We start from the raw sequence: 72,089 nt of genomic DNA on the forward strand, positions 1-72,089 counted from the left end.
TGTGATCATCAACTGTGATAGACTTAACTCTTCTCAGCAATACAGTGATCCAAGACAATGCTCAAAGACTTATGGTGGAAAATGCTCTCCATATTCAGAAAAAACAAAAACAAAACAAAACAAAACTATGGAATTTGAACATGGATTGAAGTATACTATTTTCACTTTTGTTGTAATTTTTTGGTTATTGTTCTTATTTATCCTTTCTTGCATTTTTTCCTTTTGTTCTGATTCTTCTCTAACAACATGACTAATGTGGAAATATATTCAACATGACATTTGACATAGGTTATGTATAACCTATGTCAGATTGTTTGCTAGCCTCAGGAGGGGGAAGGGAACGGAGGGTGGTAGAAAAATTTGGAACTCAAAAAATATCATTACATATAATTGGGAAAAAACATAAAAAATTAAATTAAAAAAGAGAAGGAAAGACAAATAACAACACCACCACAAAAAAGACCCATGGGAGTGATAGGCATGGCTGACTCAAAGCCTCAAAGATCTAGAGATGGAATGGATGTCAGCAGATATCTGGTCTCACATTCCCATTTTTCAGATGAGGAAACTAAGGCCAAGGAAAGAAGTTCCTTGCCAAAAGTTATACAAGTAATCAGCATTAGTATCAACTATATAACTCTATTGATATCTGTTCTCTACCTGGCATGTTCTGATTTACATATGTCGTATCTCCCTTTAGCATGTAAACTCTTTGACGGCAAGGATTGTTTTTGTTTTTTCTTTGTATTCTCCATACCTAGTTAAATGCCTGATTGATTGATACCAACAATCTCTGTGACTCAGATCATTCCCTTTCCTAATTTGAGCTTCACTGTCATCCTCTGTAAAATGAGGCCATTCATATAATCTCTAAACACCCTTTCAACTCTAACAAGATCCTGTAATTTTGTGGCTGTTATTTAGTGACTTGATGTGATCTCAGTTTAATGAGGAAATATGACCATATTTGCTTATTTCTACCTCACAGTGATGTTGGGAAATTTGACGAGATGATATGCAAGCTAAATAGTACTTGAAAGAAGCATTATAAAGCAAAGAATTATCTTTGAAGTAGTATATTGACACATCTCCACATCAATTAAGCAATTAGTCAGTATTTATTATTTATTAAACATCTACTATGTGCTAGGCACTGGGGGTATGAAGACAAAAATAAAAGGGTTACTTTTTAAAACACTTATATTCTATAAGAGGACATCACAGCTTTACATAAAAGTATAGTTAAAGTTCTGAACTTCTTGATGTTGATGTGTTGAGATTCTATTTTCATCCTCAGTAATCTCATTTGAGTTTTGGATCAGGCTATTACATGTAATTAAAATAAATTATTGATTTTGCTTAATCATGTTTTATTTCTTGGTGAGGAGAGGAAGTAATAGAAGGAGGAAGAATAGTATTTTTAAATGTCAATAGAACACAAAGATTTCTTTACTGTGAATATCATATATAATAAAAATTTCCTTTTGGTTTCTGACTATGACATATTTTTCATGTCCATAATTACATTTCTCTCATTTGACAAGTGTCTTCAGAATCTTTATGGTTTTTAAGGGAATACCTGCTTAGAGATACTTAAGCAAGAATAGTGAAATGATTCACATTAATCAGTTGTGACTGATTTAAATGAAAACTAATTGCCTACATTGCTGGAGCTTATTTGTCTAACAAACCTAAATGAAAGCAATCGCAAAAATCCCCTCATGCAATGTTTTACACCTTGTAGGCCAGCCTGCTCTAATTGGTCATTTTGGATTCTCTATATCCAGTCTACAATATTGTGTCTTTTCTTGGCCATTTAATGTTTAGAGGTAAAATAAATGAGAGCAAACTCCTTGGCGGGTGGTAACATCTCCAAGTTTCCTCCAAAATATGTAGAGCAAAATGACTTGTTAAATGAAATCCATTGGGAACTCTGTTCCTTTTTGTCACTTTTCTACAAGAATGCACCCTGCACTCTGACAGAAAATTGCCCATTAATCCCCAAGGATGACCCATTTTCCAATGCAGTCACTCAACTGCACTATAGCTGTAAAATAAATAAATAAATAAAATAAACACCCTGGGTGCCATTAATTGCTTGCTGTGTTTTTTATTAGGCAATATCCCCTCACAAGGGGACAAAAACTCCTGCTGATCATTCACTTCCAGTCTGTTTGTTTCCTTTTTCCTGACCAATGAATTACTAAGCTTTAGAACTAAAAGGCTGAGGTTGAAGCAGCAGGGAATGGAGTGGTCAAGACCTATGCGCTTATTTGTTAGCCATGAAACATTGGATTGATGATGTGTCTTTGATAATGTTGTGTGAAGACTAAAGTCAGCTTACAGGAATGGAGAGTGGAGTTTTCCCATGGTGAAAGCTCTTTACCTATTCCAATTATTAGAAACTGAAGTTTCTGAATAAGTGAATTGAGGAGAAAATATGAAATGAAACTTCATGAATTAGCATGGGGTAGTAGAAATTGATTTGGAATTATGAAATATGGGTTAAATTGAGACTTTTACTACTTATTGCTTATATGACCTCGGTCAAGTCCTTTTACTTCCCTAGGAAGTCTACAAAAAGTTTTTTTTCCTTCCTTCCTTCCTTCCTCCCTTCTAATCTATCTGTATTATCTATTTATATATCTATTATCTATCTATTACTTATTAATTTGTCTCACCTATCTATCATCTATGTATCTATGTATTCATGTATCTACCTGGTAAGAGGATATTGAAGATTTTTTTCAGCAAATTAAAAAACTTAACTGAAAATTTAAAATCTTTGTTGTAATGAAATTTTAAAAGTTTAGTAGAATAACATATTAATAACTAATGAAGACTCCAAAAACTTTAAAAATGGACTTTGATGTAAAAAAAGATTTCTGAATTCTGTGTTGGCTGTAGTCTAGACAAGGTTGGTCATATAGGATAATCCCTGACTGATGGTGTATTTTGGCAGTATAGAATGACATCACAGGATACTTCAGTCTTCTATTATACTTTTGGAAATGGGGTGGGGGGTATAGTGATGTTATTTAGACTATAATAGATTCAAGATCAAGAAGTTAATAAACCAATTTTATTCCAATTGCTGAATTGGTGCCATATTAGGTTGGTAGATGTGAAGAGAGGAGGCACAGTGGGGTGAATAAAAAGTTAACCTTGTCATCAGGAAGATTTAGGTTCATATCTGACACATACTAGCTATGTGACCCTGGGCAAGTCATTTAACCTCTCAATACCCTAGAGTAGTGGTGTCAATGTCAAGTAGAAACAAGAGCTACTACACTATACATACAGTTCCCTTTGGACTGCGTAATGACTTAGTTTTAAGATATAGTAGCATCTATAATTTATCATATTTTTATTTATTTTGTTAAATATTTCCCCATTTTATTTTGATTTGGTTTGGGGCACATGTGACCCACAGTCATATGTTTGGCCCCTCTGCCCTTAACAGCTCCCTAAGACTACAAATTGTAGAAAAGTTGCTGATCTGCATTAGTAAAAGAGGCCCCTTAACCTTGAAATTCAAGTTTGGCCCAGTGGTGAACAGAAAGTCATGAGCATTCTTTCCTGTCTATTATTTCTCTATCATTTTGCAGCCAATACTGTTCTATATGAGAGATTCTTATAAGTATCTATCCTAGTAAAGGTCAAGAGAACACATAAGCAAAACTTAGCCATTAAAATGAGTAGTATTGAAAGATATTGTTCTCTTCTAAGTCCTTAGGAGGCCTGGAGATCATAGCTGATGAAAATCTCGAAGTCTGCATCTTGAGGTGGGTCTCCTGTAGTGATTAGTGACTGCCTATGGTGTTAGATCATCTTGTGTGTGTGTTGGGGGTGGGGTTATGGCAACAAAAGAGTCCTAACTTACCTTTTATGTATTGGAAAGATCCCATCTCTGAGTGTGTTTGAGGGTTTGAGTCAGTCAGTCATTTGTCACCCTTACTATGTGTCATGGGATTCAAATACAAGTAAAAAGACAATCAATCCTTGTCCTCAAGGAGCTTATATTCTAATGGAGGAAGACAACACATCAAAGGGTAGCTGAAGAGGTAGAGGAGGATGGTAGATAAAGTACTAGAGAATGAGTGGTAGCTGGTTAGGACCTTTCCAAAAAACAAAGGTTCTGGTCATGTAAAAAGGGGCTTGCAAGTGCTGAACCAGGGAATCATCTGAAGTATGGTGGCTAATTCCAGAGAACAATAATTGGTATTGAATCAATAGAAGAATTAATATTTATTAAGTTTTGCTTATTTGTTAGGTTGCATAAGGGAAACAAGGTGTTTTCTATTACTTTTTTTCTCAGATATGTCTGTACTTTGAGATCTTAAGGAAAAAAGAAGAGAGAAGGTAGAGAACCAAGGCTGACTTTTTAGATTTATTGAGCTTGTCTTCATAAAGGCTATTATCATGACCATATGAAACATTTATCTGTAAGTTTCCCAGAGCCTGGGGGCTCATCCTTTTATACAACTAGGCTTTAGCTTATAATGAGTCTGATGGAAAAAAAAAGAAGAAGGAAGGAACCAAGCATTTCTTAAGATCCTACTATGTGCCAGACATTGTGCTAAGCACTTTATAACTATTTTTTTTCCTGCAAAACAACCTTGGAAGGTAGGTGCTATTTTATTTTATTTCCATTTTACAATTAAGGAAATTGAGGCAGACAATGGTTAAAGTGACTTGCCCAAAAGTTACACAGCTAGTAAGTATCTAAGGGTGGATTTGAACTCAGGTTTTACTCACTCTAGGCCTAGCATTCTATCTGTTAGACCACCTAACTGCCTCAAGAATAAAGGGAAAAAAATAATACAGCTATCATTAAATTTACTCATGGCCTGAATTTCTGACAACTCAGTCCTCCTGAGCCAGACTCCAGACTCTAAAACATGCTATAGTGGCAATAAATAGGTTAAATTAATATTCACTCAGGGCTATTTAGTTTTTCCTGTATTGAGGTTTCTTGCAATTATAAGATGGATAACATAAAAGAATCACCAAATATTAAGGCATAAAGGATATTTCTTGGTCTTCTTTGAGCACTTTGAGTCCCTTCATCCTTTATTGTTTTCCTAAGTCATCACCTCTTCTCTGACTGTTGTATTCCTTTATCCATCTTGACCCTAGAGTTAATCAATTCAAACTTACAGTATTCTCTACTATTGTAATGACTATAGTGACGCCACCTGCTGGAGAGTTACTGTAGGAAAGCTCTGCCATGAGGAGAAAGCCTCTGAGGGCAAGCCATGTGGTCAAGTTCCTTGGTGTCAGGAAGTGACATTTTGCTCATGGGTACTGTCCATCAAAGCTACCAGCCAATCAACTTGAGGACCCCCCCCATTTCTGGGAGGAGAACACAAAGTAGGAAGCAGATGCTGGTGGATGGGGTTCTTCCTCTTTGGGTTTGAGACATCAGCTTGGTGGCAGGATTTCACGTGGGAGGTTAGGTAGGCTAGGATTTCCATGCTATAAGAAATCTGTTCTCAATCTTTCTCTTTACTATCTTATGTCTTTTAATAAACCCTTAAAAGCCTAAACTCTTGGTGAATTTATCAGTGCTTTTAGCCAGTTTCCCCCCAAAACTGGGCGGGGGGAAACACAGATTAGAACCCACATTTAGATTTTTAAACAACACACTATTGAATCCCCATGTCTCCTTGTCCATCTCTGAATTAGTCTCACTATTGACCCCTTCTGTTCTTACTCATTTTCTGAAGAATAGTTCTGAAGGAAGTTACACAACCATTATGACTAGGTCTATTGCAAATTGATTTTATTTAATCTCAACTGAGCCCTCACTCTGGCAAGTCAATCCTCTAATACTCCTCCCTTGTGGATTTTCTATTGCACTCCCTACAGCAGTTGTTCCAAACCATCTATTCTCTCATCAAGCTTCCCAAACTATCCCTCCCTCCATTCTTTTAGCAAAAAATCTCATCTTATACATAATGGGGAAAATAGAAGCCATTCTCTGTGAGCTCCCTCTTGTTTCCTTCTCTATACCTCTAAACCTGTTAACATCATTTTCCATTTTATTTCCTTTTACTCAATAAATGGCCCTTCTCTTTGCTAAAACTAACCCTTCTACTCATACTCTTAATCCCATCTCTTGTCTTCTCAGGCAGATTGACTCCATTTTCATTCCTTTTTTCCCCTAATCTTTGGTTTCTTCCCATGTAGGTCATTCCCTGCAGATTTTCATCATCCTCATTGATCCTAATAGCCCATTAAGCTATCATTCTGTATCTTTCTTCTTTCATATATATAGATACAGCTGTTTACACTCATTTCCTCTCCTCTCACCTATTTCTCAACCCCTTCCTAATCTGGTTTCCAACTATATCACTCAACAAAAGCTTCTCCCTCCAAACTTACAAATGATCTTTGATAAATTCAATGGCCTTTTTCTCGATCTGCATTTTTCTGACCTCTCTTCATTTGGCTGTGGGGACCACTCTTTCTCCCTCAATCTTCTTTCTTCTCTGGGTTTATGTGACACTGCTCTCTCTCCATCTCTCTCTGTCTCTCTCTGTCTCTCTCTTTCCTTCTCTGTCTCTCTGTTTCTCTCTCTCTCTCTCGATTCTCTTTTTATCAATCTGATTATTTCTTCTTAGACTCTTTTTCTGTCATTTATGCATTTGACCCTGAGCATGAGTGAACCACAAGGCTCTGTTCTCAACCATATTCTTTTCCCCTAAGTCCTTCCCTTCTCCTAAGTTTGCTATTATAGTAGAGCACCCCCTAAGTCTTTCAGGCTCAGAATCTTGGTGTCATCCTTGACTCCTCACTGTCTCTCACCTAGCTGTTGCCAAGTCCTGTTAATTTCACCTTTGCATCATCTCTCAGTTATTCCCCCCTTTTTCATCTGACACCGTTACCAGTAGGAATGAAGCCCTTCTGATATAGCCTTCTGATGAATCTCTTGTTTCAAGTTTCTCCTCTTTCTAATTCATCCTTTGTTCAGTCACTAAAGTGATTTTCCAAAAGCACTGGTCTGACCATGTCGCCTCCCTACACAGTCTCTCATTTACCTCCAGGACCAAATATAAAATCCTCTGGTATTTATAGCCATTCTTAACTTAGCCCCCTCCTACCTTTCTAGTCTTTCTACACTTTACTCCCCAGATCATAATCTTTGATCCAGTGATAATGACCTCTTTGTTACACAAACAAGATATTCCATCTCTTGGCTCTAGGCATTTTCTCTTCTGTAAGCCCTGTCTGGAATGCTCTCCCTCAGCTCTGCCTGCTGACTTCCCTGTTGTTTTTTTTTTTTAAGTCTCAACTAACATCTTTTATAGGAAGCATGTCTCAACCACTTTTAATTCTAGTGACTTCCTTCTATTAATTATTTCCCTTAATTTTTTTTTTCAGGGCAATGAGGGTTAAATGACTTGCCCAGGGTCACACAGCTAGTGTCAAGTGTCTGAGCCTGGATTTGAACTCAGGTCCTCCTGAAACCAAGGCCAGTGTTTTTATCCACTGCACCACCTAGCTGCCCTGATTTCTTTTTATACTAAATATAGCTTGTTTGTATGTATTTATTTGCATGCTGTCTCCCCCATTAGATTGAGTTCCTTGAGGGCAGGGACTGTCCTTTGTCTCTTTCCCTCCCTCCCCCAATGCTTAGTACAGTGTCTGGCACATAGTAGATGCTTAATAAATACTTATTGATTAATTCTCTTTTTATAAGCTGACTTCATCACTTCCCCTGGGTTTAGTTATTATTCCCAAATTTAAGACTATAGTTGTTCATTCCTACTTTCCTGACTCAGCTTGCATACTTGTTAAACATCCTATTCCTCTTCTGAATCTCTCTCTCTCTCTCTCACTTGTTCACTCTCGCTCTCTTTTTCTCTCTCCCACCCTTCCTCCCTCCCTCCCTCTCTCTTTCTCCTCTCTCTCTGTAGGGCAGTGAGGGTTAAGTGACTTTCCCAGGGTCACTGAGCTATGTTAAGGGCTAAAATTCTAGCTAAACTGTCTAAACTATTTAATGAGTGGTCGCCAATAAATTATAAGCTTTAGCAAGAGTTAGACTTTTAAGCATTTATTAAGGAGAATAAGAATTCAATAAAGAGAGAAGAAAGGCCTAGATTTCTATCTATTAAAGGGAGAGAGCACATTTCTAGCTCCGCTCTCCACCAGAGTCCTCAGGAAAGAGAGTGAGACCGAGCGCCAGTCTCTTCCTTCCTCCTCCCACTCGCCCGCGTCACTTCCTGACGCCAAAGAAAAGACTCCTGGTCTTGCCCTCAAAAACCTTTGCTTCATGGGGGGAACTCTTCTACAGTAAGTCTCCAGCAGGTGGCATCATTCCAATTGTTACAGCTAGTAAGTGTCAAGTGTCTAAGGCTGAATTTGAACTCAGGACCTCCTGAATCCAAGGCCAGTGCTTTTATCCACTGTACCATCTAGCTGGCTGAATTTCTCTATTTCTGTTGAAGGCATCACCATCCTCCTAGTTGTTCAAATTCATAAGCTTATAGTCAGACTCAACTCTTCACACTCCACATATTTAATCACTTTTCAAGTCTTACCAATTTTTCCTCCATAATATCTCTGCATTTATTGTCTTCTTTCCTTTCCTAACACCTGAATTCAGGACTGATATGGACTATTAAAATAGCATACAAATTGATTTCCCTGTGTCAAATCTCTCTGTACTCCAGTTCATCCTCCATACAAATATCAAAGTGAATTTCCTGAAGCACAGGTCTGACCATTTCACTCACTTGCTCAGTAAACTCCAGTGTCTCTCCATTACCTCTAGGAACAATTATAAACTTTTTTTCAGTTGGAATTTAAACACCCTTACAACCCTGATCCACCTTATTTTTACAGTCTTATGATACATGACTCTACTTCATATATTCTATGATCCAGCAAAATGGGTTTTCTTGCAGTTTCTCATGTACAACATTGCTGTGTCTCATCTCTGGCTTAATTTATAGGTTTCTCCTACCCTCTCATGCCTAGAACCCTGTCATCCTTAGTACCTTTGCCTTTTAGAATTCTTGGTTTCCTACAAAGCCTGTCTGTATCCCCTGTATCTAGCATAGTGCCAACTTAATAGGTACTTAGTTAATGTTTGTTGATTTATCGCTATAAATCAGGTTTAGTAGAATTAGTTGCAGAAGTCTTCTTCTATTATGGGCTTTCAGCCAAAGAGAAAATATTTAATGTAGTACTTGTAATGTTTAGAAAGTTAGGGACCTTAGCATTCCAGGGAACTTGGGTTTTCAAAATTCTCACATTGCTTTTCACAGAAATGAAGTTAGAATGCAAGATCCATGCTGGTAAGGACGATGTCTTATTTATCTTTATATGGAAAGACAATGCCTTCATCTTTGTATGCTTTTAAGAACTTAGAACAAAGATCAAGCAACCAACAAATATTTGTATTTCTGCTACATGCCAAGCACTACTCTGGACATTGTGAGAAATAAAGAGAAGGAGAAAGAGAGAGATTGGGAAAGGGAGAAGGAGAGGGAGAGGAAGAGGGAGAGGAAGAGGGAGAGGGAGAGGGAGAGGGAGAGGGAGAGGGAGAGGGAGAGACCAACCCTATTCTAAAGGAGCTTATAGAACTACTGAGGAGGGAGATAATACTAACATACACATGCCTTGGATGTGGTAGGCAATGTTGTGCACAATGGAAAGTATGCTAGCCTTGGGATGAGGGAAATCTGGGTTCAAATAATGCCTCTGACTCTTAATAGTTATGTAATAATGGGTAAGATACAACCCCATCAGCCTTAGTTTTCTTATCTGAAAATGGGAATTAATAATACTTATAGTACTTTTCTGAGAGGGTTGTTATAAAGCTCAAATGAGGTAAAGTATATAAAGTGATTTGCAAAATTTGAAGCACCATATAAATGCCAGCTATTATTAGTCACTTAAATGTTTGCTGAATGCACCAATGAACCTAAAACAATTATAAGCGAGTACATGTGAAAAGTGATGAAAGAGAATAAGATTCATTTGTCAAGTGAAGCTTCTATCCCTGAGAAATACATTAGCTTATTTTCATCCAAGCTCATTTCTTCCTTTCTTCCTTTTCCTTTTCTTCCTTCTTTCCTTCCTTCCTTCCACCTGCCTATGTACCTGCTTACAGATATTTAATAAGAGACGTCTATAAGCAAAGCGTGTTAGGTATTTAGGGGCATACAAATATGAATAACTTGCTTCTTGAACAGTATGGATCTCAAAGTATACTAGGAGTGACTATAAGGCATATATAAATAAATATAGTACAACAAAGTACAAGATAAAATGTCAAAGTGGAAGATAGGGGATACAAAATCTTATATTATTTGAGAGTTGGCTTTTACCTGGTACTTTATGGTCTGCAAAGAATTTCAATTATTTTTTCACAACAATCCCATAAACTGCTAATGGTATTATTATCTCTATATTACAGATGAAGAAACTAAGGCTAAGAGAGGGGGAAAACGACACCCAGCATCACGAAGACAGTAAATTCCTGAGTCAGCATTCAAAGCCAAATTTTCCTGATTCTAAGTTGATCAATTATGTCATGCTGCTTCCCCAAAGAAGGAAAATATTATTTCTATCTGGGGTAGGGGTAGGAGTAGGGTTTAAGGCATTTGAACTGTGCCTAGAATAATTGTTCTCTGCCTTACTAATATACTTATGTGAAATAGTTACGCTATGTCATATTACCATATCAAACTCTGGTGTTTATTAGGGCTAGGACTCTGTCTTGTTTAAACTTTATAACTTGTTCAGCACTCAGCACAGTGTCTGTACCCAAGAAACACTTAATGTTTGTTGACTTGAATTGAAGGTTGAATTGGAATTATAAGGTGTTGATTAATAAATACTAGTTGATTGATTCTAGTGAAGTACAAAGCCAAGATGGGAAACCACAGGCATGTTGAGGAACATAAAGTATTCTGCTTCACAACTATTTCCTAACTATGTTACCTGCATTCCTGTCACCTTCACTGTCTCATTCCCACTGTAACCTAGACTCTGCCTGTGATTTCTAGCATAGGTGAGCTTTTGATTTATCTTGCCCAGAATGAGGCCTCCATGTAACTCCTAGACATTTCCAAACCATGCCATTGGCTGTATACCATTATTTACCCACCCTTTTTAATTCCCTTGTCTGTGTTGTCTACCCCTTTTGGGACAGCTAAGTGGAACAGTGATAGAATGCAAAGCCTAGAATCAGGAAGACTTCTTCCTGAATTCAAATCTAGCTTCAGACACTTACTAGCTGTGTGACTCTGGGCATATCACTTAGCCTTGTTTGCCTCCATTTCTTCATCTGTAAAATGAGCTGGAGAAGAAAATGACAAACCACTCCAGTATCCTTGTCAAGAAAACCCCAGATGAACTCATAAACAGTCAGACATGACTGAAATGATTCAGTAGCAAAAATCAGAATGTAAGTTCTTTGAGGTTAGGGACCCTGGAACTTAGCCTAGGGTCTGGCACATTTGATTAAAAAGTGATTAAGTAAGTAATTAAGTGATTAATAAGTTCTCATTCATTTGGTTAGTTTCAGCATTGGGTGCATAAAAGGGAAGAGTGAGAGATGAAGCTATAAAGGTAGTTTATGGCCCCAATATGGAGGGAGCTGAATATTAGGTGAAAAATTTTGACTTTATTCAGTAAGGCAGTTGGAAAGAATTGAAGGCTTAGAAAGATTAATGTGACATGAAGTAGATTAACAGCATATAATAAGTATTTGTGTATGTGCATGCACATGTGTATGTATAATATATGTGTATGTGTGTGTGTATACACACACACACACAAAGAATCTTTGATTTCATTGGCACGGAATCACTCTCTACAAATGCAGGTCATAAATCATCTATAACTTAGTAGAAACATTTTAGAATGAATCTGAGGTCCAGGGTGTTTAAGTGACTTGCTGTGAAAGCTTAGTAACAGTGATTAAGTGTTAGAGGTGGGATTTGGATCCAAGTCTTCCTGACTTTAAATCTATCACTCTATCTACTATGTCATGCTACTTTTCTAAAATATGTCATATTGATATTACATATATTATTAATACAACATTAGAAAGTTATATATGTGCATATGTATATATGTACAACTATATGTGTGTGTATATATATATATATACACACACACACACATATTCATATACATGAACATGCACATACACACATATACCTGCAGGGTCAGGACACAAAATATCATTCAGAACCCTAAAGAAATATCCACAGGGATTCACAATTCAGATTCGACTAGATAACTGTCAAGGTCTCTTCCAAATGTAATATGTTATGCTTATGTAGGCAAGCATTTGAGTGAATTTTTGAAAATGGATACTGCACCTTTTCCCTAGCATTCTACACCTTCAGAAAGCAGTTTCTTTATGTCATATATATATATATATATATATATATATATATATATATATATATATATACACACACACACACACACACACACACACACACACACACACACACACACACACACACACACACACACATATATTTCCTCTTTAATGTTGACAAGTGTGGGAAGGGCTGGTGAAAACTGGGTGATTAGAAAAAGATGTATTGAATTTTCAAAGGTATCAGGTAGGTGCAAATTGCACTGTTAATAGGCACATTTGATGGATAACAATGGTGATGAGATGCCAATGCCAAAGGTATTGACAAAGGCAGTTTAGCAGAGGGGAAAGTGAAGACTATAGACGTCCTCTCTTTATTAACAGAGACGGTAAAAGGAAAGGGGGCTGTCTTTCTTTCTTGATGGAGCCAAAGAAAGCTTCATGAAGAGATGGTATTGCTAGAGTTGGCAAGGAAAGGAATGGGATACATTTGGGAAGGTTATGTTTAAGAAAGAGAGTTGTCAGAATAAGCTGGTGTTGGGAGGAAGGCTTAATGACATGAGTTGTCTAAGTATATCAGCATTGAGCCCCTTTGCCTTTGTAGAAGACTCGAGGAACACGTGTTTCGAGCAGGAAAGGACCTAAAGGCCATTTTGTCCCATCCCTTCATTTAACAGATAAGCAAACGTAAGCCCAGAGAGTTTAGGAAACTTGCTCAATGTGAAAGTCATGGCAGAACCATGACTTGAGCCCATGTTCTTTGATTCCAAATCAAATACTATTGTATCTAAAGGGAAGTAGAGAAATATTGGTGTAAGGGGAAGCATCATTAGCTTGGGATCAGAAAACTTGTGCTTGTGTGCTAGCTTTAACACTATCTTCTAATCTTGGACAATACAGGGCAAACTCCCCATTTCACTGTGCTGTAGCTTCCTCATCTAGAGAATTAAAGGGTTGGACTGGATCATATCCAAGGTCTTCTTTAGATTCTATTATCTAAAGCTTGTCCTTTAAGAAGTGAGCTGCTCAGCTAGGTGGCACAGTGGATAGAGCACCGGCCCTAGAGTCAGGAGTACCTGAGCTCAAATCCGGCCTCAGACACTTAACACTTACTAGCTGTGTGACCCTGGGCAAGTCACTTAACCCCAATTGCCTCACTAAAAAAAAAAAAAAGAAGTGAGCTGCCCAACATTGTGTGATGATCAACTGGGAATGACTTAGCTATTCTCAGACAATTCCAAAGGACTCATGATGGAAAATGCTCTCCATATCCAGAGAAAGAACTGATGGGGTCTGAATGCAGATCCGCGCATACTATTTTCACTTTTTTCATGTTTCCCCCCTTTTGGTCTGTTTCTTCTTCTTTTTTAAAAATGCTTTCAGACATATCCTCATTTTATTCTTTTTTTTTTTTTTTTTGTGGGGCAATGGGGGTTAAATGACTTGCCCAGGGTCACACAGCTAGTAAGTGCCAAGTGTCTGAGGCCGGATTTGAACTCAGGTACTCCTGAATCCAGGGCCGGTGCTTTATCCACTGCGCCATCTAGCTGCCCCTGTTTCTTCTTTTAAAACACGACTAATATGGAAACATGTTTTATATGATTGCGCATATATCAACTATATCAAATTGTTTGCCATTTTCAAGAGGGGAGAAGAGAAAGGAGGGAGAAAAAATTGGAACTCAGTTTTTAAAAAGTGAATGTAAAAAAAATTGTCTTTACATGTAATTTGAAAAAATAAAGTACTATTAAAATAATATAAAAAAGAAGTGAACTGCCATGGCAAAATGACTTACTACTTGACTTAATAGCTTGAGCTTACTACTTGAGCTTAATAGCTATTTTACTGTCCAAGATCTGAGTAACTTTGATATTGGAGAAGTCACTGAGAGTTCAGATTAGATTAATTTGTCCTCACTTCTCCCTCTGCAGCTGAAATTTCTCCTCCATTATCAATGTGGTATCGTTTCTCCAGGCATGCACATAGTAGAGAGATTCCCTATACCTACATGCTATGTGCTCCTATTGACAGTAGAGCTAGTTAATTCACCTTTATGACATGTCCCTTCCCTTGAAGTCATATACACTGTCTATGTTGCGACATGAATAAATGAACTTCTGGAACAGTTTGAGAAAGTTATAGTCCATCTTTAGCTTAAAAGTTTGTGTAGAAAAATCAAGCAACTAACATATTTTAGAGTGCTTCTGTTTCATTTTGAATACTGTGAGTGGATCAATAGACCAACAAAAGATATAACCTTACCCTAAAAAAGGTCATCTTCTAGTTGAGGAGATAGTACGAATACTTACATGGCTTAGATATGGATAGAGTCCTGGACTTGATATCAGGAAACATGGATTCAAATCCTCCTCTTGACACTTACTAGCTGAGTAGTGATGAGGAAGGCCTAACCTCTCTGAATCATAGTTTCCTCATCTGAAAATGAGTTAATGATGCCTGTATTTTTTCTTTTTTTTTTTGCTTTGTAAGGGTAGATGTTATTAGGAAGATGATGAATGACAAGGGAACTGCAAGGAGGGAAGAGATTGAAGCAACAGAAGGGACCATGGTACACAGTATAAACTTTCGAATGAATATCTGAAGATCAAAGACCTCCAGGAATATGGGACTTGGATGTATATAACCAGCACAGCTAGCTCTTTGGGATCAGTGGGATCAAATGAGGGAAAGCAGGTAAGGTTCTTTGCTAACATTGAAGCACCATATAGATGCCGATAGTTATTAAAAATTAAAATGTGTGTTGGATGAAGAAAACACATAATTAAAGACAATAGTGTAGTATGGACTGCAAGTGCAGTAGGAATTCAGAGAAGAAAAGAGGTTAAGAGAAGGTTGATGATGTAGTCAGGGAAAGCTTTGAACTTAAGGTAAACCTTGTGAAATGGGTAGGATCTGATCTAAGATCAGTGGAGAGCTTTTACCACTAGGCCAGGGGAATGACACAGGTGGGAACAACAACAACAACATTTCTAATTTTAGGTTTTAAGTGCTTTCCTCACAAAAGCCCTGTGAATTAGGGAGTATGAATAGTTATATTCATTGTACAGATGATTAAAAAACAAAAACAAAACCCATGAGGCTCAGAGAGGTGAGGGGACTTGATTATAGTCTCATAGCCAGGAAACGTCAAAGCCAAGATGTGTGGCATGTTCATTAGTCAGCTAGGACACTTGCCTGACTAAAACCAGAGGTTATTTATTGGGGAATAGTGGAAAATAAACTTGCATATATCAGTTTGGGGCAGATTATGAAAATATCAAGCCTAGGCAGAAATGTTAGATTTGATGTTGATTTGTTTTGTTTTTTGTATCCTCATTATGCTAGGATAGATAGAGAACTAGACTTCCAGCCTAGTTCAAGTCCTGCCCCTGACAGATTTGACCTGGGGCAAGCCATTTAACTTTTCAGAGCTCTTGGCAGCTTTCTAAGATTAGTAGCAGAGATAAGTTGGCATGCGTTGGTAGAGGGCGTTTCCTCATTTACAATATCTCTATACCAACAAAAATCTCAGATCCAGCGTTTTTCTCTTTCTCAACACTAATTTACAAATATCCCATGTCCAGCTAGAGCCCTCTCTACTCTACTCCCCAGAGGGGAAAAATGTAGTTTAGTAAAACCAACTAATAATCAAACAAAAATGACAGAGTAGAAGCTCATCTAAAGATAAGGAATTATCTTTATTTTTATGATTGTTTCCCCAGTGCTTAGCACAGTGTTTAGCACACAGTAAGTACTTGAAATGACTTCATTATGTAGTATTACACATCCATAGTCCCTCCCATCTCTAAGTAAGGGATGAAGGTACACTTTCTTCTCCCTTCTTTGGGGCCAGTCTTGGTCCCTTGGTTACTGTTGTAGATTCTTGTTGAGGAGAGTAACATAATGAAGGAATTATTTAAGGAAAATGAATATGACAGCATGTGCAGGATGGAGAGGAGTGGGTAGAGAGTAGCTGGTGATAGGTAAACTGGTTAGGAGGCTGTTTGGGTAATTTAGCAGTGAAATGCTAAGGCTATGAACAAGAGTAGTTGCAGTCAGTCAATAGACATTTATTAAGTGCCTGCTATGTGCCAGGCACTGTGTTAAGTGCTAGGGATACAAATACCCCACAAAAGTGACAGTTCCCACCCTCAAGGGGAGCATCTGATGGAGGAAGATAAAACACAAAAGTGGATGGTGTTGGGAAGAAAGATATTTGGGGCAGGGGATATAATGGAGAATTTAAGAGGAGACCAGTAAGGCAGGAAATGAAGAGATGACAGGCTTTGGTATCCTCCTTAAATGGAGATTCTGGGACAAGTTCTGTGCTCTGTCTTCCAATTAAAAAGGCCTCAAGAGTAGAGGATACTGAGTAGTGAATAAATACCAAGGCTAATGTGATCTTGCAGGATGATGAGATTCCTAGGAACATGATGGTGAAGTCCAAAGTAGTACATCTGGGTAGGAAGTGAGAGGTATTAGAAATGATAAAGACATATTTAATATGAGAGAAATTTTCAAGGAAAATATTCAAAGACTTCATAGCAGATGGGATTAAGGGATAGCCAGATTGAGCTAAGCTCACTAGGATAATGATGTTACTATTAAAAAATATAGGGGCAGATAGGTGGTGCAGTGGATAAAGCACTGGCCCTGAATTCAGGAGGACCTGAGTTCAAATCCGGGCTCAGACACTTAACACTTACTAGCTGTGTGACCCTGGGCAAGTCACTTAATCCTCATTGCCCCACAAAAAACAAACAAACAAACAAAACATAGGGAAGTTAGAAGGAAGAAAATTTGGGGGGACAGATCATAAATTTGATTTTGGACATCATACATTTGAGTTGTAGCAAGCTATTCAAGCAGAAGTGTCTTGATAGAGATATGGAGCTAGACAGGACTGCAAATATAGATTTGAAAATTACTGGCACAGAGGACAAAGTTGAAGCCATGAGACTATATGGGTTCTCCAAGAGAGAATATAGAGAGTAAAGAGAAGAGATCAAATGACTGATCCTTAAGGAATGATGTTAGTATGAGATAAAAGGAAGAAAAAGAAGCTAGAGAAGGAAACAAAAGGAGCAACTGGAAAGGGTTCTTATCTGAGCAATGTTAGTCAAGTCAAAACTTCCCTGGGCCTGAGTTTTCCTAACTGTAAATTGTGAATATGGAACCAGGTATCCTCTGAGTTCCCTTCTAGCTCTGAATCTTTGATCCTATGAGAAGACAGCATATGGTAGGGAAATGAAGGTTACAGAGCACTTGTCTGAAACATCTAGAAGGGAAAGAAACAAATAGGATTTTAGCCTGAAGATATAGGAAATTGTTTTCTTCCTCCTCAAGATTGAGGAGGACCTGTATTTGATGCCAGAAGAGAAGGAATAGGTGGAGATGGAAAAACTGAAGAAAGTGTGAAAAGGGAATGGATGGGGGGGCACTATCTCATGGAATTCAGGAAAGGATGGGATCTAGGGCACAGATGAAATAGTATATTTGTGTGTGTGACTAGAAATAACAGTGAGGAAAGGCACAAAACTATATTGAGGTGGACATAAGGGAAGTCTGTTTGGGTCTTTATCAGATCCTTTTGGTTTTCTCAATAGAGTAAGAGGTAAAGTCATCTGCTCAACATGAGATTGGGAATGAAATGGATTCAAGTCTTTGAGAAGAGAAAGTCTGAATTAACTAGTGTATGGCATTCATCTGAGAATCTAAAAGAACAGAATTAAAATAATTGAAAAGAAAGAATATACAAGCATGTGTATGTTTATGTATGTGTGTGTGCATGTGTGCTTGTGTGTTTATTTCCAAAGTTACAAAGTCCGGGCTTAGTGATTCTTACCTTTCAGATCCAGGAAAGCATTGAAATCCAAACTGTTTTTTGGGGTGTCCTGGTTGAATGAGGCATTATTCATAAGTACAAACAGGGAAGAGGGAACATTTACCATCTGGCCCTTAAGACAAGGGCATAAGTGTATAGCTCTCTCGTATCTTCAGGGACTAGTAGAAGACTGAAAGGTGGTGGCAGTACCCTGGAGGGGACATTCTTTCTTAGTAAAACAGATGAAACTTCTCCTAAATGTAAAATGACATTGTTATTACATAACTGCTTAAAATGTTTACAAGCAATCTAAATAGTAGCCTTGAGTCTTTTGCCTTTCCAATCTATCCTCTACACAGTTGCCAAACTGATTTTCTACAGTGCATGTCTGACCGTGCCACTTCCCAACACAATAAATTCCAGTGTCTCCCTATTATCTCTATGGGGGGTGTGGGGTGTTCAGGGAATACTAGTACATTTGGTATGAGCACTGCAGAGCCCTTTTCAGGGATGCTTTTGCCCTTCAGTTTCCAACTGATTCACCCAACTCTCACCTGTGGCTCCAAGAAGCTGTAATATGTGCAGCAGCCACACCCTTGTAAACCATTTTTGACAGATTGAGGGCAACTAAGGGGTCTCAAACCCTTTGATGAGTTGGGTGGTGTCTGCCTCAAGAATATGAAGATTTCTGGGGGCAGCTAGGCGGCGCAGTGGATAAAACACTGGCCTTGGATACAGGAGGACCTGAGTTTAAATCCAGCCTCAGACACTTGACATGCACTAGCTGTGTGACCCTGGGTGAGTCATTTAATCCTCATTGCCCCTCCCCCCCAATAAGAATATGAAGATTTTCTGTGATGCAATGGGCTGATGAGAACAATTTGTTCCAATGGCCATGAAGGGCCTGAAGCAGCTGCTTAGAGTACTTACAACTTGATTAGACATTGAATATGCCAAGATCATACATCACATCCAGACTCTGGAAGAAAAAGTGAGGCTGACAACTTTGCACCACTGCCTCACTTAAATCCAAACTATAGGCAAGTCAAAAGACATCACCCATATATGGACTATCTGTGCCTGCCTTGTGGCAGAACCTTCCAAATTTGTACTAGTCTGATCTGTCACAGAAACACTGAAGCTTGACTCAGCATAATGATGTCATTGTTCCTCTCTGAGAATGAAGGACAACAACCAATCAACCAACCAACCAACCAACCATTATTTCTAGGGTCAAATATAAACTCTGCTGGGCATTAAAAGTCCTTTAAAACATGACTCCAGACTATTTTTCCAGGCTTATTTTATATTATTTCCCTCTCTCTCCTCTATGATCTAGACATACTCTTTGCTGTTGCTTGCCAAAGACTCCATTTCCCATCTTGAATCCCCCATCTTGCATCTCCTTGCACATCTATAAGCTCTCCTCCATGCCTGGAATGCACTCTCCTCTTCAAATCCCTTCTTTTTTCTCAAAGTTCACCTGAAATGTCACCTTTTTACATGAGGTCTTTGCTGAGTTCCCCAAATTACCAATGCCTTCCCTTCTAAAATTACTTTATAATTATTTTGTATATAGTTAGTTGACTATGTATTGTCCTCCACAATAGAATGTCAATTCCTTGAAGATAAAGACTATTTCATTTTTGAAACTACAGTGTCTTGGCATATAAAAGGTGATTAATAAATGCTTATGGATTGATGAATAGCAACATGGTCTAGTAGCATAAGCACTAGATTTAAAAGTTAGAAGATCTAGATTTGAATCCTGGCTTCATCACATTACTACTATCAGTAACTTAGATGAGTAAATCTCCTTGCACCTCAGGTTTATAATGAGTAGAATTGACATAATAATTCTTTCTCCATTTGCTTGCAGGAGTTGTCCTGAGAAGAAAATGAGATTATGGAAATAAGCCAACTTTGCAAACTCTAAAATGTCTTATCACCTTGAGTGCTGGTGGAGTGCAAGGGACTCATGAAGCATATTCTCTTGTATTGTTGTTGAGAAATACTGGAGAGGGAACTCCATCTACAAACATAGTCCACAACTTGCCAGTCCCAGGGAGCTTCCTAAGGCACAGAGAGGTTAAATTATTTTCCCAGGGTCACACAGCTTGTATTTATCAGAGGTAGGATTTGAAATAAGAACTTTCTAATTCTTGGCCATGCACTTGATCTAGCTTTTCATGTTTTTATGTATTCTAATAATAATAGTAGAACATAACATATGACCTACTCTGCAAAAATAATGGTTAATGTAGTTCTATTCTGTCTTTGAAAGAATAGTATTCTACAGCAAAATAGCAGAGTTGATCCTATGAGACCTTGGGTAAGTTACTTCATTTCTCTGGGCTTTAGTTAACTCATCTGTAAAATGTGGATAATACTGGTATTTTATCATGGAGTTGGGGTGGAAATGTTATGTAAACAATATTTAAATAGAAGCTATTTTATTAATCTTCTTCTTACATATAACACAAAAGGGAAGGCCTTTTCCAGTGGTATAGGGTAGTGTCCTGGGGATAGGGAACAAGGCAAAGTTTCAAAGAAGGTGGTTTTTGAATTGGGCTTTAAAACATGGGTAGAGGACAGCTAGGTGGTGCAGTGGATAAAGCACCAGCCCTGGATTCAGGAGGACCTGAGTTCAAATCCAGTCTCAGACACTTGACACTTACTAGATGTGTGACCTTGGGCAAGTCACTTAACCCCCATTGCCCCACAAAAAACATAACAAAACAAAACAAACAAACAAAAAAAAACATGGGTAGGACTTCAAAAAGCAAGGAGCTTGGGAGGTTTGTGACTATATCATCAATGTCAGTAATGATAATGGGGCAATGAATCCCATAAGTTTTCTAGCCACTCTGTGAAATAGTGTTACCTTTTATTTCTCCAAAACTATTGCTCTTTATTTTTTTAAAAAAAGTTTTATTTGCTTATTAATTCATTCATCTATAAATATATACCTATTTGTCTTGTTTTTACATCACATTCATTTCTAGATATCCCTTCTACCTATTATGAGACTTGCCATGCAACAAAGGAAAAAAAAGAACCCCAATAACATTTAAGCCAAACCAGCCCGATATATATGCAATATTTTGCATGCACAGCCCCCATTTCTCCAATAAAAGGAGAGAAGTACATTTTATTTTATCTTTTCTAGCACGAGGATTTATCTGTATGATCACACAATGTTCAGCCTCTCCAAACTAGTCTTTAAGAACTAACGGGTGTCCCTTAGTCTTAATGTTCTGGGATTTGGTCAACAGATCTATATGACTTTGGGTGGATTTCCATTTTTTTCTGTCCTCTCATCACATTAGGAAGCATTTATTTCTTTCATCACCTGGATCTCATTTATTATGAATGCTTTCTTTTTATGTGATTGTTTGGGGGAGTTTGGCAGCTGGGAGGAGGCGCTGCTGACTGGCAGTCTGGAGTTGGGTTCTGATCTCTTCCTTGGAACATTGGTTACAACATTGAACCTTTTGGGCCTATATTTGTCAGTTAGCAAATGAACCTTCTATTTGTTTGTCTTCTTAAAATACTGTTGATAGGAGATGAGGAAAGCATTTTGATATCCTTCTGTGAATGGGTTTGAAGTGCCAAGCACATTATTATTAAACTGTATGGTTTAATGGAAATTATAGCAAATTTTTTTCCCCTAGGTTGCAAAGAGAGGGACTGGTCAGAGCTTTCCTTTAATATGCCACAGATGAATCTGCTAATTGAACACATTTCAAACTCCTTAATTTGCTTAGCTATTCAAAGGACTCATCGTACCGTACGTGTGTGCCTGTCCACGGGACACACATCATGCGTTGGCAGTATATGGTGACAGAGGTAGAAAGGATTGGGGTGTGTTCTGTGGAGGAGTTCATGACAGCCCATATTTACCCATTGGACATATATGCACATCCTCTTAAGCATTCATTTAGCTGACAGTCTTGAAATGTCAATGTTCTAATTAACTCTGAGAGAAGGTTGTGCCGCATTCTGAAATCCCTCTGATGGATATGGTTACAATTAGAATGCCACACTAAGATACCTTTAGAAGGGACTGACATGGAGAGAGCAATCTGGAGATCAAGGACTTCTAATCAAACTCTCTGAGAGAGCTTTTTATTGTGAGTGTGTGTGTGTGTGTTTCCTCAAAAGCTTTGGTCACTTTTGTCTTGTGCGGTAAGAACCCCCTTTCACTGGAAGTGTTCAATCAAAGGACTGACTGAGGGAGTCTAGAGAGAGACCTGGAGGAATTGCAGTAAGAATTCCTACAGATGGCTGTATTTGATAATCTCCAAGGTTCCTTCCAAACCTAAGCTTATGTAATTTTATGACCCTGGTTCTAGAGGTGAAATGAAAAGGAGAGAAGGAAATTGAAAACAACAACTATATTAATATACCAGCTGCCTCAGATAGGGCAAAACTGTATCCTGATAAACAGGTTCTTTATAACCCTAGTTGCTTTTTGTAATCATGCCTCTTTTCGAAGAGTGTGGCAAGCTTTCAAGGCTATTTATGTTAAATCCAATTGATTCTTCCTTATGCATCTGCAGCTTGTCTGAAGTTGCATATTGAGAGACTGGCAAGGGCACAGAGAAACTCCAAGTTTTCAGATGCCTTATAGGATTTAGAGCTGAAAGGGAGGTGAAATATAGTCTCATTCAAGACCCTCTTTTTAAATTGGAGAAAATGCCAGTAATACTGCTACTAGGTCTGTACCCCAAAGAGATCAATGAAAAAGCAAAAGGACCCATATTTATAAAAATATTTCTAGCAGCTCTTTTTGTGGTAGCAAAAAATAAAAATAAAACTGAGGAGATGCCCATCTATTGGGGAATAGCTGAACATGTGGTCCAGGATTGTGACATATTGTGCTGTAAGAAATTACAAAGGGTATGGTTTCAGAAAAACCTGGGAAGACTTGTATGAACTGATGCAAAGTGAAGTGAACAGAACAGGAGAATATTTTACACAGTCACAGCAATATTGTAATGGTCATCAACCGTGAAAGATGTAGCTATTGTGATCAAGATGATGACTGATGAAAATTCCAAAGGGCTCATGATAAAAATAAAGGCTACCCACCTCCAAAGAGAGAACTGATATACTGTGAATACATATTAAATCAAATCACTTTATTTTTCTTGCTTTTTCCCCACCACATGTCTAATGTGTAAATATGTCTTGCATGATTTCATATGTATGATGAATATTGTATTGCTTGCCTTTTCAGTAGGGGAGGGGATAGATGGAGGGAAAGAATTTGAAACTGGAAATAAAAAATTTAAAAGGGCAAGAAGTGCCACAAACTTTTAAACAACAAATAAAATGGAGGAGTTGGAAGTTCAAAGAATTTAGGTGATTTGTCTAGGATTGAACAAATGTTTTGCAACAGAGTTGAGATCCAAACTTTGTGTCTTTCTTTCCACATCCATTGTTCTTATAGCTATTTCACAGTTGTTAATCTGCTGGACAAGTATTGTTGCTTTTTTTCTTTAAGGAGAATATTTACTGAACTATGATTATTTTAGTGGAGAAATTATGGTTTCCCGTTATGGCCCAGATGTGAATGGGGCTTCTCCAAACTTACTCTAGAAGTACAATGTTCCAGAAGGTCCTTTGCAAGCTGAAAAATAAAGCTTTAAGTCTAGGTCTTGTTAGAGTATATGTCTGTTGTCCAAGAACTATTCTAATTTCATCATCATGCTGGCCTCGGGGTAATGCCACAGAGACTTTTAAAGATCATCTTGAAAGTCAGTAGAAGGGATATGTTAGCTGTCAGAGGGGGAGTATATGCACACTGATGAAATTACAGATGCCAAAAGTTTGAAAGATATCCATGGTTGTTCCAAAAGGGTCTTACTCTCATGTTCATTATGGTGTCAAGGTGACCTTGGTCCTTTGAAGGTTGTTTCAGTGAAGTGTAAGCTATGGCAGCTTCTGTCAAACCAAAAAGGCTTAAAGTCTAGGCCCAGGAATAGACTACATATTTCTTATTTAAAGACATGCCAATCCATATTCCCAGGAGGCTGGCCATTCTGCGTTAATTTTTTTGGCCATGACTAACCATTAAACCACATCTGGTGAAACAGAGAGACTTTGATAGAGCAAATCCCTGCATTGATGAAATTATCCATCTTTTGGAGTATTATAGTAAAATTTTAGTTCCTAAAGCTTTGGCATCAGGAAGGGGTTCAAGTATTGTTTGTGATATTTACTGCCTGTGTAATTGCACACATTACTTTGCTTCTCAGTGCCTCTAGGTACTTCTCCAAGACCATAAGTTTTAGAGCAAATGACAGTCTGCATTGGTTGAGGAAGTTTCTTCATTAGAGCCTTTTCTATATGGTTTAAATTAGGGCTTCTTAAACTTTTTCCACTTGTGACCCTTTTTCACCTAAGAAATTTTTATGGAGCTCCAGGGATATAGGTATATAAAATGGGTATACATAACCTTTGACTGTTGAAAATTTTTAGTGATGCCCGCATTCAGTTGCATGACCCTATATGGGGTTGCAACCCACAGTTCAAGGAGCTAGGGTTTAACTTACAAATACAGTCAGAAAAGAGTTACTGAGATTATATTCTGACAAATACAGTCAAATAAGTCCCAGAAAGTCTAGAAAGAAGTATTAGGAAGTTTCTGAAAATTAGGAAGTCTTAGTCTTCTCTATTACTCTTTGTAAAATAAAGTTTACATCAGAGAAACCAGAGATGAAGAAGTTAGATAAAGGACTGGAAGTGATGTGGGATGCTAACTCCAATACAAAGTAATAAACATTCAACTTACTGTTATTCTGGTTTCTCTATCATACATTCCTCAAGGCCCACATAGAAGAATTACTTTATGTATTCTCAAATTCAGCCTTTTGGATATAGAAAATAGCTAGCACAAGACTGAAGCAGGAGAGTATAGTAAAAGTAACATAAAAGTAAGAGTTATTATAGTCCAGTTCTCCCCTTTGTTAATGGTATGGCCTTTTACTTTTATGCTCTGGACCCTAGTTTCTTTATCTGTGAAATGGGAGTTGGAGTAGAACCAGATGATAGTAGACTGTTAACCCTTTGAGTGCAGAGTCCTTCACCCCTCACCTTTCTTTGTAACCTCTGGGCTTCGAACAATACCTTCCACATAGTAGGTGCTTCATGAAAGCTGGTTGACTAATAATATCCAAGGCCTCTTCTAATTCAAGTATTCTGTGAGGACACAGGGATGTGAATAATAATTCTCTCTCCATTTACTTAGTATTCTTTTTTTTTTTTTGAGGCAATTGGGGTTAAATGACTTGCCCAGGGTCACATAGCTAGTTCCATTTACTTATAAAAAACATTAGCCATCCTTTTGAAATTGTTGCTGTCTTCTGTGTTTGAGGCTGGGAGCCAAGAAATAAGGCGCTTGATAGGGTCAGTGTGGTGCCATGAAAAAAGGAATGGATAGGGAGTCAGACTATGTTGGTCTGCATCTTGCTGCTTATGTGGCTTTGAGCAAATCACTTAACCTCTCTGGTGCCTAGTTTCCACATCTGTAAAATGAAGGAGTTGGACTAGATGACCTCCAACGTCCTTTACAACTCCAAATCTACGATCTTATTATCCTGTAAGACTGACCTCCATCTGGAACTTATAGAATGCTTATGGAAAACCATCTTTTTACTTTCCAGTCATGTCATGTATGGCTTCTTCCTCTGAAATATTTTCTGAATGCTCTTGTGATTTCCATCAATAACATGGAAAGCTCACTAACCTTTCTCATCCACCTGGGTCATTCTTTGGCATGCAGACCCCACTCAGATTCTGGTGGCCTTATGATTCAATGGGGAGAAGCCATATGAGGTTAGATTCAATCTGACAAGTGAATGTTAACCTTAACCCTAATAGACAAGTAATGAGACTGGTAATTGTTCTCTAAGTCTTCAAATCTTCCAAAGGGGAATTTAACTGCATGGCACCTGAAGGTGATGATGATTTTAATAAAAGGCTATCCTTCAATTTCCGTTGTGATAATACAATTGTTCTGGTATTCAGGACACTTAAATGAGCTTTTCTGTGGGGAAAAAAGAGATAAAAGCAGAGGGTCTATATGACTTTTAAGTATAACAATTTAAAGATGTCAAAAACAGGGGTCGGTAAAATAGTTAACAGGCTTGAAATATTAAATAGAAAATCTATAACCTCTGTTTGAAGAGTTCCCAGTGGGATCAATGTGTCATTCACATTCAACCTGGGAAAGGAAAGAGGCGTGCCTAATGCCCCTTGGGTATTTATAGTCAATGAGTATTCTCCCTTCAAGGTCATTTCTTTGTTGTCACTTTTGGGGAGGCTAGACTCCTAAAATGTTGAAAGTTGGAAGAACCTGTAGAGACCATCCTGTCAAAACCTTTCATTTTGCTGAGGAGTTAACTGAGGCCCAGAGAGGGAAAGTGACTTACCTATGGCTACACAGTAAATAAGCCCAGAAAATAAGAACCTAGATCACCTGATTCACAGTCTGTCACGCTCTCCATTACACCTCATTGTCTCTGCATGCACTTCCCACTCAAAGTCTGACTCATAAATAAAAATGGCTTGCTGAATGGGTCTTCTGAATTTTGGAGCCAAAAAGTTGTATCAGGGCTAATCTAGTTCCAATCCATGGCCAAATAAGAATCTTCTTTCAAAAATCTCTCAGAATTGCTCTTCCAGTTTCCAAACCTCAAGTCATCTGTCACGCAAGGTACCTGATTCCACTGTTGGGTGGATCTCATTTTTAGAACAGTTTTCCTTACATTAAGGCCGAATCTGCCCAGGGTCACATAGTCACTTCTATCTCTCATTTCAGGTTTTGCACCATAGGGCTAAACAGAAGTCTAGTTTCTCTCTTCTACATGAAAGCTCTTCAAATAATTGATGACTAAAACATTTCCCAAAGTCATATTTTATAGAAGTTAAATGTGCTTAGCTCCTTCAATCAATTCACATATATCATGATCTTTCATTTTACTTCTTCTTTTTGTAGTTTTCTACCTTAGATATTTTTTCCTTAGAGTTAGTTGTCTGGGATAGTGAACTGTATAGTCTTTAAGAGTGGTATAGATATGGGTAAGAGCAACTCCTGGGCTTTTTTTCAATTCCATCATTCTATTCATCTTTACTTAGAATCAGCCATACTAAGAAAGACTTTTGTCTTTCAGTGGGAATATCAGGAGGCAGCTATGTGACTTAGTGGCTTAGAATGCTTGGTTTGGAGTCAGGAAGTCCAGGAGTTCAAATCTGACTCTGACACTTAGCTGAGTGACTCTGGGCATGTCACATAACTTCTTTTTTAAAATTTTTTTAATTTTTGAGGCAGTTGGGGTTAAGTTACTTGTCCAGGGTCACACAGCTAGTTAAGTGTTGTGTCTGAGGCCAGATTTGAACTCAGGTCCTCCTGAATCCAGGGCCGGTGCTCTATCTACTGTGCCACCTAGCTGCCCTTCACATAACTTCTTAATCCACTGGAGAAGGAAATAACAAGCCACTTCAGTATCTTTGCCAAGAAAATTCCATGGATAGTATGACCCATGGTTTCATGAAGAGTTGGACATGACTGATCAACAATAAGAATAGATTAAGACAGGAAGACTGAAACCCATTTTCTGGGATGATCATAGATATATGAGTTAAAATTAAAAAAAAATTCTTAAAGATCATATACCAGGAGTTCTTAACCTGGGTTTTGTGAATTTGTTTTTGAAACATTTTGATAACTGTATTTCAATATAATTGGTTTCCTTTGTAATTCTCTGGGTTCTATTTTAAGGGATCCATTGTTTTTTACCAGATAGCCAAAGGAATCCATGACACAAAATGTTAAAAACACCTGACCTAGTCTAGCTCATGTTACAGATGAAGAGGTGAAAGGACCTCTTAAAATTACATGGAGGGCCTTCTAATGTGCCCCAAATCAGCCCATGAATTATTATTATTATTATTATTATTATTTAATTATTTATTTTTTGCAGGGCAATGGGGGTTGAGTGACTTGCCCAGGGTCACACAGCTAGTAAGTGTCAAGTCTCTGAGGCTGGATTTGAACTCAGGTCTTCCTGAATCCAGGGCCAGTGCTATATCTACTGCTCCACTTACTTGCCCCTCCCCCCGTATTATTTTTTGGTTTTGTTTTTGTTTTTAGTGAGACAATTGGGGTTAAGTGACTTGCCCAGGGTCACACAGCTAGTGTTAAGTGTCTGAGGTTGGATTTGAACTCAGGTACTCCTGACTCCAGTGCCGGTGCTCTATCGACTGTGCCACCTAGCTGCCCCCCATGTATTATTTTTTAAGGGTTGTCCAACAAGAGAATGTCGTCTTTGTTGGGACTGGAAAATTATTTAACATAGATGCCTTTTACCATGATGATAAAGCAGTCCAGGGATTTACCAACATTAAATGTCACAAGGAAAATAATATTTAAAAAGTATTGGTTAGAATATTGAAATTTAGACCTAATTTCTTTTAAGAACTCTTTTAAAAATAGCATTTTAAAGATTATAAAGCACAGAAAACTTGGGAGGAAGTAGTGAAAAGATGATTACTTCCAACTTATAGATGAGTAAACTGAGGCTCACAGAGGATAAATGATTCCTCTGGCCATGCCAATACATCATGGATCTATGATTCTGTTGGTGTGGGAATTTTATTCACTAAGTTGTATTGCAACCTATCTATAACTTAGTAGATAAGTCATAATGAGTTACCTAAGGCTGAAAGAAGTTAAATGACGTGCCTCTGGGTATATGGATAGTAAATGTTGGTGCCAGGATTTAGAACATAGTCCCATGATGCCAGGTCTAACAGATTCTCAACTTCAAAACACATTACTTTAGACTATGGTGGAGGGGAAAAAACACACACATTTAATTTTGTGCAATAATTCTTAGCTTATAGGGGGAGAGTGGGTTTGTAATGTATTCCTATAACATACATTCCATGGAGATAACATTATCATTTTTATATAAATTAATTTGTTCTTAATACACAATAATATTATAGGCATTGAGAGACAAAGCTTCTGGTTATATAACAAGGATAAAGAATATTATTTTATTAATTAATATTAGTAGATGAAGAATATTGTCTTGTGATTATTATTTTAACATCATTATTAAACTTATTGATAAAATTTAAAATTAAGAGAACTAAAAATGTAGAGTATTACTGTCATAGAACCCAACTTTAATATATTTTCAGGCAAGAGCAAAGCATGTGTTAGATGGTAGTACTTACTGGCAAAGTACAGTACTACAGGGTAGCTTCATTAGACATCTATCCACAGATAAAAGGAGGGAAGCTGAATTCTAAAACATAGGAATGGAGTCAAGGGTGTGGAAATTTATTTTGGGATACTTAAACATGAGAAAAATTGCTATTCTTGTTAAAAAGAAATGGAAACTATCCTTATTGTTGACATGTACTTCTCCTAGGTTTTAGTATCACACAAGCTTTTGATTTATTCTTTTATATTTTCATCTGGGAAGTGAGACCACTGGGGTGGGATCAACTCACCTGGGGCTATGTAGAGCTTTTCAGAGTTTTATGTGAAGCCCTTGAAGGGACTAGGAAGATAAAACTTCCATTATGTGTATTAATTTATTAATGCTTTGACTAAAAGTAACACTGTGTCCTTTGAAAGATGTAAGTAGTATTAAAATAAAAAATAATGTAAATATTTGTCAGCATTAATAAAACTTTACATTTGTATAGCTCATAACAATTTTCAAAGCACTTTTACATTATCTCATTTAATTTTCACAATTGAGATTGGCATTATTATTTCCACTTTAAATGTAGGAGGAAACTGAGGTCCAAGAGAGCTGAAACAGGGTTATCCAGTGATTTAGAGGCAGAACTGAAATTAGAATTTGTTCTTTTAGCTTGAAATTCAGTGTTCTTTGCAGTATGCCTGGCTGCTTCCTATACCTCATGCTGCCTTCTATTCCATAGCTTGCCTCTTATTTGAAATTATTGTTATGAATTAAATTTATGAATTAGTTTTTAACACCCCCCCACACACACCACATTGGATAGTGAAAATGAAATTGTTTTTGGAGCCATGAGGCTTGGATTTGAATCTTAGCTTTCAGACTTGCTAGCTATGTGATCAATGGCAAGTCCTTATCTACACAATAGTGATAATGATTCTTGTACTATCTCCCTCAGAATGTTTTTTTAAGTAACTTGCTTTAGAACCTTAAAGTACCATAGAAATACAAGCTGTTTTCACCACCATTACCAATATTAAAGAAATGGAAGCTAACCGACTAAAACAAACTGTAAGTTGTGAACTACCGTGCTGACTCATGAGCCGGTAGGTAATGACTGATGAGCCTACAAGAACTAGCTGCATCAAACCATACTATTTCTATTGTTTTTTGTTGTTGTTGTTGTTGTTTTTTTTTGAGGTTTTCCCTTGTTTGCTCTGATTCTTCTCTCATAATGTGACGAATGCAGAAATATGTTTAATGTGCTTGTACATATATAACCTATATCAGATTACTTGCTTTCTAGGGAAGGGAGGAAACTAGAAATCTTATAAAAACATATGTTGAAAACTATCTCTAAATGTAACTGGAAAATAATAAAATATTTATATGGGGAACCCCCCCCCCAAAATCAATAGCTGCATGGGACTGTATGGGTAGTTGGGGAACTCCTGCTGTTGCTTGACACTGTGAAACTAGCTTCTTTAAGTACCTTGGTCATTATATTTGCCATTCTGGTTAGGTATTCATTGCCTATACCTCTAGCACACTCTGATTTGTACTTTCACTTATCTATCTTAAAAAAAATAGGAGGAAAAAGGCAGTATGATTTAGTGAAGAAAGCTAAATATACATATGACTTTATGGTTACAAAGTATTGTCCTTATAACCAATTTAGAAGAAAGGTAGACAGGGAAGGTATTGCTAATCCTATTTTAACAGATGAGGAAACCTGGAATCAGTGAGATGAAATGACTTATCCATGGTCACTCAGTTAATCAATTGCAGAACTAGGACTCAAAAAATCTTGCCTTCTAATTCTAAGTCCAGTGTTCTTTCCATAACACTGTGATGGTGCCAAAGGAAGGTCAGAGGGCACCATCTCTAATCTGGTCTGACATTTACTAGTTTTGTGATCTTAGAAAAATCACTTTTTATCTCTGTACCTCATTTCCCATATTTATAAAAATAAAAGAGTTGAAGTAGGTAATCTCTACCATCAATTTCTATCATTCTATGATTCTGTGGAATGACCTGGGCCTTGGTTTTGTCTCAGTTTGTCTCTTAAACATAGTGTCTTGTCTTTAATATTAGGGAGCTATGTAGAGGACCTGGGTTAAAAATCCCACCTATGATGGTTACTGTCTGTGTGAACTTGAATTGCTCAACTTCCCTTGACCTCATTTTCCTCATTTATAAAATTAAGTGGTTAAATTAGATGCCCTCTGAAGTCTCTTTCAATCATAGATCTATGATTCTGGTTTAAAATATTGACTCAGTTTCATATCTATCTGGAGAACATTTTGATACTTTGATTCAATAGTGTTAGGAAAAACTGTAAGCTAATTTCTAGCTCAAGCTAGCATCTTAACTTTCATTAAAAAAAAACAAAAACCCAACCCACAACACCCTCTAGTTCAGTTAAAATTGACATTAATTGAATGAACTTTTATTAAGTTCCTATTATGTTCTAGGCCTCAAAGAGTCATTCAAAAAGTGAAATAGTCCCAGGCTTCAAGTTATTTATAATATAATAGGGGAAAACAATAACATCTACACAAGAAAATTTGTTACAAGGCAGAATGTGATGTTGTTAAAGGGTTTCAGTGTACTGGGTTCTCAGTATGAATTATCACTATTGTGGTAGCCAAAAAAGCTTTCTCATACTACATTACAAAAAGAACAGTCTCCAGGAATAAGTAGGTGACAGTCTTGCTACAGTTTCTATCTCTTATCTTCACTGGCTTCCTTCAAGATTTAGCTTAAATCCCACCTTCTACAAGAGGGCATTTTATGGTCTCCTATTACTACCCCTTTCCTCACTGGTGCCTTCTCTAGGAGATTATTTTCCAGTTGCTTTGTGTATATCTCCTATGTGCATCCAGCTGGAAAGTATACAGAAGACAGCCATCAGGATAGTGACAGACCTTGAGTCCATGTTATATGAAGAATCATTGAAGGAACTGGGCATTTTTAGATTGGAGATGAGAACACTCAGGGGAGACATGACAGAGACCATCAAGTACTTAAAGGTTTATTATATAGAGGAGATACTAAGATTAATCTGTTTAGATTAAGATGGAAGAACCAGGAGCAGTGGATGGAAAACAAGAGGCAAATTTATTTCTTCATGTCAGGACAAAACCCCCCAACATCTTCTAGCAATTCAAACTATCTAAAAGTGGAAGGGGTTGCCTTCAGAAGTGGTGAGCTCCCCTTTTCTGTAGCTCTTCAAGCAAGTATGTTGTAGTAGGAATTGCTTTCAGGTGTAGATTCCCTTTAATTCTCAAGGTTCCCTTTAGTTCTCAAACATTGTTATTCTGTATAAAATGATAACTTGAGGGGGATGACAAAGTAAAGCAAAGGGTAGAATATTTAAGGAGAAGAGATATCAACCAACAATCCATCAGTCATCTGAGCATTTTTACATAGTTGGGTTTGAGCCAGATAACTAGAGTTTGAAAATGTGAGAGAGAATGACCAACACATCTTTACCACCATCTTCTTTATGAAGCCTTTTCCCATCCAAATGTTAATGTCTTCTTTACAAGCTCCTTTGTATTTAACTACATTGTATATGTTTATAGGCAGTGAAGTGGCACTATGGATAAACACTAGGCTTGGAGTCAGAAACACCTGAGTTCCAATTTGGTGCCCAACACTTACTAGCTGTGTGACCCTGGGCAAGCCATTTAACTACCTCAATTTCCTCATCTGTAAGATGAAGATAATATCATATACCTCACAAAGTGGTTGTGAGGATAAATTGAAATAATATGTGTTAGGTTCTTAGCACAGTGCCTGGCCCATAGTAGATTTTTAATAAATGCCTATTTCCTCTCTTTATTCATTTTATGCTATATGATTTTATCTAAACATTTTTATTTAAAGTTTAAAGTTTCAATTCTACCCCTCCTTTCCTCCCTCCCTTCTTCCCCACCCATGAGGAGTAAGCAATCAGATATAGGTTATACATGTGCAAATATGTAAAAACATGACTATATTAGTGACTTTGCTATATGTTTAAATATCTACTCCTGTTTCCTTCATTAGAATAAAGCTCCTTGTGAATGATTACTTTCATTATTTATAGCTGTATCCTCAGCTCCCAGCCCAAAGTGTGACACATAGTAGGCATTTAACAAATACTTATTGAATGATTGAGTAAATAAGGCAAACACGTCTAATTCTCTAATGAAATAAGAAAGAATTGTCATAAGGACACAAAGAGAGAGGAAGTTTTGTCAAGGAGAAGAGAAACATCGTACCTTGATATTGGAGCAAAGAAAGAAAAGATTGGTGAAATTGTTTTGTGGTATTGACAAGAAGAATTAAGAGAGTTCAGGACAGATAACTTGAATTTTTTCAATAAAGACTATCTACTGAGAAGTAGTACAGTGAATATGGAAATAGGGTCTTGAGGAGAACTGCGATAGTTTAGAAGTCACTATGGGTATGGTATCCTGATAATCAAGCAGGGGTTAATTAAAGAATTTCTGTGAATCAGTGAAGGCCTGTTGAACATTAGCTAATATGAATTTGTGATAGACTCAGTCTGAATGATTTCATTATTTCCTCCAGCAGTGTTCAGCTGCTTAGTAGTAGGAGTAGAGAAAGTGAATGGTAGGAGGTGGATCGAAGTTGAAAATAAGTCAAGTGTGAACAGAGCAAATAAAGAGGACGAAGTGTTCAAATATGACAGGAATGGAAGAAGAAACTATGTCAGAAAGTTCTGAGTCAGTGTAAGGGGTGAGGGGAGTGCTAGACTACCTTGATGAATAAAGAGTTAAGGATAGGGGCAGCTAGGTGGCGCAGTGGATAGAGCACTGGCCCTGGAGTCAGGAGTACCTGAGTTCAAATCCGGCCTCAGACACTTAACACTTACTAGCTGTGTGACCCTGGGCAAGTCACTTAACCCCAATTGCCTCACTAAAAAAAAAATAGTTAAGGATATGAAGGGAAGAAAATAAGACCAGTACAGAGAGCTAGTTTTCTCCTGATGACACTGTGTGAGGGGTAGAAGGGATAAGTTTGTCAATCAGAGGAGGTCATAGGAGCAGAAGTGTTGCTAGTTTAGAAGGCTAATGGGGCAGAGGTCTGGGGACCTGTATTCCAAAAATAACATGGACCTACACATTATCTAATAAAGGTCCTTCATTTTATAGATGCGGAAACTGAGGCCTAGGGAGGTAAAATGACTTGCCCAAAGTTATGCAGTAAGTGGCATTACTTCTGAATGAACCTATGTCCTTTGACTCCAAGTTCATGACTCTCTCTCCTGTGCCACAGTATTTGAGTTCTTTATTTTGATGGTGGAATGATTTTTAGGGGCAACTAGGTAGTGCTTTGGGCCACACATTAGATCTGGAATCAGGAAGACCTGAGTTCACATCCAGATTCTAACACTAGTATTGTCACCTTGGGCAAGCCACTTAACTTGTTTCTGCCTCAGTTTCCTCATCTACAAAATGGGGATAATGATAATACCTACCTCACAAGGTTATTGTAAATATTAAATGAGTCAACATGTAAAGTCCTTTGTGAACCTTAACGTTCTATATAAATTTTATTATTATAATTATTATTTCAGTTGAGGGTAGTTGAATGAGAGGGCAGGTATATGGCATGAAAAATTAAGAGGTTCATAAACTGGGAAGCCAATATATTAAAATTACCAAGGATAAGAGGAGGGAGGGTTAAGATGGAGATGGAAGTTTTAAATTAGGTGTGGAACTCATTAAGGAAGTAGAGAATATTTTAAAGGCAATAAGAAAGCTTGCAATTGCAATAATGATAATATAAAGCAAATAATCACCTAACAATTGATCTCTTTTGTAAAATTGGATTTTTATATATTGGGTTGGTGTGAAAGGGTGTAAATCTGGATATTCACTGAAACTCACCCTTTTCTTCTGTTGTGAAAAAAATTCATGGTGACTAATTTACCCAGAAAAGTCATTAGATTTGTTTTCCTTACCATTCTCAGGCCAAATTGTATGTGAAATGAAGAGACAATCATTTTTTATTGCTAATCTCAGTGTTCAATCATTGACAAAATGTCTTTCTCATAATGGTTACCCTTCCTGCTAAGAATGTCATCTTGAATGCATTGTAAAGTCCTCAGAATTAACCACTTACATTAATTGTAGGTTACACTGATGATCTAATTTAACTTTGACCTAGGGAAAAATGTCATAAATTCCAATACATGAACACAGCAGCAGGGGGGATAATTGTCATGGGGTTGAATGCTATTTTTCCCCCTGGTGCTTCTTGGCTCTGCAAATACAATCTTGTCGGGATTATTTTCATTTTATTTGTCTGGAGCCCAGGAAAAGGTGACTTTGTTTATTTTATGGATTTATATGCAACTCCCCACCCCCTCCCATAATCTTCCTTTTAAAATGGGCAAATAGATTATATTAAATCAGAAAGGAAATATTAGTCTTATTTCTTTTTTGTAATCAAAGCAGATACATTGCCCAGGATATAAAACAAAGCCTTCTTCATAAAGGAATGGAATATATTTTGAAGAGACAGAAATGAAAACCATGGAGCAATAATATTCTTTACTGGACAGTTATGTAAAAGGCATGGATCTCCATTGTGGATTCATTGTTTTAGGAAGAGGAGTAAAGAAAACCCCAGGTGGGCTTGGGGATTAGATTTGGCTTTAATTGCTGGTTTGGTGTGGCCCCTTTCTTTTCTAGGTTTATAGGAAGAGTAAGTGATGAAGAAAAGCAGCATTCTATAAGGTCAAGAACATAGTTTTCTGATAGAAAGATCCAGGTTCTTACATTGCCTTTGACCTTGATTAGCTGTGTGGTTGAGAGTAGGTCAGTGTACTTCCCTGGGTCTCTGGTTCTTCTTTAAAATGAGGTGGTTGAACTAAATGATCTCTAAGTCCCTTTCTACATAAATATTATGATTGGATACTATACTTCTAGTATTCAAAATTCTGTGGCTCCTGAACCTCATTTCCTACTATTACTAGCCATCAAACCTATGTAACTTTTTAGATTTTAATTTTTGTAGTCTTATTTTGACAATTAATTTATATAGATACCTTTTGTTTGTGTGTCATCTATTTTCTAATATATCTCACTCACCCAGTGAACCTTCTCTTTTAACAATGATTATAAAAGAACAAAAAAGTTCAGCAAAACCATGTTACTCTGTGACTTTTAGAGCATTCCCAGCTCAGTTTTAGTAATAATATAAAGCTAAGTGACCTTGGAAAAGTTGTTTCTTTGGGCTTCAGGGTCCTCATCTGTAAAGTAAGGAAGTCAAACTAGATGATATGTTAGTGGCAGAGTCAGGACTAGAACCCAGGTGTCTTTTCCTCCAACTCCAGAACAACTACTACTACTACTACTACTACTACTACTACTACTACTACTACTACTACTACTACTACTACTACTATTACTACGATGACAATGTCAATGCCACCAATGCCAACAACTCCTTTTCTTCCTGCTGCTGCTACTATTACTATGACTATAGGCAGTTAGGTGGTAAAGTGGTAAAGTGGATAGAGCTATGGACCTTGAGTCAGGAAGACCTGAGTTCAAATTCAGCCTCAGACATTTATTACCTATGTGACCCTGGGCAAGTCATTTAGCCTCTATCTACCTTAGTTTACTCAATTGTAAAATGCAGATCATGATAGTATCTATCTTGCAATGTTATGAGGATCAAATGAAATTATAATTGTAAAACTCTTAGACCAGTACTTAGCACATGGTAGATAATAAATAAATACTTGTTTCCTTCTTCTTTATCTTCCTTCTAGTAATACTACTGCTATTGCTACTATTACTAGCTAGCTAGCATTTAAAGAATTCTTTAACATTTGCCAAATACTTTGCATATGTTATCTCGTTTCCTGCTCACAATAACCTGTGATATAGGCACTATTATTAATTGCATTTTACAGATGAGAAAACAGTCTGAGGCACTTTAAGTGAAGTGCTGAGGGTCACAGTAAGCATTTGAGTCAGGATTAAAACTTGGATCTTCTTGACTCCAAGTCTAACATTCTATCACTTCTCTGTTTAGCTGTTTCTCCTTCTTTGATTCCTTTAGAGCATCAGAACAATATTGTAGATGGATATTTGATTTGAGAAAGGATAAGACTGCATACTATTTCATCAAAACCTAGGCTGGTATCCTAGGCCACATGGGGCCCCTTTAAGGAACAAAGCTGGCAGCAACAAGGTCCTTCAAAAATATTCTGAGCTAAAGAGTTCCCTCCAGTTCATTTGTCCTTGGTTTAGAGTATATTTTGATATTTATGTTCAATTGCATTAAAATTTTTTGTTACATTATGTTTTTATACCATGATCTTTCCCCCTTAACCTATACTTTCCATTGAATTCTCTCTTGTAACAAATCAAAACATTTAAGAAAAATCAGCCAATGCACAGGCCATATCCCTTGTCTTGTGCCTTGACTGAGAAGAGAGAAGGGTGTTTCAACTCCTTGTGACTTGAGATTAGATATTATAATTCACAAGAGCTTAATGGTAGCTAGGTGGCACAGTGGATAGAGCACTGCGTTTGGAATCAGACTCATTTTCTGAGTTCAAATCTGTCCTCAGACACTTAGTAATAGTGTGACCCTGGGCACGTCACTTAACCCTATTTGTCTCAGTTTCCTTATCTATAAAATTAGCTGGAAAATGAAATGACAAACCACTCCAGTCTCTTTGCCAAGAAAACCTCAAAGAGGGTCATGAAGAGTTGGACACAACTGAAAAATAACTGAACAAATGAGCCTAGATAGAACCTGGAATGATCCACAGGCAATAAAGAGTGGCTTGTTCTCACATGTGAAGAGGGATGGACAGGAAACTTGGGCCAGGAACTGTGGGAACATAGATATGGTAAAGGCAGATGTACATGTACAAGATGAACTGAAGGGGACTAGGGAACTGAAACAACCTGAACTGAGAATAACCCCTGGTGGATAATATAGAGATTGTATTCTGAGTAGCTATTTCTGTCCACCCACCTGTCTTTCCATCTGTGGGGTCCATGTGACATAGTTACTCCTGTGGAGAGGAGAGTCCTAGGAACTTACATTTAGCAAAATTACAGTTGACTGCGGAGATAGAGAAGCCATTTAATGAGTTGGTAAAGAAGTGTTAGCACCAAGAAAGGAGAAGCCATATTTACCCATAAAGATTTAGGGGGACAACTTTACAAAATTGAGCCAAGTTTCCTAGCTTGTTAATGTTCTCTTCATAGTTCTTAATTCTTTTAAAAACTATTCATGTGTTTTGATCACTTACATATTGTAGAATGAATTTAGGTATTTTTATATATGTGCCAATTTACTATATAGCTGGGACATAACAACTTATATCAAAGATATATGATACAATTTCCCCCCCAACTCAGTTGGTTGTTTTATTATTCTTATTGCATTGGTTTTGTTTGTGATGAAGTTCCCTTTGCTCTCTTCCACTTGTCACCCAACCAGTGTTATCCTTGATTTGGGAAATGCTTGGTGTGAAAGCTTGTTCCAATGCAGACTGGCAACTTATCAGTAATTTGTGGTCTTGGAGAATTAAGAGGAGTGCTGAAAAATTTAATGTGTCCATGGTCACACAGCCAGTTTCTCAAGTAGAATTTAAATCCAAGTTTTCCTTACTGAAAGGCCTGCCCTCTGTTCATGATGCTATGCTATCTCTTCAGTTTTATATAATCAAAATTATTAATTTGGTCATTTATGATCTCTTTTAACCTTCTTATGAATTTTCCTCTGCCCATAGTTATAAAAGGTATTTCTTTCTATATTCTACTTTTTAAATGATGTGACTTTTTATATTTAGGTCGTGTTGCTATTTTGAATTTATTTTCCTATATGGTTTCTTTCAATGATGATTTTATCCTCTGGTTCTATAATATCAGGGCAGTTCTCCTTAATAATTTCCTGGAATATAGTGTCTAGACTCTTTTTCTGATCATGGCTTTCAGGAAGTCCAATGATTCTCAAATTGTCTCTGCAGGATCTGTTTTCCAGGTCAGTTGTCTCTCCAATGAGGTATTTCACATTTTCTTCTATTTTTTTCATTCTTTTAATTCTGCTTGACTGATTCCTGGTGTCTCATGGAGTCATTATCTTCCAACTGTCCAATTTTAATTTTAAGGCATTGTTTTCTTCAGTGAGATTATGTACTTTTTTTCAAATGAATTTTTTCTTTTAAAATATTTTTTAAAATGTATTTATTTTAGTTTTCAACATTTGTTTAGATAAGATTTCAAATTTCACATTTTTCTCCCTCCCTCCCCCCTCCCCTAGACAGCAGGTCATCTAATATAGGTTATTTATATATATATACATACATACACACTCAAATAATAACATTAAACATATTTCTGCATTAGTCTTATTATACGAGAAGAATCAGAGCAAAAAGGAAAAACCTCAAAAAAGAAAAACAGCAGCACCAAAACCAAAAGAAATAGTATGGTCCAATCAGTGTCCATATTCCAGTTCATTTTTTTTTTTTCTGGATTTGGAGAGTCTCTTCCATCATGAGTCCTTTGGAACTTTCTTATACCATTGGATTGGTGAGAAGAATCTACTCTATCACAGATGATCAACATATAATGTTGGTGATACTGTCTACAATGTTCTCCTGGTTCTGCTCATCTCACTCATCATCAGTCCATGAAAGTCCTTCCAGGTTTCTCTGAACTCCTCCTGCTCATTGGAATCAAATCTAGTGAGAGTAGGGTTGAAACAATGTTTACCTCTCCCTTCTTTCCCTCTATTGTAATAGTTTTTTCACCTCTTCATATGATGTACTTCACCTCATTCATTCCACCTCCCCTTTCCTCTTCTCCCCATAAATTCCCTTTTTAAGCCCTTAATTTTCTTGATATCATCACATCAAAGATAGTTTATATTTATACCCTCTGTGTATAATCCTTCTGTCTGCCCAAATACATATACCGTTCTCAAGAGTTATAAGTATTATCTTCCTGTGTAGGGATGTAAACAGTTTAACCTTATTGAGTAACTTTTTTCCCACCTGTTTACCTTTTTAAACTTCTCTTGAGTCTTGTATGTTAAGATCAAATTTTTAATTCACATCTGGTATTTTCATAAGGAAACCTTGAAAGTCCCCAGTGTCATTGAATGTCTACCTTTTCCCCTGAAAGATAATGATCAGTTTTTCTGGGTAATAGATTCTTGGGTGCAATCCAAGCTCCTTTGCCTTCCAGAATATCATATTCCAAGCCTTGCGATCCTTTAATGTTGAAGCTGCCCAGATCCTAAGCAATCCTGACTGTGGCTCCATAATACTTAAATTGCTTCTTTCTGGCTCCTTGGAGTATTTTCTCCTTCACCTGATAATTCTCAAACTTGGCTACAACATTCCCTGGAGTTTTCATTTTAGGGTCTCTTTCAGGAGGTGATCGATGGATTCTTTCAATGATGATTTTATAATCTGATTCTATAATATCAAGGCAGTTCTCCTTAATAATTTCCTGGAATATGGTGTCTAGACTCTTTTTCTGATCATGGCTTTCAAGCAGTCCAGTGATTCTCAAATTGTCTCTCTTGGATCTGTTTTCCAGGTCAGTTGTCTTTCCAGTGAGGTATTTCACATTTTCTTCTGTTTTTTTCATTCTTTTGATTCTGAATGACTGATCCCTGGTATCTCATGGAGTCATTATCTTCCGACTGTCCAATTTGAATTTTTAAGGCATTGATTTCTTTAGTGAGATTATGAACTTTTTTTCCATTGGGCCAAATGGATTTTTTAAGAAATGGCTTTCTTCAGTCAATCTTTGTGTTTCCTTTTCCAAGCTGCTGATTCTTTTTTCATAATTTTCTTGTGTTGCTTTCATTTCTCTCCCCATTTCTCTCAATTGATTTTGAAAATCCTTTTTGAGCTCTTCCAAGAAGGCTTTTTGTTCTTTAGACTAATTCATCTTCCCTCTTGAGGCATCACATGTAGGCAACTTGAGAGTATTGTCCTCATCTGAGTTTGTGTTTGCCTCTTCCCTGTTGATACTGCAGCTCTTAATGGTGAGAGCTCTTTTTTGTTTCTTACTGCAGCTTATTTTTTTTTTCAAGTCGAGGTCTTCTCAGGGGACACCAGGGTCCTTGTTTCAAGCTTCTTGTGCCTGAGTATAGGGGCTTTGTCACTGGCTTTCTACACCGAGGCTTCTATAGCTTGTGAATTTCTCACTGCCCTAGGCTTGCTGGCTGCATGCTCGGATTGGTAGGCCTGGTTGTGCCTGTCCTGTGGTTGGCCCTCCAGCTGGCAACCTGCCCTCTTGGCTGATGTGGTTGGGTTTCACCACTGTCCTGCTGCACCACCAGCTTGTTGATCCAGGATCTAGGGGCCTCAGTTGCTTGGCTGTGGCCCATAGCTTCCTGCTGATTTGTCCTGACCCTCTCCGTGTTGTGCTACCATGCACTGAGCCTCCCTTTTGCCCGAGTGATACTGACCTTTCCTGAAGTATTCTAAATTATCTCTGGTTGGCAGACTGTCTCTCTCTCTCTCTGCAGGTTCTGTAGTTTTAGAATCCATCCAGAGGCTTTATTTAATGTTCTTTTTGAGGGAACAGAAGGAGAACTCAAGTGACTTGCTGGCTTCCCTCCACCATCTTGGCTCCACCCTGCCCCACTCTGGCATATGGTTTCAAAAGATTGACCAAGTCTAATTTCTGCCACAATGCTTTCAAGTTTACCCTGTAATTCTTGGATAATAAAGAACTATCCCCAAAAGGTTATTATAAGGTATATCAAACACCAAATTGATATACATAATTGCTTTTGTTTTTGTTTTGGTGAGGCAATTGGGGTTAAGTGACTTGTCCAGGGTCACACAGCTAGTAAGTCTTAAGTGTCTGAGGATGGATTTGAACTCAGGTTCTCCTGAATCCAGGGCCAGTACTCTATCCACTGCACCACCTAGCTGCCCCTACATAATTGCTTTTTAATCAAACTTATCTAGTCTGTTCCAGTGATCTATTTTCCATTTTTAAGTAGTACTAATTCCTTTTTTTTTTGGTGAGGCAATTGGGGTTAAGTGACTTGCCTAGGGTCATACAGCTAGTAAGTGTTAAGTGTCTGAGGCCGGATTTGAACTCAGGACCTCCTGACTCCAGGGCCAGTGCTCTATCCACTGTGCCATCTAGCTGCCCCCACTAATTACTTTTTTATGAACAAAAGAATGAAATAATAAATAAAAAATATTACTGAATACTTACTCTGTGGTAAGCACTTTACTGAGTGGTAAAGATATAAATAGAAAAAGTGAGAAAATCCTTTATCTCAAGCTCATTCTCCAATTAGTAGAGACAATATATAAAATAATGTTCAGCTACAGATCATAGGGAAAAGCTTTTAAATCCTTAAGGGCAAAATAGTATGGTGGATGGCAAGACCTAGAGGTTTTAGTTTGCACCAGTGATTTAGGTGACAGAAATGGAGGTGTAGAGAACATAGAGGTGGGGCCAGAGAACCTAGGGAAATAGTGGCAATGTAGGTGGTAAAGCCTGTTGGTCTTCTATCTCAATGGAAGGAAAATTTTGGTTATTTTTTATAATACAGTATGAAATCTAGTAATACTGTTTTCTTAATTCTACTTTAAAAATCATTATTTCTTTTAGAGATTATAGAAATCTGTTCTTTGAAATGTTTTTTATTTTGTCTAATGCCATAAAGGAACACTTCAGCAGTTTTATTGGTATAGTATTGAATTTATAAATTATTTTGGTAATTTTTCTTAGATTGGTGCTGCCTAACCATGGATAATAATATCTCTCCAATGAGTTGTTTTGCTTTATTTCTGCAAAGAGTATTTTAAAATTGTATTTATATAAGCACCAACTGTGTCTTGGTAGGTTACCTCCCACTTTTTATGCATTTTGTACTTATTTTGAATTGAATTTTTTCACATCCTTTTTCTTAGTGCTATTTAGAAATATCAATAATTTTGTCCATTTTGTATCCTGCTACATTATTGAAACTTTTATCTCCAGTTAATTTACGGATTCTCTGAGGTTATCTAACTACCATGATGTCTACAAAAGAGGATAATTTTGTTTTCTTTTTGCCAATAGTTTTCTCTACTTCACAGGGTAATCATGAAGGAAACACTTTGTAAATCTTAATATATTATAGGATTGTGAGTGTTTTTTCCCCTATATGTTTTCTCTAACAAAGCAAAAGCATTTGATTTGGTTCTTATTTCAGTGTTGTACACTGAATTCATCATTTTTGCCTGTTCTTTGTTAAAGCCTGATATCCAACTATGGACTTTTCTCATTGACTCTCCTTTCCCTTCATATGACTGACTTTTCATTTCCTGGAATAGCTATGCCGAGAACTCCATGCTCATTCCACTTGGATTGCCTACTTTTTGTTGCTTGGTAACTAGCTCCTGTTTCTCCAAATCACCTTCTCTGGCATATGATTCACCCATAGATACTGCTATCATTTCCCTATGTCTGTACATAGCTCTCTTACACGTTAGTGTGACTGATGCTGACTTTGCTATTAGTAACAAGTGAAAATCCATGGGGGAAGAATTTGCCATAAACAGGACCTTACAGCTCAAACATTTCTCTTACTCATTCTTCTAGACTTGGTTGATATTCTGGTCTTTATCAGATTCTTGACCCTATTAATTTCTGAGATGCTCGTCAACCCTGGTTTATGACACATTAATTGCCAAGGGCCAACTCTGTGGATAGGATCAAAAACTTCTTTGGCCAAAAAGAACTGATAATTATTGGTAAAATCTGCAGATCTATAAAATGGAGAACCCATTAACAAGAGAACCTGAAAATCACATCAATAAACTACATGATTTCGTCTAGAGTTACTATGTCACATCTAGTAGTTAAAAATAGATGTCTATTAAATGACAACATTGAACAAAATGCAATAGATGTGAGTAATATATGGAAAAACTATTACATTTTAAAGTATTTACTTGTGTATGTATGTATAAAATATATGTGTATATATTATAAACACACATGAATATATTTCTACATACTTTTTTTGTGTGTGTGAGGCAATTGGGGTTAAGTGACTTGCCCAGGGTCACACAGCTAGTAAGTGTTAAGTGTCTGAGGCTGGATTTGAACTCAGGTACTCCTGACTCCAGGGCCAGTGCTGTATCCACTGTGCCACCTAGCTGCTCCTCTATATACTTTTTTAGTCTCTGGACAATGCTTAACACCAAACGGAAGGATGAAAGGTCGTGCCGTGCAATTTAACAAACACTGGATTTAAAGCTAAAGTATCATGGTATGAGTTCTTGCTTCATCATTTTCTTGTCATGTAACTTTGAAAATGCCATTAACTTCTCAAAAGATGTTTCCTCATATCTAAAATGATTATGCCAACTTTATAAGGTTGGGCATGTGGTACAATGGGGGAAATCACTGGATTTGGCATGAGAACATGGACTCAAATTTTGTTTTGTTTTGTTTTGCAGACAACGAGGGTTAAATGACTTGCCCAGGGCACACAGCTAGTCAGGTGTCTGTGACTGAACTCAGGTCCTAGGTCAGTGTTCTATCCACTGTGCCACCTAGCTGCCCCCACAAATCTTTACTCTGATATTTGCTACCTGTATATATCCTGGTAAGTCATTTCACATATCTAATTCTTAGTTTATTTGTCTTTAAAGTGAAGGGGTTGTGCCATATGATCTCTAATGTTCCTTCTGGCTTTAAATTCTAAGAAGAAGGTGTTTTATAAATTGGAAAGCACTCTGTGATTTGAAACCTCTACGTTGCTGCTGGGGCCACTGTTTCCATTTGGTTATTATGATCTCAGGTGGCTGAGCCACAGTCACAGGCTATATACAAAGTAATGTTGCAATTCCTAAGCCAAACAATTTCATATGGAACATGGCAGAAGTCATTTGTCATGCAGAGCCCTTTTCTGTCACAGTCATACAAATTGGAAAACTTGGTGTCTTGTTACATGGCAACATTATCTTCATTGGTAAAGAATAGTGATGGCTAAAGTCAGGGAGTGATACTAATCAAACTGGGCATTTTCTGTCACCAGCAGCAAAGTCAGTGGAGGTCACATCTCCTTGGTGAAGAGAAGGCAGGGAGCTGTGTTCAGGCATAGGAGCATGATGTTTACAGGGAAATGTTACCTGGGGTGGGGTGGGGTGGGGCATTATTTACATACAGCTAAATATTGTAAGCTACAGCTTTAGGAGACTCCTAGAGGTTTAGCTTGGTCAACTAAGATTCTGCCAAGACAGAATACAGAGCATATTCATTTGCATGCAATTTGCTAGTGAACAATGGAAGGTCTTACATTTATTATACTGATATAGCTCATTGAAATTTGTAGGATTCTCAGGTCCCAATTCAACTATTTGAACTTTTGTGGCTTCTTGGGGCTCAGTTGGTTTAGTCAGGCACCTAGGAGTAAGGTTGAGCATGGGATGTGAGAAAAACTCCCCTTATTTTGTCTATACTCTGGGTCTGGCTGACTAGAGAGCAGGAGAAACACTACCCCTATAGAAATACCACATAATAAACCATGAAGAGGTAGCCAAGTTGTGTCAAGTCAAAGAGGGCTTATATCTGCTCAAAGTAGTAAATTACCCCCCTGGTATATAAGAGAACATTAGGACATGTTTCTGGCATAGGTAATTGGTGAAATATGTGGTTAGAAGTCAGGCTTCAGTTTGAGAAAGCATAGGTATGAATAGAGTTTGACTATTAGGAAGATAGAAAGTGTATAAAAACAGATACAGAAGAGTAGTTAGGGATCTGATTGTGTTACAGCTAAGAGAATGTCAGTGAACATTGTGAATGAGTGGGAAAGTTGTGTACAGATTCCTGAACAATTTGAAAATGTATTTGGGACCATTAAATGTGATTCTTCTCCAGAGGGTTTGAGTTGTCTCCTTGGGTATTGTTGTGGTTCATTTGTATTAAACTCTTTGTGACCTTATTTGGGATTTTCTTGGCAAAGATACTCGAGTGGTTTACCATTTTTCCAGCTCATTTTACAGGTGAGAAAACTGAGGCAAATAGAGTTAAGTGATTTGCCTAGTAAGTGTCTGAAGCTAAATTTGAACTTAGGTCTTCCCGACTCTAGGCCTGGCACTCTATCCACTTTGTGACCTAACTACCCTATGTCTCCTTAAATAAGTCTCCCTTATTGGAGAAGGGAAGTAGCTCACAGAGGCAGGCATTCCAGACTTGATGTTTGGCCAAATTCTTCAAGGCATTTTGGGTCCTAATGCCAATTCCCAGGGAGCCATTCTAGCATTTGAGGTCTGTGATGACAACTCTTGGCATATATAGATCTATGATTGGCACCATTCTGAGCCCCTACCAGTCTACAGGAGGACAAAAGAATTTCTGGTGCTTGGTTGGTGATGGGGTTTAGTGGGCAGAAATCAGAATTATAAGGAGATTTCAAGCTTAGTGAATGATTGAACTTGACAGTGTATAGAAGTAAGTAGTAACATTATGAAATGAAGAACTACACCCAAGCTTGGCTATTTACCCCATATCTTTACTCCATTGGTTCAGGCATTCCTTCTCCTCCTAGAGAGAAAATAATAGGTCACTTAGTAGTCATCTAATTAACTGCCTTCATTTTAAGGAAGAGAAAACTAAATTATTTTCTCATGGTTCCATGGATTAGTAGCAGATCTAGAGTTCAAACCCAGATAGTTTAAATACAATTCTATTTTTATCATGCCTTATTCCTCCTCATATATTATTATATTGTTATCTGTGCCTAGTAGTGGTTATTTTATTCCATCTGGTTACAAGTGTAACTTTTTTTTTTAAATTCAGGTTTGGGAATGATTTTTTCCCCTGATAAAAAAGCCATCTCCTTAACCTTCATTTGATAAATGAACATACAGATCTGCTCAATTTCTCACTGGGAAACCATCTGAAATTGAAGAAAGGTAACAAAGACTTTGGACAAAGTCTTCAGCAAACCCTACCAAGGTAAGTTAGAGGAGAAGCTGGGATTCAGGGTACAAGGCAGGAAACTGGGAGCTTTGGAATCTTTCGCTACCCATGATAATGATTGGTGGTGTTTGCCTAGTGTTCTGTCATTTTATGATTGTGACCAGCTTTGCCATTGTGTGTCTAGCCGTCTGCACATTGAAGTCAGTGGGACTGCTGTGAGGGACACAGTAGGGGACTCAGGCCATATGTTTCTAGAAATCCCACTCCAGACGTGTAAACCCTGGACTTGGAGAGATCAGATGATGTGTGGATATACTGGAAACTGGCAAATTCCTTTTTTTTTTCTTTTCTCATGTTTCCAAAAAAAAGGAGATTTCTTAGGTTTTGTCTACACAGAACTGTTGGGACACTTAAAAAAATCTAGATAGAAAATCTTTCCTGGTGAAAGGTTTTTCTTTTGTTCCTTTTGTCTCTCTTATATAAAACTAAAGCTAAAACAAAGAAACAAACCTGTGATAGAATAGAATGAACATTAGCCCTGTAGTCAGAGGATCTGGGTTCAAATGTTTCCTCTGATACTATGTGGGCCTCACTTTCCTCAACTGTGAAATAAAGGGCTTTGAATAGTTGGTACTAAGGCCCCTTTACATCTGTTATCCATTATACATGACCTTTATTTTGTAGTTAAAAGTCCCAAACTGATTTTTTTGTCTAACTGGATCTTCCTTCTTCCATCCCTATGCTTAGCTTTGGAAATACTGCTCCTTCTTCAAGGTCTATCCCATCATGCTATTCATCCACGGAGCCTTCTCTGCCATCTCTAGCTAGAAATGATGACCCAGCCTTTTTCTTACAGTGTGCCTAGGATCTCAGTGTATACAACCCGATGCATGAAACTTTCCCCAGAGGATGGACATAATGTGGAAAACTCACACACATATCCTGACAGTGAAAACCATGCAGGTAAACATACCCACTCGAGTTTATCTACTCTATTATAGTCTTACTTGATCTTCTTCCTCCTCCTATTCACACACATAGGTTCCTGGGCTCTCTTTTCTAAAACCTTTTGAGTGGAACCCCTTGTTGTAGCTATTGGGAATAGCTGATGCCTTCTTATCACACAGTTCAAGGGTCTTGTCCACACAGATTGCAGTAGATTTGAATTTGTATGTGCTGCTAAGGTAGTAGAAGACAGACCGGAGGAGTTTCTTGTTAACAAAAACAATGAGTTCTAATTGGTAGCTAGTGATAAATGCTAGCTGGCAGACTGTATCTGATTTGGGGCTAATCTGAGAGCCTACCTTGCTTAGAAGAGGGGAAGAATAGTGATGATTACTCAGTAACTGCAAGGCCAGAGCTTTACTCATAGAAATTCAAAGAAATGTGGTTCATTTTTTTCTCAGGATATGACCTCAGTAACATTTACCCTCCCCACTGGCCAAGAGGGTATTCAGTGGCACTGAAAGCAAAAAGAGGGATGGAAGCAATTTCTAGCCCAACAGAAGTGATAGCTTAAGGATCATCAGTCTATGGGGACCCTGTGATGATGCAATTACAAGGACAAGTGCAGGGAGAGATCTCAGTGGCATATGGTACAGGTCTGTGGAGGCACTATCATGATGAGGCCATTATGATGTGAGAATACGGTGGCAGGGGTTCCAGGACTTGGCCAAGCATAGCATGTGGGGACAAAACAAAGGGAATTTAAAATTCCATCTCACTAGTTCTGATCCAGGCCAATGAAACTCATTCAAGTCAGATGTGGATAGAGCCCCTGAAACGGCTGCCTACGCATTATATCCGGGGGAGCGTAGGGATCTTGAGAGAAAATAGGTTGAATAATAAATGAGATGAGACATTAACATTAAAGATGGCTCTATAGGGCTGAGGCCCACTGTCTGAAGACATCTGTCTTCAAAGCAAGGAAGGAAGAGAGGGGTGTTGGAAGAAATAAAGAACCTGCCAAATTCCACAGAGGCTACTTGTGAAATCTGAAGCTTTCATGTTTTCACAGAATGCAAGTCGGCTCGTTGAATGCCTTGCTTATGAATGATTTTTTTTTTTCCTGAACGATGATAGAAAGGAGGTGAGCTATTACTTCTGGACATTACAAAAAATAGCAAGTGTGATACTCAAACTCTTCCTCTCCTTTTCCAGTCCTCTTGCAATTTATACCTCTGCCACCACCCCAGTTCAATCCAGTGATATTTGTTTCCTTGCTGTTCCTCCCACTAGAAATTGTACCTTCCAGCTATGGTCATTTTCACGGGCTATCCCCATGCATAGAATTCTCTCCCTCTTCATCTCCTCACACTGGCTTCCTTCAAGTCTCAGTTAAAACTCCACCTTCTACAAGAAGCCTTTCATGATTCTCCTTAATTAATGCTAGCTAGTGCCTTTCCTCTGCTTATTATCTACAATTTATCCTGCATGTATCTCGTTAGTAACATAATTGTTAGCATGTTGTCTCACCTATTAGACTGTGAGGTCCTTGAAAACAGCAACTGTCTTTTTAAAAAAAATCTTTCTTTGTATCTCCGTGTTTGGCACAGTGGCTAGCATGTAGTAAGTTCTTAATAAATAATTGCTAACTGACTGACCATGCGGTAGTTCTGGTGACCAAGTAACAACAAAAACCTTGAGAAGAAATCTGATGTCTAAAGGACTTTTTTGGGTAGTGGTAGTGGATCTGGATCTATAATTCTATTATTGTAGCTAATTCCCAGTGAGGAAACTTCCTTTAGAGATGGATATCTGCTCTGTATCTTACAGCAGTAGCACATTAACAGTAATTGTCCGGCTCATTCAAAAATTAAGTGACTTGGCCATGGTTATTTATTTATTTATGTATTTATTAATTCACTTATTTATTTATTTATTTATTTGTTTGTTTAGGCAACTGGGGGGCAGGTGACTTGCCAAGGGTCATGCAGCTAGTAAGTATCAAGAGTCCAAGGCCATATTTGAACTCTGGTCCTCCCAACTCCAGGGCCCTTACTCCATCCACTGTACCACCTAGCTCCCCCTTTGGCTATGGCTATTTAACCAGTGCATCTTTGAGGATGGATTTGAATATAACTTTTCCTGACTCCAAGTCCAGTTCTCAGTTTACAGCCTCATATTTCCTCTCATCGAATTTAATAACCAAACAAACATCATGTTCAGTATGAGGTTTGGAATGTCTGGCCACAGAAACCCAATTTGTTATTTCCTTTTCTAGTCCCCTTGTCCCTATAGCACCCCATTTCCCAAGAAGAATTTGAAATAAGTGGCTGAAGGGAACTGAGTTAATGTTATATATTTAGATTCTGGGAATGCGCTTGATGAAGTCTCATGAAATTTTACCTGAAAAATTAGTTCAGATTGGTTTAAGCACATCCATATGGATTTCAAATTGGCAGAAACACTGCAAACTAAGTGTAATGATAATTGATAGAGATACATCCAGGTGCAGGGAAAGTTCCTGTCAGGGGGCCAGATTTGTGACTATCATGCCTGGTCATAGTACAGAATTTGAACCTCATTTAACACAAACTATAGCAAGCAGGATGAGCAAAACACTGTAGGCCCAGGATGTAGAAATAATGATTGGCCTGACTTGATCTGGATGACAGATTAAATGATCTAATGGATGAGATATTGGAAATAGATCAGAACCAAATGAGAAAATCACATAATTTCAGGGTTGGAGGAGACCTCAGAGACCATGTGATTCAACCTGTATGTGAATGGTAATTCCCTCTATTACATCATCAAGTGGCTGTCCAGATTTTACTTAAAGAACTCTAGGGAAGGAGGAACTTCTCAACCTTCACCTTCCACTTTGGGATACTGCTAAATGTGAAGAAGTTTTTCCTAACATCCAGCCTAAGTTTACCTCTCTAAGAATTCAACCACTTGCTCTGAGATTTGTCATCTGAGGCCGAGCAGAAAAAAATGTTCTTTTTCTTCATGAGAACCCTTAAAATGCTTGGAGACAGCTCTCATGCTTCCCACAGTCTTCCCTCCTCTAGACTAAACGTCCTGTTGCTCAGTAACTGTCTGAGTCCACAGTTATGCTGCTTTCAGATGAGTTGGAAGGATGGCGATGACTAGTATGCCTCTAACCATAAATAGACAGTCTTCGGTGGCTTCTTCATGGAAAGAAGATTGAAATGTTTAAAACAAATGGATCCATTTTCTATGTTGAATTCCTGACCTTACTCTGTGTGAACCCTTTTGTTTGTCAACTCATTGTTTTTTAAATTTAGATTGCCTTTCCCTGTATTTGGACTCTTGTTGATCAGACTTTCTGGTTTTAAATTTTGTGTTGTGTTTCTGCTTGATCTGTGGATTTTCCTACCTCCATCATCTCTTCTAGACTGGATGATTCTGTGATTCTACAGGCTCAGAAGATTTAGTTGTCTCTGGCACACATTAACCCACTTATACCCCCACCAACCATGCAGGCTTTGCTCTCTCTCAGGTCCTTCTGATTTCTCCCTCTTATTATACTTTTCCAGTCTTGTTTCATAATATTTTCTTTTCTAGTTAAATTAACCTATTAATTATTCTTTATACAACTCCTACTTCCATACCTTTGCATAAGTGAACCTCCAAATCAGAAATTTATGCATTTCTCACATCTGCCTCATCTAGTTTCTTTCTAAATACAGCCCAGATACCTCTTCTTACATGAGGCCATTGCTGATCCATCCCCTCCTTCCCAGAAGTTAATGTTCTCTTCTTTGCAGCTAGGTGGTCCAGAGATAGAGTGTTGGACCCAGTGCATGTAAATCCTACTTCAGACTCTGACTAGCTGTGTGATCTTAGTCAAATCACTTAACCTCTGTTTGCATTAGTTCCTTCATCTGTAAAATGGAGATAATAGCATCTACCACTCCCTACTTCTGGTTGTTGTGAGGTTAAAATGAAATATTTGTAAAGTACTTTGCAAATTTTAAAGCACTGTATAGATGCTTTGTCTCACTATTATTCTTAAAGTTAATCTGTATGTACTTTATAGTTATGCTTTGTATTTATACCAAGTATATACTTCATGTATTTTTATATTGTCTGTGTATATATTGTATTTTCCTAGGGCAATGTAAACTCTTTGAGGGTAGGAGATATTTCATTTTTTTTCTTTTTTATCATTGGCACCTGGTAATGTCTTCCCACTGTTGATTATTTCAAATTTATCCTGTGTCTTGTTCATATATAGTTGTTTCCATATTGTCTCCTCTTTTAGATTGTGAGCTTTTTGAGATAAGGGTCTATCTTTTGCATTTCTTTGTACCTGCAGGGGTTAGCACAGTACCTGGCACATAATGGGCACTCAATAAATGCTTATTGACTGATTGACACCAAGGACACTGCCTTACCTTTAATAGGTGTCAACCAAATGTCTGTGGGATTGAAAACTTTCCTCACTACCCTTACACAGGGTAGATATTTAGTAAAATCTGTTAAAATGGGATTGTTTATATAATTCTAGCTTATTTAAAAGAAAGGTTTTCCCCTCTTTAAGCCCCTGATTATCTTTCCATATCAGTTATTTGGGAGTTATCTTTTCCAACTTTTTGCTTTCTGTAATTATACACAGTTATCCCCAGTGGCTGAATTGCATAATTACACAACTGATAAAACTGGAACACTGCTTTTTCATGCGATACTTTCACCAGGGAAATTGTGAAAAGAAGGTTCTGGTTCTGATATTTAGCATAACATACTATACACTTGAAAAATAGTTTGTTAAACAATGTCTCTAGATAGAATGCAAGCTCCTTTGGGCTAGGGACTATTCTTATCTATCTTTATAGTTTGGGTACCCAATGCAGCGTTTTTCATACAGTAAGCAATTAATAAAAGCTTACCATTTTTAATCATTGATGAGAAACAATATAGGACTTTGGAAATGCCCTTGTCTTAAATTAGAAAATAGTTGGAGCCATCTTTTTTGGACAGAGCAGCTCCATCAGTGTAAACTTATAAGCTGTCCTGAAAATATATATCCAAGTGCCTACTCAAGAAATAAGGAGGTCGTAGCAACCTCACCCAGAGATGAAGGACAAGATTGTAAAGAACAGATGTGTGGCCCTAATTCCCGTGGAGATGCTTTGAGAGTCACGGAGGAAAAGCAGCAACCTGGAACCCAAATGCATCCTAAGAAGTCATCAAATTGATGGCCACAAATGAGAACAATTCTCTTTGAAATGGGCTTGGAATATGGTTAGCTTGGACACTTTCTTTACTTTATGTAGTTTTCCATGGTTGTTCATTGCCACAGCAGTTAATTTAACCAGCACTCTGTGTCTGGCAGCCTATTGTAATCCCAAAAGGACCAATTAGATCATGCCCTTCATGGTGCAAGGTGGACTTTGCAGCTGCCTTGGAGATGCAATTCTGAAACGGGCTATATAAATCTGAAGTTAGTTTCCAAGGTTCAGGAATCCAATTTTCCCTGGATTACAGCCTTGCTTTACTTCAGTGCTGTACAATGTTTTTTGTCTGTCAAATAAAGAATGAAAATGATATAGGCCTGGATTTCATGCTACTTTATCCTCTAGATGGAATATTATTTTGGAGATCACATGTACTGTTTGCCTTCTGAATGCCCCGGAACCTAGGAACATGGAAAAGGGTGACCTCCCTCAAACAGCTCAATGTAGCTCAGAGATGATCTGAATATTTGCTGCTTCTTTTCCACTTTTCTTATACCAAGCTTTAATCTGCTTTTATTTAAAGTCTGTATCAATGTGCCACCTCTGAACTTTTTCAGTAAACTCTTTAGCTTGGCTGTAAGATGTTTGCCTCTAAAAGATAGGACATGAAAGAAAGAATCTTCTCATTTTGCCATTTATTATGATGCAAAAGAAATGTTTTTAATAAGCTCAATTTTAATTGAACCATCTGACTTCAGGAGGAGAAGGAAAGTTGGAGACTAAAGGTCAATTGAGACAGCATAGTATAGTAGAAAAAGGAAGAATTAAGATACCTGGGTTCTAGACCCATCTCTACCACAGTCACAGAATAAATCCATTGTCTTGGGTTTCACTTTCTTTTTTGCCAAAGGAAGGCATTGAACTAAATGATCTCAGAGATCCTTTCAGGCATTAATATTTGATATTTTTGTGATAAAAGACTTTGTGTAAATGGAGAATATTTGCCCAATTTAGGTTAGTTAGATACAATTTTAGAATATAGAAAAAATGAAAAGAAATTAGAGATCTTTCCACCTGATGTTTCATGGAGTCAAAATGAAATGACACATGTGGACCACTGACTTCTAATATCTGACTTACTCCTTCAAAGACTTCAGAGTGATTGTGTAGGCAGTTACTACCTGTGTGAAAACTGTACCTTGGGAGAATCTTCTGGAGGGAAGTGTGGTTTATTTGGAGTCAAACAACCTGCATTTGAATCCTGCTTTTGCCACTTAATAGCTATGTGACATTAGGCAAAGAAGTCAATGTTTTTGGACCTCATTTTCCTTGTCTGTATAATAGGGGGGTTGGGCTAATACAGTATGAATCAGAGGACCTGGACTTTGCTATTCATGACTTATGTGACCTTGGACAAATAATTGTAGCATGCTGACTTTGAGAAGTGCCTTTCATGGATCATTTCATCTGATCCTCACAACAACCCTATGAGTGTCAGTTGGTCAAGAACATGCATTTATTAAGGGCTTATTATGTGTCAGGCACTATGTTAAGTGATGAGGATAGGAAGGAAAGCAAAACCATGGGCTCTGTCCTTGAGGAGATCACATTATAAATAGGGGAGACAACACACAAAATTTGTACAGTGTAAATGGAAGGTAATATCAGAGGGATATAGGGAAAGGCTTCTTGCAGAAGGGGGGAATTGAGCTAAGTCTTGAAGAAGGCCAGGCAAACCTGATAGAGGTGAGGAGAGGGAACATTCTGGGGGAGTAAAGTGTAAGGAGATTGGAAAAGTAGGAAGAGTCCAGGTTGTGAAGGACTTTAAAAGCCAATAGGATTTTATATCTGATCCTTGAGGTAATAAAGAGCCACTGAAATTTATTGAGTAGAGAATGACATGGTCAGTCCAGCACTTTAGGAAGATAACTTTGAGAGTTGAATGGAGGATGGATTGGAGTGGGGAAAAATTAGGCAGGAAAGCAGTCATAAAGCTATTACCATAGTCTAGGCCTGGGGCACTTAAGACCTATAGTAGGGTAGTGGCTGTGTCAAAGGAGAGAAGGGAGGATACATACCTACACATATACCTATGTATACTCACATCGTATACATATATGCATATATGTATATGTGTATATGATGTTACAAAGGTAGAAAATTTTTGACACAGATAATATTATTGTCTTCACTTTACAGATGATGAAACTGAGGCTAAAATGTCCAGTGGCTTGCCCAGGGTGATACAGCTAGTAAGTTTCTGAGACAAGACTTGAACTCAGGTTTTCTTGACTTTATATCCAATTCTCCATTCCTTATGCCACCTGATTGTCTACTTAGCCGCTATATAACTTAGTCCCTCATCTATAAAATGAGGAGATTGGCTTAGATTCCCTCTGAGTCACTTCGGTCTCTAAATCTATGGTGCTATGATCTGAAATATGAAGAAGAGTAGCAATGGTCATTTCCAAATACATAACTTTGTAATGTATACAATATTTGCCTCATAAAAGCCTTAAGAGATCAATAGTATATTTTAATATTTCAGTGAGTCTATGATCTTACTGATTAGTGTATTAACTCAGTCAGTTCAGACCACTCTCCATCCATGCCATCTTATCTTGCATAATTCTTTTTTTGTTTGTTTGTTTGTTTTTTGTGGGGCAATTGGGGTTAAGTGACTTGCCCAGGGTCACACAGCTAGTAAGTGTTAAGTGTCTGAGATCGGATTTGAACTCAGGTACTCCTGACTCCAGGGCCAGTGCTCTATCCACTGTGCCATCTAATTTGCCCCTTGCATAATTCTTAAATCCATGCTCTCCCATAATACTTCCACAGATAATCTACATAACATACTATTGGGTCAGCACTTTTATGTCCACCTGTCATTTCTAACTCCATGGTCATTAATGGCAATAATTATTTGTTATAAGAAATCCTGGAATATTTTTTACATTTTTCTTCCTCTAACTTCAGGTTTCATCCTTAAATGCTCTTGGAATTAACTGATTTAATTGGGTCCCTTGGAAAGTTTTCAGTAAACTTCTATTCTCTCTTTGCCAAGTCTTGCATCTTATGAGGCAATACTACTTGAAATTTTCTTCAATTTTCTTCCATAAGATTTTTACAGATGACTTCATATTCTAAACCAATGTTTTTTCTTGATTGCCATTTCACTTGGCAAGAAGATCAAACTTTTGCAGTTGAAGCAATTTCTAGATTCTTTTGGTCTCATTGTGATGATTGCTTTGTATTGATTAAACTTCTGTAGAAAATAGTCTCAGTCCCTGTCAATGCCAGTTCCTTTGTCTACTTCCCATTTTTCACTGCAAATAGCTATTCGGATTGATAAAATGGGAGCTGCTATGATCAGTTTTGGGATCATTTGTAAATGTGATTCCTCAGAAATAATGGTGTTCTGTGATTTTTCACTCATACAGAATCACTAAATTAACATTGGTATTAAAAAGAAGTGGGTAGTTTTAATACTATTGTCCACATTTTTCAGGTAAGGAAACTGTCAGGGCTCAGAGAGGTGATGTGACTTGCTTAGTATCAGATAGATAGTGAGGAATACCAGCAGGGAGATAATTACAGATTCCACACAAGGAGAAGGTTGTGATCTGGGTCCACCATTCTTGGGGAGATCCTAGTCTGATTTAGCACAGATAGTTTCCAAATGTGTATATTATAGAATCTAAGAATTCTCTCTCATCTTCAGTTTTTTCCTCTCTACTTACTCACTAAAAACATGATGAAGTTAAAATTATCCTTCAGAAACCTATCCTTGGCCTGTATACTAGTATATTTCAATATACTAGTTTATATATCTTCTCCCCTTTATAGTCAACTCCTACAAGAGTTTGTCAATGCTTCCTTTCCTCCACTATCCCAACTTATACTAATTTCTCAACCCTTTCAGTCTAGCTTCTCTCTCCAAGATTATCATTGTTATACAACGGAAAGAACACTAGGTCTCTAGAGACAGTGTCTCTGACACTTAATATATGAACCTCCTTAAGCCTCAGTTTCCTCTTCTAGAAAATGATATGGTTAGATCACTTATTCTTTTCTAGCTCTATAATGATGATGCTTGATCTCTTGACTAAAATATAGTAGTTTTTCATAGTCCTCATTCTATTTGATTTTTTTATTTCCTTTGACTTCCAATTTAGAATGTATATAACATATTTTTACATAGGTATATGCATTTTCTCTCCCCTTTTAGATTATGAACTCCTTGGGGGCAGGGACTGTTTTTACTTTTCTTTGTATACTTAGCATTTAGAATAATAAATGGCACATAGTGTTTAATAAATGTTTATTAACTGACTACTAATCATCCCTTTCTTATAGATACTATAACCTTTCTTGTATCCTGATTCTAATCCTATGAATCTCACTATTTCTCATTATTCTCTTCTGCTCTAAGCATGGGCATCCTGCAAGGTTCTTCCTTGGGCCATCTTCCCTTCTTTCTATATATTTTCTCATGTATTAGCAATCTTATCTGCTCTCAGGGTTCAATCATTATTGTTGTTCGGTTGTTCAGTCTTGTGTAATTCTTTGAGAGCCTATATGAGGTTTTCTTAGCAAAGATACTGGAGTGGTTTGCCATTTCCTTCTCTAGTTCAATCATCATCTTTGTAGAAATGATACTAGATATGTGTATTCAACCTAATATTTCACTTGAACTCCAGTACTGAATCATGACTTGTTAGATATCTAAACATGTTTATCCACAATCGAATAATACATTCTAAGCAAAATTCATTATCTTTCTCCCAAAACATGCCCCTCATCCAAATTTTCCTATTTTTGTTGAAGATACCACCATAATTTTAATCATGGAAGTTTGCAAAGTTTGAATTAACTTTGAGGCTTTTTTAATTTTTCAGTATTTTATTATTTTCCAGTTACATATAAGGATCATTTTCAACATTTGTTTTCATAGGATTTTTAATTCCAAATTTTTCTTCCACCCTCCTTCCTTCCCTCCTAGCCAAGACAGAAAGCAATCTAATATAGGTTATATATGTGCAATCACATAAACATATTTCTGCATTAGTCATATTGTGAAAGAAGAGTCAGAGTCTAAGGGAAAAAACTCAATAAAGAAGGAAATAAAACAGCCCAAAAGTAGAAAGAGTTTGGTTCAATCTGCATTCATAGACCACAGTTCTTTTTTCTGGATGTTGAGAACATTTTCTATCATGAAGTTCTTTGAAATTGTTTTGGACCGTGGCATTGTTAAAAAGAGCCAAGTCTATCACCATTGTTCATCATACAATGTTGCTGTTACTATGTACAATGTTCTCCTGGTTCTGCTCCTCTCAGTCAGCATCAATTTATGTTAAGTCCTTCATGGTTTCTCTGAACTCCTCCTGCTCATCATTACTTTTCACATTGATTTTTTAAAAACTGTGTTCTAAATTTCTTCTTCCCTCCCTCCTTGTCCCTACTTATGAAATCCAGCAATTCAATATAAAAAATACTTGTGCAGTTATGAAAATATCTTCTCATTAGTCAGGTTGTGAAAGAAAATAGACAAAATACCTTTAGAAAGAGGAGCTAACAACTATTGGATCTTTTTCCCAAAGAGATCATAAAAAAGGGGAAAGGACCCACATGTACAAAAATATTTATAACTGTTCTTTTTGTGGTGGCAAGGAATTGTAAATTGAGGGGCTGCCCATCAATTGGGGAATGGCTGAACAAGTTGTGGTATATGAATGTAATGGAATTCTTAGGCAGATTTCAGAGAAACCTGGAAGGACTTGCATGAACTGATGATGAGTGAGATAAGCAGAACCAGGAGAACATTGTACACAGTATCATCAACATTATATGTTGATCAACTGTGATAGACTTGTTTCTTCTCATCAATACAAGGGTCCAAGATAGTTCCAAAGGACACATGATGGAAAATGCTCTCCAAATCCAGAAAGAAAAAAAGAACTGTAGAATATGGATGCAGATTGAACCATATTATTTTTCTTGTTTTTGGTGCTGTTGTTTTTCTTTTTTGAGATTTTTCCTTTTTGCTTTTATTCTTCTCTTATAACATGACTAATGGAGAAATATGTTTAATGTTATTGTACATATATAACCTATATCAGATTACTTGCTGTCTTGGGTAGGGGGGTAGGGAGGGAGAAAAATTTGAAACTAGAAATCTCATAAAAACAAATGTTGAAAACTATCTCTACTTGTAACTGGAAAATAATAAAATACTTTTATAATTAAAAAAAGAGGAGCTAACAAATAAAATTATACTTCAATCTGTATTCAGATACCCTCAGTTCTTTCTCTGTTGATGGTTTGCATTTTTCATATATCCTTCTGATATTATCCTGCTCATCATTTCTTTTTTTCCTCTGTTTAGAATTTTATTTTCCAAATTACATGTAAAAACAAATTTTGACATCAATTTTTTAAAACTTTGTGTTCTAACTTGTCTTCCTCCCTCCCTTCCCACCCCACCCCCAAGAACTCAAGCAATTCAATATAAGTTATACATGAGTAGTCATGGAAAACATCTCCACATTGGTTAGGTTGTGAGAGAAAACAGATAAAAGCAAAACTTCAGATTAAGGAATTGTCAGAAAAATGTGTTTCAATCTGTTTTCAGATACCATACGTTCTTTCTCTGTAGATGGATTGCTATTTTCCTAAGTCCTTCAGAGTTATATTGGATCATTGCCTTACTGAAAATAACCACATGCTTCCCAGCAGATCATCTTACACTATTGCTGTTATTTTGTATACAGTACATTGCACTCTGCTTCAGTTCATGTAGGTCTTTCCAGGTTTTTCTGATAATATCCTGTTCATCATAACCTGTATATAGTACCTTAAACTTGACAAAGAATTTTCTTCACAATAGCTCATATGTTTTGCCATTGTAGTCAATCATTATAACTATTCCCCTGTATCCTATTTCCTTTCCATATTTACTCTATTTTCTATCTTCTTTTACCCTATTCCTCCTCAAAAGTGTTTTAATTCTGGGGAAGGAGGGAAGGGTAGATTGGGGGAGAGAGCAGTAAAAAGCAAAACACTTTTGAGGAAGGTGAAGATGTTCTCCTGCACAAGTATGATATATTGAATTGCTTGATTTAATAGGGAGGGTTGATGAGGGAGGGAGGAAGAAAAATTTAGAACACATAATTATCTCAAAGACCTTAATCTCATCAGAGTGGGCTCATAGAGGGAATAACATTCACACCCAATTGGGAGGAATAATCTCTTTAACCCTACAGGAAAATAGGAGGGGGAGTGGATAAGGAAGGAAGGAAGGAAGGAAGGAAGGAAGGAAGGGTGAAAAAAGGGAGTACAGAGCTGGGGAAGGGATAGTCAGAAGTAAAACACTTTTGAGGAGGAATAGGTTAAAAGAAGATAGAAAATAGAGTAAATATCATGGGAAGGGAATGGGATGGAGGGAAATAGTTATTATGATTGATTATAATGGTAAAACATATGGTACCTACTTTGCTGGTCTATTATGAAGAAAATTCTCTGTCAAGTTTAAGGTACTATATACAGGTTATGATGAACAAGATACTATCAGAAAAACCTGGAAAGACCTACATGAACTGAAGCACAGTAAAATGTACTGTATACAAAATAACAGCAATAGTGTAAGATGATCTGCTGGGAAGCATGTGGTTATTTTCAGCAAGGAAATTATCTAATATAACCCATAAGGACTTATGAAAATTGCAACCCATCTACAGAGAAAAAACTGATAGTATCTGAAAACAGATGGAAAAAATTTTTTTTTCCCCTCTTTGACAATTCCTTAATCTGAAGTTTTGGGGTGGTTTTTTTTTTTTTTTTTTTTTTTTTTACTGTTTTCTCTCACTACCTAGCTAATGTGGAAATGTTTTCCATGACTACTCATGTATAAATTATTTTGAATTGCTTGAGTTTTTGTGGGTGGGGGGTGGGAATGGAGGGAGGAAGAGAAGCTGGAACACAAAGTTTTTAAAAATTGATGTTAAAATTTGTTTTTACATATATTTTGGAAAATAAAATTCTATTCAAAGCAAAAAAAAGCTTCTTAATTCTGCCTGTTCCCTCCCCCACTCTGCCCTCCCTTCTTTCACCCTTCCTTCCTTATCCTCTTCCTCTCCTACTTTCCTGTAGTGTTAAATAGATTACTCCTCCCAATTGGGTGTGTATGTTATTCCCTCCATGAGCCTACTCTGATGAGATTAAGTTCAAACTTATTCTGTGTCCTAAATTTTTCTTCCTCCCTCCCTCCTCATCTCTCCCTATGAAATCAAGCAATTCAATATAAGTCATACATGTGCAGTTATGCAGAACATCTTCACCTTCCTCAAAAGTGTTTTGCTTTTTACTGCTCCCTCCCCCAATTTGCCCTTTCCTCCTTCCCCTCTTCCCCCTCTTATCTCCTTCCCCTCCCACTTTCCCTGAGGGCAAAAATATATTACTATACCCATTGGGTATGTATTTTATTCCCTCTTTGAGCCAATTCTGATGATACTAAGGTTCACTCAATCTCCCACTCCTTCCCCCTCTTCCCCTCCCCCCATAAGCTTTTTTCTTATTTCCTTCATGTGAGATACCTCTCCCTAGTCCACCTCTCCCATTCCCCCTACTCAGTGCATTCCTCCTACCCCTCAACCCTATTTTAAGGATGTCCTCATGGGTTAGCTAGGTGGCACAGTGGACAAAGCACCAGCCCTGGACCCAGGAGGCCCTGAGCCCACATCCAGCCCCAGACACAAGACGCCCCACCCTTCTTGCCCCACAGAGAACAAGGATAGACAAAAAATAAGTGCCATACAAATTTTATCCCTTCATATTCAATTCACACCGGTGTCCTCTAAGTGTATTCCTTGCAGCTACCCTAATACTGAGAAAGTTCTTATAGGTTTGAAGTATTATTTTCCCATGTAGGAATGTAAACAGTTTAATCTTTTAATATCCCTCATGATTTCTTTTTCCTTTTTACCTTTTTATGCTTCTCTAGGTTCTTGTATTTGAAAGTCCAATTTTCTATTCAGTTCAGGTCTTTTCATTACAAATGCCTGAAAGTCCTCTATTTCCTTGAAGTCCCATTTTTTCCTCATAAAGTTTATACACAGTTTTGCATGGTAGGTGATTCTTGGCTGTTCCTTTTCCTTTGCCCTCTGGAATATCATATTTTATGTCCTCCAGTCCTTTAATGTAGATGCTGCTAGATCTTATTTTATCCTTATTGTAGCTCCACAGTATTTAAATTCCTTTTTTTTAGCTGCTTGCAATATTTTCTCCTTCACCTGGGAGCTCTGGAATTTGGCTATAATATTCCTGGAGATTTTCCTTTTGGGATCTCTTTCAGGGGGTGATTGGTGGATTCTTTCAATTTCTATTTTACCTTCTGCTTCTAGGATATCAGGACAATTTCCCCTGATAATCTCTTGGAAATGCTGTCTAAACTCTTATTTTGGTCAGGTTTTCAGGTAGTCCAATGATTTTCCAATTATCTCTCTTGGATCTATTCTTCAGGTCAGTTGTTTTTCCAAGGAGATATTTCATATTGCCCTCTATTTTTTTATTCATTTGGATTTGCTTTACTGTGTCTTGATTTCTTATAAAATCACTAGCTTCCATTTTTTCAATCCTAATTCTTAGGCAATAATTTTCTTCAGAGAGCTTTTGTATCTCCTTTCCCATTTGGCTTTTCAAGCTGTTGACTTTTTTCTCATGACTCTCCTGCATTTCTCTAATTCCTCTTTCCATTCTTTCCTCCATCTCTATAAATCTTCCTTCTATCTCTCTTACTTTCCCTTCAAAGTCCCTTTTGAGTGCTTCCATGGCCTTAGACCAATTAGTATTTTTCTTAAAAGCTTTGAATGTTTGAGCTTTGACTTTGTTATTATCCTCTTCTGAGGGTATATTCTGGCCTACCCCTCCCCCAAAGAAGCTGTTTATTGTCCATTGTTTTCTTTGTCTACTCATTTCAACCCAGAAGTAGATGTCTGATTGAAATCTGATTCTTTATTGCCAGAAGCTTGGCGTGCCTTTGCCTCTCCCCCACTGGGCCACCATCACTTGATTTGGCTCACTGGTTCAGAACCAGGGTGCTTTGCCTCAATTCCAGCAGAGACTGCAGCCACTTCACCCCAGTCAACCACTGAACCCCCTCACTAGTCTGTGAGCCAAGCTTCAGAAGAAGCTGCTGACACTGGAGACTCCATGGCACTGGAGGCATGATCTGTTCCTGGCTTGGTCTGGACCGTGCTGAGCTCCTCTTACAGCCTGATAAGCAGGTGATGCCAGTTGCCGTCTTTGGATGGAAAATCTCACTCTGTTCTTATGTGATTTAGGCTGCTCTGGGTTTTTTTATGGCATCATTTGGGAGTGAGTGGGTGGGTTTATTGGGAGCCTGTGGGAGTCACAGCCTCTCCTCTGCCATCTTTGCTCTGCCCCTCTAGGTATTCTTTCAACTTTGAATCTTAACTTCTAGATATAATTAATTATTTAGAAGTCTTGTCCATTCTACCTGGGTTGAAGTTCTCACATAAGAACCTTTTTCTATAATCAAATCATTTTCATTCTAGTTCTGGTCCTTATCACCTTTTGACTGGACTATTATAAGAGACTACTAATTGGTCTCCCTGCCACATGTATTTCCCCTCTCCAATCCATTCTCCACACAGCTGCCAAAGCAATATTTCTAAAGCACAAGTCTAATGATGTTATCCTTCTACTCAATAAACTCCAGTATATCTCTATTACCTGTAGGAACTAATACAGACTTCTATTTGGCAGATAACGCCTTCCAAAATCTGGCCTCAACCTCCATTTCTTGGCTTATTATTCACTGTTCTTTTTCATATACTCTACAATTTAGCCAGTTTGTCCTCTTTGCTATTTCTCACATGTGATACTTCATCTCTTGTCTCTATACCTTTACCTAGGCCATCTCCCATTCCTGGAGTGCTTTACCTCATCCACTCTACCTATTTCAATCTCTATCTTGGAATTTCAGCACATGGGTTAAATTCAGTTCTGTGTGTGTGGAAATTGGGAGCTACCTTCCAGGATGACCTTTCCTTTGTGATGTTGGGTTATATTGGAAAGTGAATTTTAAACGGGAGATGATTTCTATATGGTGGCAGCAGGAAGAAGGTCTGAGAGTAACAGTAGGGAGTGAAGGGTATATAAATTCTTCTTCCTTGTCCTTTGTGTTAGTTGGGTTGAAAGATAAAAAAGTACCAGCATTGAAGAGAGTACTAAGACATATAGTGTCTTCAGGCAAAAGCTAGATTTCAAGAAGCATTAGAAATGGAAGAAATGTGAGGGGAAGGAGTATTAATTATATTAATTCTATATTAATTAATTCCAGAAAGCACAATGAAAAGAGAGGGTTGAGAAGCATAGTGCCTGGGGAAGGGTGGTGCTTGATATGTGCCTTACTTGTTGCTAAGCCCTTAATACTAATCCTGTGCTGATCTCCAGGGTCTTAACTGGCATGAGTTCCCAGGTCAAGCGATGAAGCACAGGCTGTTCCCCCTGGTGGGAATGCAGTCTCCCCTAAAGGAGATGGTCATGGGACCTTGAGGAATGGCAATCCAAGGAGAGAAGAGGCTATTGAGAGTGGATTACCCTCCTCTTGAACCTTGAATCAATTCTCAATGCTTAAGGTAGAGGCCCATGCTTAAGGTAGCATCTCTATGCTAGGCGCAGCTTGCGCGCAGCTGAGATGGGCCTTCAAACTTGGGAGAAAGAAAAATGAGACGCAGGAACCAATGGGTAACAGAGAGCACAGTTTTCCGATGTCCTCATTGTGGCAGGAGCTGTGGCTCCCGTATTGGACTGCACAGCCACACTGTGGCCTGTGGCTCTTCAAGGTGCTGATCCATGGTTGTCCGCGACTGGTGGAGGCCTACTATATATATATATATATATATGTATATGTATGTGTGTGTGTATGTATATGTATATATGTATACACACATGTATATATGTATACGTATACATACTCACACATATATGTATATATACATGTGTGTGTGTGTGTGTGTGTGTAAAAGATCTGGGTTCACATGTGCCTGAGACATCAACTAGGCTTATCATGGAAAGATCATTTCATCCCTTAGAACCTCACCTCCCTCACTTGTAAAATAGGAACTTTAGTTGCAGTACCTATGTCACAGGGTGGGTGATTGAGCGGAAAGTGCCAGCAAAACCTTAAAATGCAATATAAATGCATACCTCACTATTGTCATTATGATTATTATCTTTAGATGGTAAGCTCCTTGGGGTCAGGGACATAATAAGTGCTTTATAAATGTCTGTTTGTATTAAAGTGTGGAGAGTCCATACCCCCAGCAGAAGTCACAGGTATTTGAAACTTTTGCAAGTAGTTTTGTTGAGCTAGAGGGGATGATACAAATTCTCTTCATAAACCTGGACTTTTTCTGATCTATAAATTTGACAGAGCAATGATTCTGACATTTGGCAAATTCATACTGAATTCACTGCCAGGCCTCTGAAGCCGAAGGCACCCATTCTTCAATGGACCAATAAAATTGAACGATGCTAGAGATTTGGACTTTATAAAGAGGATTATTTCTTTGTCCTCATTTATTTACCAGGATTGAAGCAAGACGGTGTTTAGCCTAGTAGCTAAAGGTGCTGGCAAGAGGCTTTTGTTTCAAAGAAGTGCTAGATGGCCTTAGCCTCTCAACCTCATGCAATCACAGACAAACTATTTATTAGGTCGTTGCCCTTTAAAGGTTGAATGCATCATGGCCTGAGTTTCAATAGAATGAGATAGATATTTGAAATGAATGTTGATGAGAGGCAGTGATCTGAGTGGATTGTCAGGTATGTAGGCAGTCAGATAGGCTAGTAGTCACTTAACCTCATCTCTATATCAGGATTAGTATTTCGTACCTTCCAGGGATTTGTCATAGATTAAGTAATTAGAGGTTGCTGGATATGATGGCAAAAACCCAACCAAACAAACAAAAAAACCAAACAAAAAAACACTGGCCAGGGAGTCAGGAAATTCCAGTTCTAGTCCTGAAGCCATCACCACCTCACTATATGCCCTCTTGGAAAGTCACTTCAACTTTCTGGGCCTCCATTTCTTCATGTGTCAAATAACTCACTTTCCCATACTGCTTCAAATTTGCAATATGCTTCTCCCATAAGAATGCTGTGAGGTTGGTAGTACGAGAATAATTATGTCCATTTTATAGATGAAGAAACAAGATTCTGAGGGGGTAAAGTCTTCACCATAGCCCACAAAGAGGAATGTAAGTGACCAGATCATGAGATAATAGAGATAGAATTGGATGAGCCTTTAGAGATTATTTACACTGCTCCCCACTTTACAAAAGAGAAACTGAGTGTCATAGAGGCAAAATAACTTACCCAAGGTTAGCAACTCTAGTGCTTTCATTCTAAATCCAGAGCTCTTTCTGTGTCATCACAGATTTGACTCTGACATGGTTACTCAAAGTCAAGTACTTTAGTTGGACTACATTGTCTCTAAGGATCCTTTCAGTCATAAATACTCCATGATATTCACAAGGAGGATGAATGGGTTAGAAAAAAAAATAGAGATGTATCAGTAAAGTTTAAAAGAAATGGAACTGTTTACCTTGTTGATAAAAAAGTAGAGTAAGAGGCATAGTATCTTAATTCAAGTTGTATATGTCTTCTTAAATAGAATATTATATGTTGTTTGTCCTTCATTCTCAAAGAGGACCATGACATCAGGGTAATGTCAGGACTTGAAGTGAATTGGATTTAAGTGAGGAAGGGCTGTGCAAAGTCACCAGCCTCACTTTCTCCTCCTGAGCCATCTGGGTCCAGTGGCAAGACATAGATTGGAGAAGATTCCAGATGTTTAAGGCAATTGAGGTTAAGTGACCCTTTTCAAAGTCTACTCACTACATATAGCAAGAAGAAGGGCACTTACAATGACATAATGAGAACCCTAGAGAGCTCTCTTCAAACCCTTGGATTCCATGGATCCTATGAAAAACAGTATTTAAATATAAAGAAATAAGGTATCATGTGCTATAATAGCTGCTGAATTTTGAATCAGAGGACTTGGGTTTGAGTCCCATTTATTCCATTTACTAACAATGTGGAACTTGGGCAAGTCACTTCTCTCTCTGGTTGTCTGTTTCCTCACCTGTGAAATAAGGGTGTTAGCTCTAAATTCCATGAAGCCCTGGAAAACACTAATTGAAACTTACATTTTAGTTCATATGTAGGGTCTCCTAAAATGAGGAATAAAAAGATATTCAATATATTATAATAATTAGATATGGAACAAGTATTTATTTCCTCCACATACAAGGTTCTCACAGGTATACATTAACAGAGTCTTAATACAGAGATGTTGTTTAGTTGCTTTTAGTCCTGTCCAAATCTTTTTGGCCTTTTTGGGGGCTTTCTTGGCCAAGATACTAGAGTGGTTTGCCATTTCCTCTTCCAGCTCATTTTACAAATGAGGAGACTGAGGCAAACAGTCTTAGGTGACTTGTCCAGGGTCACATAGCTAGTAAGTGTCTAAGTTCAGAGTTCTTCCTGATTCCAGGCCCAGTACTGTATCTACTGTTCCACTAACTGCCTCTTAATATCGAGTATAGTAACTTATAATTATAATTATATTTTCCTGGGAGATTGATTCTTTTTTTTAATTAATTATTTTTTTTTCCCCGTTACATGTAAAGATAGTTCTCAACTTTTGTTTATACTGGTTTTCCAATTTCAGATTTTTCTCCCTCCCTCCCCCCTCCCCTAGACAGCAGGTAATCTGATATAGGTTATATATATATATACACACACACATAATAACATTAATCCTATTTCTGCATTAGTCATGTTATAAGAGAAAAATCAGAGCAATGATGAAAAACCTCAAAATAGAAAAAACAACAGCACCAAAAACAAAAGAAATAGTATGGTTCATTCAGCATCTATACTCCACAGTTCTTTTTTTTTTTATTGGATTTGGAGATCCTCTTCTATCATGAGTTCCCTGGAACTCTTCTGTACCACTGCATTGGTGAGAAGAATATAGTCCATCACAGTAGATCAACACTCAATATTGATGATACTGTGTACAATGTTCTTCTGGTTCTGCTCATCTCACTCATCATCAGCCCACGCAAGACCCTCCAGGTTTCTCTGAACTCCTCCTGCTCATCATTTCTTACAGCACAATAGTATGCCATTGTATTCAAATACCACAACTTGCCCAGCCATTCCCCAATTGATGGGCATCCCCTTAACTTCCAATTCCTTGCCACCACATAAAGAGCAACTATAAATATTTTTGTACATGTGGGTCCCTTTCCCCTTTCCATGATTTCTTTGGGAAAAAGACCCAAAAGTGGTATTGCTGAGTCAAAGGGTACGCACAGCTTTATCGCCCTTTGGGCATAATTCCAAATTGCTCTCCAGAATGGTTGTATCAGTTCACAGCTCCACCAACAATATATTAGTGTTCTAATTTTCCCACAGCTTCTCCAACATTTATTATTTTCCTTTTTTGTCATTTTAGCCAATCTGATAGGTGTCAGGTGGTACCTCAGAGTTGTTTTAATTTGCATCTCTCTAATCAATAGTGATTTAGAGCATTTTTTCATATGGGAATAGATAGCTTTGGTTTCTTCATCAGAAAACTGCCTGTTCATATCCTTTAACCATTTCTCAATTGGGGAATGACTTGGATTCTTATAAATTTGATTTAGGTCCCTATATATTTTAGAGATGAGGCCTTTATCAGAAGTATTTGCCACAAAAATTGTTTCCCAGCTTTCTGCCTCCTTTCTAATTTTGGATCCATTGCTTCTGTTTGTACAAAAATTTTTTAATTTAATGTAATCAAAATCATCCATTTTGCATTTTATAATATACTCTATCTCTTGTTTGGTCATAAACTGTTTTCCTTTCCAAAGATCTGATAGGTAGACTATTCCTTTCTCTCCTAATTTACATAAGAGGTATCACCTCTTATGTCTAAATCATGTATCCATTTTGACCTTATTTTAGTATAAAGTGTCAGATGATGGTCTTTGCCTAATTTCTTCCATACTATCTTCCAGTTTTCCCAGCAGTTTTTGTCAAATACTGAGTTCCTATCCCAGAAGCTGGAGTCTTTGGGTTTATCAAACACTACATTACTAGTGCCATTTACTACTGCATTTCCTGAGCCTAGCCTATTCCATTGATCTACCACTCTATTTCTTAGCCAGTACCAGATAGTTTTGATGACTGCCGCTTTATAGTAAAGCACTAGGTTTGGTACCGCTAACCCACCTTCCTGTGAATTTTTTTTCATTATTTCCCTGGATATTCTTGATTTTTTGTTTTTCCAGATGAATTTTGTTATTATTTTTTCTAGCTCTATAAAATAATTTTTAGGTAGTCTGATTGGTATTACACTGAATAAGTAAATTAATTTAGGCAGTATTGTCATTTTTACTATATTAGCTCTGCCTATCCATGAGCAATTGATATCTTTCCAATTATTTAGATCTGATTTGATTTGTGTGAAGAGTGTTTGGTAGTTGTGTTCATAGAGTTCCTGGGTTTGTCTTGGCAAGTAGACTCCCAAGTATTTTATATTATCTACCATTACTTTAAATGGAATTTCTCTTTCTATCTCTTGCTGCTGGACTTTGTTGGTCAGGTATAGAAATGCTGATGATTTATGTGGATTTATTTTATATCCTGCTACTTTGCTAAAGTTGTTAATTGTTTCAAGTAATTTTTGAGTTGATTCTCTAGGATTCTTTAAGTATACCATCATATCATCTGCAAAGAGTGATAGTTTTATTTCCTCCTTGCTTATTCTAATTCCTTTAATTCCTTTCTCTTCTCTGATTGCTAAAGCTAACATTTCTAGGACAATATTAAATAATAAGGGTGATAATGGACATCCCTGTTTCACCCCTGATCATATTGGGAAGGCCTCTAATTTATCTCCATTGCATATAATACTTGCTGATGGCTTTAGGTAGATACTGTTTATTATTTTAAGGAAAGCTCCACCTATTCCTAAACTCTCTAGTGTTTTTATTAGGAATGGGTGTTGTACTTTGTCAAAAGCTTTCTCTGCATCTATTGAGATAATCATATGATTTTGGTTGGTTTTCTTATTGATGTGGTTGATTATGTTAATAGTTTTCCTAATGTTGAACCAGCCCTGCATTCCTGGTATAAATCCCACCTGGTCATAGTGTATTATCCTGGTGATCACTTGCTGTAACCTCCTTGCTAATATCTTATTTAAGATTTTAGCATCAATATTCATTAGGGAAATTAGTCTATAATTTTCTTTCTCTGTTTTTGCTTCGCCTGGTTTTGGTATCACCACCATATTTGTGTCATAAAACGAATTTGGTAGAACTCCTTCTTCACCTATTTTTCCAAATAATTTGTGTAATATTGGAATTAATTGTTCTTTAAATGTTTGGTAAAATTCACCCATAAACCCATCTGGCCCTGGGCATTTTTTCTTAGGGAGTTCATTAATGGCTTGTTCAGTTTCTTTTTTCTAATATGGGTTTATTTAAGGATTTTATTTCCTCTTCAGTTAACCTGGGCAGTTTTTATTTTTGTAAATATTCATCCATTTCATTTAGATTGTCAAATTTATTGGCATACAGTTGGGCAAAATAATTCCTAATTATCGACTTAATTTCCACTTCATTGGTGGTAACATTACCCTTTTCATTTTTGATACTGGTGATTTGGTTTTCTTCTTTCTTTTTTTAAATCAAATTAACCAATATTTTTTCTATTTTATTTTTTTTCATAAAACCAGCTCTTAGTTTTATTGATTAATTCTATAGTTTTATTTTCCTTTCAATCTTATTAATTTCTCCTTTAATTTTTAGGATCTCTAGTTTAGTATCTAATTGGGGATTTCTAATTTGTTCTTTTTCTAGCTTTTTAAGTTGCATGCCCAATTCATTAATCTCCTCTTTCTCTTTTTTATTCATGTAAGCATTTAGAGCTATAAATTTTCCCCTAAACACTGCTTTGGATGCATCCCATAGATTTTAGTATGTTGTGTCATTATTGTCATTCTCTTGGATATAGTTATTGATTGTTTCTATGATTTGTTGTTTGGCCCATTCATTCTTTAGAATGATATTATTTAGTTTCCAATTGATTTTCACTCTACTTTTCCATGGCTCTTTCTTACATGTAATTTTTATTGCATCATGATCTGAGAAGCATGCATTTACTATTTCTACCTTTCTACATTTGACTATGATGTTTTTGTGCCCTAATACATGGTCAATTTTTGAAAATGTGCTATGTACTGCTGAGAAAAAGGTATATTCCTTTCTCTCCCCATTCAATTTTCTCTAGACTTCTATCATGTCTAACTTTTCTAGTAATCTATTCACCTCTTTCTCTTCTTTCTTATTTATTTTTTGGTTAGATTTATCTAATTCTGAGAGGGGGAGATTCAGATCCCCCACTAGTATAGTATTACTGTCAAATTCCTCTTGTAACTCATTTAACTTCTCCTCTAAGAACTTGGATGCTATACAACTTGATGCATACATATTTAATATTGATACCTTTTAGCAAGATGTAATTTCC

This window comes from Dromiciops gliroides, chromosome 2 (genome assembly GCF_019393635.1).
Source record: "Dromiciops gliroides isolate mDroGli1 chromosome 2, mDroGli1.pri, whole genome shotgun sequence".
In the NCBI taxonomy this organism is placed as follows: Eukaryota; Metazoa; Chordata; class Mammalia; order Microbiotheria; family Microbiotheriidae; genus Dromiciops; species Dromiciops gliroides.